Raw genomic sequence first — 72,089 nt, 5'->3', positions numbered from 1 at the left:
TTCTGGGGGGAGAGGGGAGGCTAGGCTTTTTTTTTTTTTCTTTCTTTGGTGGTGGTGGAGGGTGCCTTCTTGTATCTCTTGGTGTCTTTCAGTGATCAAAGTGCCCTTAGCACTGATTCTCTTAGAGGAAACACAAAGGGTCTTTGTACTACTGACTTACGTGCTGAACACTGAGCACTACTTACAGCACTGACAAGCAAAAAGACACACCCTTTTATATTTTACATTGGAGGCTTAGCGCAGGCATGCAGAAGTCTGCTCATCAGTTCTGTCTTGAATAGTATGTGAAAGGAGGTTGCATTTGTTTGGTTGCCTTTTAAACGGGCTAATAAGCTATTATTAGCTTTTCTTGTGAGAGGTCATAATGGGGAAAAAAGAAGGGGGTTTATTAAATGCTTTGGCACAGATTTCAATGCAGTGAGAATTACAGGTGGTTAGATCATAATATTGCTGGAAGGGAACTCAAGAGGTTATCCAGTCAGTGTCCATCCACTTACTACACAGCAGGGCCAATCATGTTTAGGTAGAGTCTGAGAGACATCTGTGCAGCATTCCAGTGCTAGTAAAGCCACAACTTTCCCAAAATGTGTGACCCAGGCTTTACCTTCCTGCCCTATTATTAAGATTTTTTTTTTAAATTATCTTTTTCTTTATAATTTAAGCCAATTACTGGATTTCATATTCATATGTATATGATATTAGGTTAATGCCTTCTCCTTTCCTGAAGTGTTTATTTGGGTGAACACTTACTGTGTTTCTTATTCCCATGTAGATGTTTCTCTCCTTCAGATCAAACTCGTCCGTCTCTTTGTTCAATATTCTGTAATAAATCATGCTTTAAAATCCTCTTATATTTGTGCCTCTCCTCTGGACTCCTTTCCTGTCACCTTTCTTGAGAATACTGCCTCAACCTGGACACAAAGTATTTCGACTTTGTCCTTATCAGTTCTGTCTAAATTGAAAGATTGTTGCATTTGTCCTTTGTTTATATGTAGCAATCTAAGGTTTAGTTGGCTAATTGCAAATGCATGACTCCATTGACTTATGTTCTGCTGTTTATTAAGATAACTATTATATTCATCTCTCAGACTGATTTCCCACCTAATTATTTCAGACCATGTATTTATGTAGATGACTGTCCTTTAGTAAGTCTTACTTCTCTCTGTTAAATATCACCCAATTATTTTTCAGGATGCATCTCCAGTTTGTCAAGTTTGATTCTGTCTTTCAACATACTTGTAATCTTAATTTCATGAGTCCACCACCCAGTCTCTTAATGAAAATATGGAATAGGTATGAGGACACAGATGCAAGAGGAATAGAGCTCTGCAGCAGTCCATCTGCTGCCTAGTTTAGAGGGAACCATTAAGTACCATTCCTGGGACATTGTTTTCCTCAGTTCTACACCTACAATATTAATCCAGATCATGATTTTACAGTTTGCTTATGAGAACATCATATGTAAAATGCCACAAAATATATAACATCTGGTGACTTTTATCTCTCCATAGTGCCAGTTTTTCTGTTGCAAAACAAAAGCATATTATTTTGACCCGATTTATTCTTGCTAAATTCCTGTTCAGTGTTCATTTATCTTTCCCCCTGTATTCACTAAACATCCTTTGTTTGGCTTTTCCATGCTTGTTTTCTGCAATTTGAAGTTAAGATAACAACACAGTAATTCCACACTTTGACCTTCCTTTCTCTTTAAAGTATAGGATTTTAAATTTTTTTGCCATGCTTCTCAGTTTCTCAAAGTTCTATAGTTTCATCGGTCAGTTCTTTAAGTTGTCAGGGGAGTTAGGTTAAGATGCTTTGGAATAATAAGAACTATCTATGCACTCTCTTATTTATTCCTTCCTCATCCAAGGACAATATTTTGCTCTTTTTTCCCTGGTATTATTTAAGTATTTTCATCAAACCTGATATTTTCAGTATAAAACACCACAAAAAAGTTATCCTTTCTGCTCAAAACAACATTTTCCATATGCTACCTCATACTACTGATGTTACTACAAAAGAATTTAGCTCTTCACATCTCTAGTTAGTTACGTCTCTTGTGTTCTTTTTTCTGATTTTGTCCATACCTACTTTTAATGATCTGACCTAGCTTCCAGTTTCTGCTAACTTCTTACTTGGGTTTGAGGTCCAAGATAGCTAATTGTTTAGCTCATTTCCTAATATGCTTATCTGCCCTCCACAGTGGGATGACTGTCAGTTGTTTCCCAAATCATGTTTTGCTGAAGAATTGCCTGCTTTTTATCCTATACCTCCCCAAGCTGGACTCCCAGTTTTTTAGTTTGTCAAAATCTGCCTGCCCAAGTTCAATGATTATTGTTTTGCTGCTATTCTTCTCTCCTGTCTAAAGGAGTTATTTATTTATGCCAGTCTCCTAAATCATCTTTCTTCCAGATATTTAACTCATTTCATTTTACCAGTTAGGAATTAAATCTCAAATGATCTTCCTGTAGATACATTCCCTAATTTTATTCTGTAATAAATCAGATCAGGGTTTACAAAAACTTGAAAAAAGTAATTTTGCTGTCCAGGTTTCCTTCCCTAACAGCTGAGTAGTTGATGTCTTCTGTTTCCCCCATCCTGTCTTATGCATAATTCTGACTGCTGATCACAATAAAAGCCTTTATCCATTTCTACAGACTGAAGGCTTATAGCATATAAGTTCTTTTCCTTCACAGTCACTACTCAGAGCTTCTTCATCAGGTCTGTTGCTTTACATAGTTTTAGTGTATTGACACGTTACAAATTTTCACCATGTTCTGCTAAAACTGGGAACTGACCATATTCAAAATTAAAGCTCATTTAGACAGAAAGAATGTTTTGAGGAAAAGAAAACTAATCTTGGTCAACATAGTTTAATGCCTTTGCATTTGGGTTTTTTTGAGTTGCATGTCTCATCTTGAATCACACTCTTTTATATACTTGCTTATGAACAATGTACCTTTTTAAGTAAATATGCTTTTTATTCCTTCTAAAATATATATAAGGAAAAATATATATTAATTTGACCTTGAAGTCTTACTGAGCTAATTGCATCGTTTAAGTGTTCCACTTAGCTCTTGTTCACTTGAGAATTTTGAATTTTATTTCTTATTGCTCTACTCGCAACTCAGTTTGATTTTTTTTATTTGAAAAATTAATTAATCATTAAAAAATCCCAGTGTTCATTATTATATAATTTAAAATAGCCATGTCAAAAATTATGACTGTCATAACTCACATGAAACAACTCAGATGTTCACTTCTGAGAAAACAGAAAGGTTATTTAGTTCTAGTGTTTTCTTTTCTGCTAATAAAATGAGGTAACTGGAACTTTCTGTATGTACAAAGATAAGGTTGCAAGGAGAAGCAAAATCGCCAAGGGAATTTCATTCGAAGACCCTACTCCAGAACAGAAGCAATGTAAGTCTATTAGCTTGGTTCAAGAATCATGAATATGGAATAATGTCCTTGATGGAAGAACAGTTATACAGAGAAAGAGCTACGCAGAAAATCTGAGAAAGTACCATGGAATGTTTCCATTAGAAACAAAACAAAATTCTTCCAAAATATTTCCACTTCTTTTTCAAAATCTAGTCCAATCTGGCAATTAGAAATAGTAGTCTAGAAGAAGAAGAGCTGGGATCACTTGGGAATCAAAAGGATGTCTGCCCTTTAAATAGATAATTATTGAATTAATTTTACAGTTAATATGGCATTCTTCTGTTGACTATCATTTTCTGTCAGATATCTATCAGGAAGATGGCTAATATCTTCATCTGCACATTTAGTGATTATACCAGTTCCAGCCTCGGCAGTGGAGGTGCTCTGTTTTCTCTATACCATTTTGAAATGCTGTATTTGCATATTTCTCCATCTACCATCTACCTCTTCTTCCTATAGTGTTACACTACTCCTGTGATGGTGATAGGCAGCTTGCTATTTAGTCTAATGATTTCTCAGTTTGAAAATTAGTGTCTCTCTCTTTTTTTTTTTTTTTTTAAATGCAGTACTCGGCTGGGGTGAGCAGAGTGGGGCTGCTGAAATGGACTGGCGTTGGCCAGGTCCCCTCCAATGCTGGGCATGCCTTTGGGATGGTACGGCCCTGGACCAGCTGGGGAGCAATCTCTACTGAAAAAATGTGTCACCAAAAAAGCCTGGAATGGCATTATTTATTTAACAAGTTATGCTTTTCCTAAACCCTTTCAACTGGAGAAACCTAAGCCAAAACACTTCAAAATAACATAAGAGTTAACTGCACCATTTTTCAAAACAGCTGTCTTAATGACATCTACTTAGGAATTAGAATGATAATTATTCTAGCAGAGTAAGTGTATATAGTTCATGGAATATTGTTGTTCTACTGTTTTATTTTGTAAAGTACTAGACTGAGATCCATGGAGACTAGATTTTATTTACAGAGTAGGTGTGGCAGCCTATATTTTCTCACTATTGTTTTAAAGAATATGTTCAGATTTTAATACAGGTCCCAATAGTCCTAACAACAAATAGCTTAAGTTTCTGTGCATTATATATACATTATCCATAAATGTCTCCCATTCTTACATAAAACCTGTTAATCTATTGATTCCATACTCCACTGGAACTGTCTGCCTGACTGTGTGCCCAAATCCACCACACTTTCAGCCCCTGTGCGTTGTGATGATTTCTTTAATTGGTGCCTGAAGTTGGTAGGTTTTTGCATGGCTATAGCTGGCAGTACGCATAGCAGTGCATACTTATATTTGCTGTTTTGGACATGCAGATGTTATAATTTTCTAATCATCTAGAGAAACAAGGGAAGAGTTGGGGCACAGAGATGGTACTGACAGTAGTTTTCATCTGATTAAAGGCTGGGATCAGGGGAATACCAGTTGTTTTGTGGTTAGGGAAGGTCACAGGTAGTTGCTGAAAATCCCCATTCAGCTTAGTGGAGGCTTGACCTCGTTGCACGTCCTCCTGTTAGAGCAGCTGATGTGATATGTATGAGATCATGATGGAGGGAAAGGGGCCAAAAAGTATTTTATCCTTACCAATACTCTTCTGTCAGGGTCAGATTTCCTTGATGCAGCAACTGGTAAAGATGTTTACCGTTCTTTTTGATACTAGAGAATGACACAATAAGCAAACTTGTCTTCATGTTTTTGTGTGGGAGTAAAAAGGTTTCTTCTGCTTATTTTATCTCTGCTGTGTGTAAACAAGCAACTATCACAGACACTCAAGTGTATACAGGACATGAGAGATGAACTTAACAACATGTTTTTGGGAAATATGAGAACCCTGTAAGACCAATTTGACATACAAATGTGCCTGCACATGCACACAATTTAAATATCCCTTCTTTTGCAGAAGTGAGAGTTGCTTATTATTTCCAGATCTGGAGGCAGGATAGGAAAACAGTCAGTTTGAAATGATTATTTTTTCAGCACAACTTCAGTGAAGTGATGGGCTATGAGTTTACCCTGGATCTCCAACTGCTAGCTGTAGAACTGACTCTTACAGCACTGTTGAGAACCAGATCCTTGAATTGAATTTGATGCAAGAGAGTTCTGGGTGGCTTTTCTTGTGGTCAGATTCTGACACCTTTCAACAATGAAGTTAAAATGTAGTTCTCCCAAGCAGCTGAAGTCAACCCGCTGACACTGGGCCATGATATAATGCTTTCTAAGTTCTTATGCTGTTTTATTACTGGTCCTACAATGACAAAAGACATTTTCTAATGTATTGTTAGTTTTGCCTGGTAGCAATGAGTTATGAAGAGTTAATTATCATAGCTATCAAGTCTTGTTTTCCTTGTACCATTTGATGATTAAATTAGAAAGCCCTTCTATTTTTTAATTAGGGAATTAAAAGTCTACAGATGGAAGGTATTGTCTTACTTTTTTTTTTTCACCCTTCAGGTGAGATAATTAGATTTTATACTCAATTTTAATCACAGATAAAGCTATTGTATTTCTTGAGTTGGCTCTATGAATCAACTTGAAACAGTATAGCATAGTTTAATTCTTATGAAGGTACCTGCAATAATATAGATATCTTTTTAGTAAATATTATTTATTTTTATTCAAAAAGTGTGTAATTGAGCTAGGTGCCCAATAAAAAAGCATTTTAAAAGGCTGAAGATGATGTAAAACTGGGAGAAGGCAAGCATAGAGAGTTTAAAAGAATGTTTTAAATAGGATTAATGTTGATCTACAAGCACCATCAATATATACCACAATTTTTATGCCATCACATACAATATGACACAAACTTGTTGAACATAATTCCTATCTAAGATGCTACCACACTCCACAAGTAACACACAACTTTTCCTCCATTTCTTTACAAAATTGCTACATTGAACAATGTGGTAGTGACCACTTTGTTACTATTTTTTATGATACAGGTTTACTTTAATAATTATTTTTTTGGTACAATTCATATGTCCTCAGAGCCAGAACTGGAGGTGGCATAATTTCTGTAACTGATTTTCCTGAGTTAAATTTGAGATTTTAGTTAAGACTATGAATAATAATACCTTTAGGATTTTGTTTTTACTTTCTTCTCATCATAACGTGTTACAGCTATGTGACTCTTTTCTAAAAGCATATTCTTTACTACAACTGCTGTTTCTCATGTTTTTCTGTGATCACCTGAGCTATAAAACAATGTGACTGTTTTATGTTGCAATCAGTAGGAGATAATCTTGTCCAAGTCAAAATTAACTTTGTGTTTCTCATTTACTAATGTCTTGATTTCAGTAAATAGAAGAGCAATCTGGTGCAATATTCCTCTACTCTGCCTTTTTTTCTGTGTCTCCATCTCCAGAGTTCACTGAGGCAGCCCAATATTATAATCATTATAATTGCAGAGTTTTAGCTAGTTTTCCTGCTTGCTACTGGATTAGCTTGTGAGACTTTTCCATGCTTAAGTTCCAAACTTTTTCAAGGGCACAATAAGCTTGAAATTACCAAAAGAATGTCAAGTCTTAACTGAACTGAAAGCCTGGCGCCCTTGCAATGCCTGCCAAGAGTGGCTGAAGTTGAGTACAAAAGGAGACCTTTTGGATTGCAAGGATTTTTATTCCTGACCTATCTTGTTTTGTGCACGTCCTTTTTCATCCCCAGTTGTATTCAGCCATACTCCATTTTATAGGGCTACATAAGCATGGCGACCTGGCTGCTGACTCCCTGCTGTGAGTTACTCAATAAGCTCTTTTCTTCCTGAGCTTGCTGCTGTCTCTTGATACCTTGTTGCTGTTTAGGGAAAAATTAATTCTAAAGAAGGTAATGAAGTAAGAAAAGAACAATGAATATCAAGAATGAATCGGAGCAGACAAGCTATGTTCAACCAGACTAAACAGCCAAGAATGGAGAGGAACAGGACAGATGAAAGCTTGCCAGAAAGAAGAGGGGAAAGGGCTGGAGGCTTGGGAATTCTTGGCTTGTTTTCAAACCTGCTCCCTCCTCCCCTTGCACGCCCCGCCCCCCCCCCCCCCCATCCCCCCCGTTCTTCTGTTGTTTTTTATTTTTATATTAATCACAATTTTTTTGCTTGTTCTACATGAAAAATAGAAATACCAGCATTCCAGGAGTGGGGCTAGGGGGTGGGGTGAGGTGTGGGGATAGATTTTGTTCTCTTTCCAGTTACAGCAAAAGTACAACACATACTGAAACCCTTCATTTGAAATACTTGCAGAATAATTTTACAATTTAAAGTGATTTAGCCAGGACCTTTTAGAAGGTTCTGAACTTATTCATTTCAGCCCCCTGGACACTTTAAGACTCACTCAGAAGTGTAACTCCCTTGACTTATCTCCAGTCCTGTACATATATATATACATGGAAGAAAGAAAATTTATATGTTCTTCTTACACTGTAATATATAAGCCTTAGATGTGTATGTGTATGTTATATATATATTTATAATTTTAAAAAAAGTTTCTGAAGGATAATCTTTTTTGAAAGATACCTGTAGGGGAAGAGAATTATTTTATTCACAGCATTAATTGGGTGTTCAGTTCTGTTGTATTTTTCTTTATTTCTGTCAATAATATGCTGGTTTCACAGCTGTGATTCAGAGAAAGCCTAATGAGCCCTTTGAGGACATTCTCCCTTCACAAAAGTTTTAATGAAGCCTTTCAGTAATTAATTATGATTTCATTTGGGTTTTTTCCACTTTAACATGGTCCAAGAAAAAGCCATTTACTTGCTCCTGGGCTGCTGTGATCTCTTAACCTGAATGCCATGATATGGCAAGTCATGACAAGAAAAGGCTTCTTGGACATCTCTGTAGTGACTGGCTTCTTTTCATGGGAAGCTCTGACTTCTAGTCGCTTCCAGATTCCTTGGACCTGCTCCCAGATCACCGGCTACTCACAGCCATCCTGTGTTTATTGAAATATCATGGAAAAAAGACACTCTTCTAGGAACGTTCTGAGGAGTAGAAACTGCCCTTGAACTGGAACTGTAGTATAATGCCACAGAATATCTTTGTGCAAGTGATGGCTAAAGCAATGGAAACTGCTCCACCTGTGCTGTGCTTACCATTTCCAGGAATGGATGAGAGATGTATGTGGAGAGCTGGAAGCCCTGAGCTAAATATGCTGCCTTTGAAGCACTGTGGTGCTCTGTGACAGTTAAATGATTTGGAGTTCCCTCCCCAAAACACAAAGCCATCTGTAGAACAGCTCAGAAAATACAGGATGTATATCAGAGATATCCTCAACTTCCAGTTATAGTTTTTCTGTTTATATTAATACAAACATCTGAATTATGTGCATATTTCCATTAAAAATACTCTGACGTGCTTTGTGTGCATACACAAACACGTACACCTGCACATGAGCCTAGCATACTGGTGGATCCTGCAGCACAGCTATTCCTTCAGCATGTATTGTCAGGAATCTTGACGAATTTTAGCATCATGTGTCATATTCCTGTAGCTATGAGGCTGGCTTTACCAAGAAAGCTCAGCAGTCTTTTCACAGAGTTCTCTGGTCACACTGGGAGCAGATGGACAAGCCCTGTGGAGAAGAGTCATTATCCTCTGCAGTTCTGCCAGAAACACTGAAGTGACACTTGTCCTTTTTTCAAATATGAGCTGAGTACACTGTCATCAGAGGATTCAGTGATGGACCAGAAATTAATAGTCAAACTTTTAAAAATAACACACATATTGAAATAATTTAGGTCCAGCCCCAAGAGCTCAGAAAGGTATAGTATAAAAATTATAATGTGATTAAACTAAAAAACAGCAAAGCAATTTAGTTGACTTTAGTTGACTTAGTTCTTTATAGGTCTGCAAAATGTGATGCTACACAAGTAAAATACTGTAGATAGCAGATTAGTTCATAATTATTTGCATATGAGCATAGATAGCTCAATATCTTTGCTTTCAACCCTACTGACTTCCATCATGCACAACTGCTGTAAAATTAAGTCCATTCATCTACTACAACCACCCAGGGAAGGGACCAGCAAAAGAAATCAATCAATAGAAGGGGCCTTTAGCTAAAGGTCAGGGAAAACTGTAATAGAAAACTTGGGGATTCTTTCAGGCAGTTACTGAGAGAAGTTGCCTTCTGAGCTGTTTACTACAGGTTTTATTGTGCCTTCCTTCACAACCTGTGTAGGCTTCAGAGATCACGTAGAGTAAATTCCAAATGAATGGTCTTTCCACTTTGTATGTTTGTAATAATTTTGCTCAGAAAAATGATGGGCTCTCAAAGGGCGATGAGACCGTCACCGCAGAGAGATGTACTTAAAACAACTTCAGTGGTACAGGTTTCTTTGAAAGCCTCTAATGCTTGAAAAGCAGCTGGTTAAAAACATTGGCTTTCTATATCTCATTCATCAACTGCAGGTTTGGGGTTTTTTTTACGCTGTAACATTCCTGTGGACTGGTTGGGCACTTGAACATATCATATTCAGCTATGCCTTCCTGCATTTACTAAGCAAAGTGACTGAAATTTCCCAAACCCTTTTCATTCCTCTGTCTCTTCACAAATTAATTCCTTTCCTGATATTTAAGCCATACTTGCATTTTGTGGAACATTTTTTTTTTTTAGGCAGTAGGCTCTACGTGTGAATTGGAATTGGAATATATTTCCCTGTCTCAATAAATAAGAGTAGAACAGATGGACTAATAACTAGGCTACAAGTAGATGCCTTTGAATCAGATGGTAATAATCTTACTGTAATGATTCTTTTGAGTCTCAGCTCTTTCTGGCATTTGATCACAATAGATTTTAGCTAAAAATGTCAGCAGTTTAAAGCAAAGCCTTTTCATTAGAGTTCTTGTGACAAAAACAAAAAATAGACTCCAGAAGGGCAGTTGCTGCTACTCACTTGGGATACAAAATTACTATCATTATCACTGCTTCCATTGCCTGTAGGAAATTTTATAATAGGAATATATATTACAGTAGTGTTAAAATCTAGAAAATATACTGGGCTGTTCCTGATCTCACCTGAATACTTCTCTGCACAATTGGAGCCATGCAAATCTGACTTGCCATTGTATGTTTTTCAGACTTTGCTTGAAGACAACCTCTTATGTACCCTACTTTTTTTTGTCCTTTTGCTGTCCTGATTCTATTGCAAGATTGTACCTTTTTGTAAGTACCAGTGAGAGAGAAACGAAGCAATCTTTTCTGAAACTGTTTACTGAAGCACTATTAATTAGGACAGCCAAATGTGCAATCACAATGTACATCATTTTAACTGAAACAAAAACATAAACTAAATGTTTATAGACACTTGTCTGAGTTTCTTTGGCTTTTAAAGGCACGACTATTCAATTACATACAGTGGGTCATATAATATACTCTGCATCAATGCTTTTTCTTTTCTTTCTGATTACTATGTTCTTGTTACAGTATACATAGGGTATGAGAAAGATGAAGAAAGACTGTTCAATAAAATACCATTGTGGGACTGAATTTATGATATATACAAGCTGTTCCTTCCATTCTTGCTCAGACAAAACAGAAGCTAACACAAGTGGAGCTTTTTCTGAATATATGGCACAGAATCAGTCTCCTATGTGTGCATGTTTGGACTTCAAGCCTTTCCATAATTTATATGCTTATTGCAGCTTGTATTTTACCTGCAGTGTATCCATACTGGATGATAAAGTAAGTGAATTGTGGTTCTTTGCTTCCAGACTAATAAATGGAGAAAAAAATAATATAAGGCAAGTTCAAAGACATCTTTATGCTAAAGTCCATAACTGGAGGGTAATACAAATTTTGAAAGGCCCTTAAGGTTGATGATGAATTAAGCAATTCAGCCTTTCATGATTTGTACATCTGTCCCTGGTTGAAAACTATCATAAGAACTCATAAACAACTACTGGACAAGCCTGTGCTTTCTGAATGCTGTTCAGACCTATCTCTGATTGGAATGGCCCACACTATTTTGTCATACAAATGACAAATGACTTAACGTTATATTTATGACCTTGTTCCTGGCACCAAAAATTGTAGTTCTGCTAGACAAAAATATAAAGTTGGTACTCAGGCTTTTTTCTAAGCGCTCTTTCTACCACTGACACTCTGTTTCATACCTTGCCATGGCCTCTGTGTGAAGTTTTGGGGCAGTCTTCACCTTGAGAAGAGTGTTTAGGGTACTCTTTTAGTTTTGTTTTCCAAGGTGCATATGGGATTTTTTAGAGCTGGTTTGTAGTAATTTGGTATTTTTTTCATGGAGTATGCAAGGGCCAAAACAGGTGAGAGCACAAAACAGGGGCAGAACAGGAATTTAAATAGATGATTCTCTCACAGTGTACTTAAGTACTAGTGAAAAAATACTTTTTGGCAGAGCCTAATTTGCAAATCAGCTGATTACTGATTAGGATACTTTTACCCTTTTCAGGTGAGGTGTAGTAGCATTAAGAAGAACGAAACTTAGGTTTGCTCTGCCTATGTGTTGAATGTGCTACTGGAGGATACTGAAAAAGTTACTAGTTACTGCTGTGCTATTATAATAATAAATAAGTTTCTGATGTTCTGTTTACCACTTTATGACATTACATTAACAGATGATAGTGTTACATTCCAATAAATAAATATTTAAATATGTCTCTCTAAATACTTATACAAGACTGCTCACAATAGTATCAGAACACCTTACTAAGGCTCTTTCAAGTGAAGCTAATTAAGCAGGTAATTATTTCCACCTTTGTCAAAATAAACTGCAATTTGGAATCTGGGTGAATTTATTAAAAACTCATCGCATTTTACTTTTGAAGTTCTGTTTATTTGGCATTATTCTCTTACTCATTGATGTTTGCAGGTAGTGTTGGGCTTGCCTTACCCAGTTCAAGACAAAGCTCCCATAGAGTGAGATTGATGGGCTGTTGAAACCTGTACATTAATTTCCCTGTGGGGTAGTTTAGACCAAAGTATGGAACTAAAAGCTGTGTACTGCACCTGATAGAAGTCTACTCTTCTCACAGATGAAACAGTGATAATGACTGCTTATCAAGGTCAGGTTTTTGTTAGACTTTCATTTTATTGTAAGCCTTTCAGACATGTCAGCCCTAATTCTCAAGTTCTGTTTTATGTGAAAAACATGTAAGCAGGGGTATTCAATCAGTGATGCTGAAGTGGTGATAGAGAGGGGCACCAGGCCTACTGTGAAAAGTCAGAGGATATAATTCTACTGGAAGCAGATAGTAATTACTAATCACAGAACAATCAGGGCTGGAAGGGACCTCTGGAGATTATCTAGTCCAACCCCCTGCTAAAGAAGGTTCTCCTATAGCAGGTTGCACAGAATTGCGTCCAGATGGGTTTTGAATGTCTCCAGAGAAGGAGACTCCACACCCTCTCTGGGCAGCCTGTTCCAGTGCTCTGTCACCCTCAAAGAAGTTTTTCCTCATATTCAGGTGGAGCTTCCTGTGTTGCAGTTTGTGCCCGTTGCCCCTTGTCCTGTCACTGGGCACCACTGGAAAGAGCCTGCCCCCATCCTCTTTGTATGCATTGCTAAGATCCCCTCTCAGTCTTCTCTTCTCCAGGATAAACAGGCCCAGCTCTCTCAGCCTTTCCACACAAGGGGGATGCTCCTGTACCCTAATCCTCTTCATAGCCCTCCACCTGATCCCATCCAGTAGCTCTTTGTCTCTCTTGAACAGAGGAGCCCAGTACTGGACACAGCACTGTACTAACAATTGCCTTCATCTCAAGGTTAAAGCTGTAAGGGGCATATATCTTATTGCAGGATGGGGAGGGGAGAGGAGGTGGAAATAGACCTGAAATTTATGGTTGAACATTTATCTCCTAAATCGCTGGCTGATATCAATGATAGTTAAATAATGAGTAACTATTTTAGTTTCTATTTTGTTTTGAAAGGAGAGAAGGTTTGCTTTTCCTAGCAGTTCAAAGAAGCAATGGCATAAATGGCATCTATTCTTTTGTCCCCTATAACCTCAATTCATGATGTGTAAAAGCATTCTGATGATTGAAGAAACACATGGAATCCTTTACAAACTGAGAGAACTCTTAAGATGTGAAATGGGATACTAACTCCTTTCCTTATTCTATAAAGTAGCAATTTCAAACAGGACTTGATTTGTAAAGATCAAGAATGTGTATGGGCTTCTGGAAATGGTACATTTTTATTTGTACATAGTAAGCCAATTCTCTTCATGACAGAGGTATCGTGTTTTGTCTACTAGCTCTGCAAAGAAAGGAGCTGCTTTGTTCAGGGCATGGGCTCATTCCTTTTCTCTGGCATTTATGCTCTAAGAAATGTATTAAAATTCACCTTAAGCTTCTTCCTACTGTCACAAAAGCTTGGGTAGCCAGTTCCATTCTCTTCATCTCCTTACATTTGGTATAAGAGAAAAGGAGAGATGGGAAGACAGAGTAAAGACTTAGTCACTGAGCTAGAGTGTCTCTAAGCTAGGCCAGGGGACAAAAGCAAGTGATAATGACTGTAGAGATTCCTTTTGCTTTTTCTTCTCATCTTTTCTGCTTTCCTAACGTGAGCCAAATATAACTGAATGTAATGTTGATTGAGTTCCATATATTCAGATTTTCATAAATCTTTGCGTTATTGCATCGAAATCTGAATATGATTTCTACACTTCAAATGGGTATTATTAAAAGGCAAGTGCATTTCAACACTTGTCCTCTGATCAGTTGAGTAAGGTATGCCACTTAATGCAGTATGTGTATAGTAACAGTGACAGGAACAAAATAAGACAAGGTGCAGAAGCTGTTAGGTATTTAAAGCTTGTCACAAATTTTAAAGTACCCAACAGTTTTCAGTGATCAAAGAAATGCACATTATTTATAAGCAGAAATGAAAGAACCATCAATATAGCATGAAGTCAACTCTGGATAACTAGTTGCTATGCTATGATAAAAAAACCCAAACCCAGCAGTCTGGGGGATTTTTAAATTAACAGCCTGTCTGATGCTAAATGTTCCAAGAACACCCAGTTGCTGAGCAGATCTATAATAATATACCATTGATCATAACAATAGTGATGGCAATATAGTGGTGTAGTGAGTGGTTAAATAAGCACCACCAGCTGTCAATTGCTTTCTTCAGATTTTCTAGCTTTTATAATTCTGTTTGAGACTTTTAGAAACACAGTAATTAATTTGTTTTTCTTCTACTTTTTTCTCTTTTCTTATTTTTCAGTGTTTTCTCTCATCTTCTAACTCCCAGTGAAACTGAATTTAACACCATTCTGCTTCTTAAACATCCTTATTTGTTCAGAAAACTCACTGATGTTAGAAAGGATTTTGGGAAAAAAGGCTTTTAAAAGGAAGTGTTACATTGCTTTCTTCGTTATTCAGTAACAGTTGCTATTTATTAATTAATCTTAATCAATTTAGCAAAACCTGCAAAGTTAACAATTTACATTATACTACTAAAATCACTAAATTTCAAAGAATGCGTTGTAGATTGACTGCAGTTATAAAACATTAGGTTACTGTAGAGTAAATACATGTTCAGGATTCTACGTTAAAGATACTGGGATTCTGAGGCCATGACCTTACCAGGATTGCAGGACTGCAATGAATGTAATTGGAGAAACAACTTTCCTTACTACTCCACAAATAACAGATTTCTCACATTGAAGTTCAGTAATTCTGGTTGTTGCTACTGTTTGAATAATTTAGTGCAGGGTGAAAAAACTCTCATTGAAGCAATTTATACTGGATGAATGACTTCACAAGAAAGGTCATATGAGTCTTATTTCTATGGAACAAGCTCATTGCTCCTGGAAGTATCCCATCACAATTAGAATTTTCCTCCTTAACGTGTTTGAAAATCCTTTTAAAAAGCTTTGACTACATTCAGTTTTACTGATTTTTCTTCATTCTTATGCCACTTATGATCTTATTCTGACTAAACCTTACTCTATGGTTACATTGATCACCTTGGGGTAGGTCCTAAGATAACTTCCCTCTCCTTGGAAACCTCTTTTATCCACATTTGTGGGATGCTTCCTCATTCCTGCTGACATTCATAATCAAAATAATGCCTGATAGATCCAGATGTGGGCCTGCTTTGAGCACCTCATACTTCCCACATAAGAAAAAAACTATTCAGACTTAGTTTCAAACATCTACTTCTAAAGTCATTTTGGCTCCCTTCAGAAATTTAAGGCTTTCAGAATATGGGAGGTATTGAGCCAAAAATTCTGGGTTTACTATGTCAGATTTAACTACCCAAGAAATTGCTTGTGTTATTACTGCTTGAAAAGTTTTAAGCACTCTCAACACATCTGTCAAACAGATTGTAATATTTGTTTTGAAGAAAACATAGTCTGGTGGATAGCAGTTTGCAATGTAGGAACCTCAGAATCAGGTCTCTGATCTTTCTTGTTCAAGACATGCTCTGCTTTGCACAAGAGATGTGCATGTGTATCTCTGCCACCTTTGATCCTGACTCCATGAAACTTTCTGTCAGGGTGCCATGGAGATGGGCTGGCTGCTGTTGGATCCCATATTCAGCTTGGAAAGAACCTCACCAGGTGGGGTGTGCACCTCTGTTCCCCGGGGTGGCAGCTGGGGTCAGCCAAGAGTCTCTCTCCATCACCAGGCACACATACTGAAGATTTATTAGGACCTTGCTTGTAGTAGAAATTACTCCATTTAACAGCAGGTCTATTTGACTATAAGATTTCACTAAGAATATGAAAGGCTTCCTGTCCACAGGTGTGAAGTGTTTCAGATATTCTTTTCCGTGTTGAGATCATGGATTCGGTGGCCTTACCTGCATGATCCCCTGCATTTATGGAACATTAGTTTGGTTTCTTGAAAATTAACATTTTTTTTTCCATCTCCATTTTTTCCATTCCACATTCTAAGGAATAATTTGAACCTTAGACTTTAAAGTGAATAAGGTTCACTTTAAAGTGGTAAAGCAGATGAGCTACACAGTAGTTTTTTATTAAAAAAAAGAATTATTAGCCTTTGTACAGTATGGCTGTCATTATTAGTGGACGAAATCTCTTCAAAAGAAATTGCAGCTGGGAAACAAACTTCTCTGAACATAACTATGTCAGATTCATTTAATCCAACCCTGGGACTTGGTCACATGAAAGTTCAAACTCTGAAAATATTTCTGTGAATAAAAGTGATTAATTTGCTGCTGAAATCTTCTCCCCAGTTAGACAAAAGCTTTTACTCACATATTAACAGTCATAGCAGTCATGTAGCTTACTGATAAACACACTTATTGGTCATAACAAGTCTGTCAGGAATCACTGGTTCTGTGAAATTAGTATTTGCCTCATCAAAGAGAACCATAGCTTTGTATTTGGTAAGCAAAGAATGTATCATGGTACTGAGTCTGTATGTTTTAGTGGGGACGGAATAGTGTAGATGCAGTTATCCTCTTTTCACTGGAAAAAAAAAAAAGGTTGAATTGATGGAGAAACTATGGCTCATAGCTCTTAATTGTAATGGGAGAAACTTCTACATCTATTTTCTGAAGTTTCTCTGAATCTGTAGGTGTCTGACATTAGGAAATGCTAAGTTGCCAGACTTTATGCTTGAGTCTAACAGTTGTTTTGAGGACAAGGCATGTTGTCCAACACTGAGTTGCCCACTGGCCTGCAGCAAGATGTGGCAAATAATGTGAACTGAGTAGTTCAAAGATGGTTCCTGTTCTAGGATGGCAACAAAATGTGGATCTCCAGGCCATGAGTCTTCATCACTTTCTTAGTGTCACAGTACAAGCTAAAGCTTATCAATATCTTTCAAACCTTTCAGAATGCTTCGTAAGTTTGGTCTAAATCCAGAAGATAGAAAACTTAGTTTTCATATGCATTGAGATTAGTTTTCTTATGTACCTATAATGATAGGCATTTGATTTGTATCAAGTAATAACCTTTAACTATTTTGTGTTTCTTCTCTTAATCTCAGTATCCTGTGTTTTAACAGCAAGTTTGAAGAGTAAGTCTGTTATAAATTATCAATATGTATGTCTGAAAAAATGTGTAGACGTATTTGGATTAAAATTTCTGGTCAACTAAAATATGCTTTCCTTTTTGGAGATTATTTAAATGTTTTTTCTAATTCCTTTTTACCGTTACCAAAATCTTCAAAGTTTTTGTTATTTTCTTCTGCATTTCAGCACAATGTTTTCTTCAATAACATTTATATAACTTAAACATTTCTTTCTGGAAATTCATTTAAGTTCAGGAGTCAAAGTTAAATGAAATCATGGAAGCAGCATTACATTTGGATAGACTTGTGACCACTATAATGAGATTTCAATTCACTATCCTCTTCAAGACAAGAGCAGTATTTGAAAAAACATCTTTCCTCGCATGTGAATTGTGGTGGGTTTGCATAACAAGGTTTTGGTAGTGTGAGGACTACAGGGGTGGCTTCTGTAAAAGGATGTCAGAGGCTTCCCCTAAGTTAAATAGAGCCAATGCCATCTGGCTCTGAGATGGATCCACCACTGGCCAAGGCTGACCCCATCAGTGACAGTGGTAACACATCTGTGATAGCATGTTAAGAAGGAAAAAAAATTCAAAAAATCTGCACCAGCAGGAGAAAGGAGTAAGAGTATGTGAGAGCCACAAATCTGCAGACACCAAGGTCAGTGAGGAAGGAGGGGCAGGAGGTGCTCCAGGTGTCAGAGCAGAGGTTCCCTGGCAGCCTGTGGTGAAGACCATGGTGAGGCAGGCTGTGCCCCTGCTGTGGAGGTTAACGGTGGAACAGATATCCATCTGCATCCCATGGAGGTTAACAGTGGAGCAGATATCCACCTGCAGCCTGTGGAGGACCCCATGCTGGATCAGGTGGATGCCCGAAGGAGGCTGTGACCCGTGGGAAGCCTGCACTGGAGCAGATTTGCTGGCAGAACTTGTAACCCTGTGGGGTACCCTTGCTGGAGCAGTCCATTCCTGAAGGGCTGCACCCCGTGGGAAGGACCCACACTGGAGCAGTTCATGTAGAACAGCAGCCTGTGAGAAGGCCTCATGTTGGAGAAGTTCATGGAGAACTGTCTCCTGTGGGAGGGACCCCACGCTGGAGCAGGGGAAGAGTGCCAGGAGGAAGGAGTGGCAGAGATGTGATGAATTATTGACTGTAACCCCATTCCCATCCTCCTGCACCACTCAGGGGAGGAGGTAGGGAAATCAGGAACTAAATTAAGCCCAGAAAGAAGGGATGGAAGGTGTTTTTCTGATTTGAATGGTAAAAAATTAAGCTATTTTTCCCAATCTGAGTCTGCTTTGCTTGTGACATTAATTGCTGAAGTCATCTCCCTTGTCCTTATCTTAACCCATGAGACTTTCATTATACTTTTCTCTCCCCTGTCCAGTTGAGGAGAGGAGTGATAGAGCAGTTTTGGTGGGCACCTCACATTCAGGAAGGGTTAAACAAGTACATGAATACAATTTCTCATTGAATAGTAATTATGAGATCAGAGACCATGTTCTTTTTGCTTATTGCGCAATTTAATAAAACACCCTCAACTGGGATGTTCTGAATATCAGGCAGTTTTTCTTGGTCCTGAAGACTTACAGCTAGGGTACCTTTAAGCACTAGTTAGACCAAGAGAAAAAGAATGTCCAGAGGAAATTACTCCTTATTTTCACTGTAATGTCAAAGTATCTATTCATATACATAAACATACATATATATGCCTGCACATATACTTAACTGCAGACACACATGTAACAAAGAAAATTCTACTTATAACTTTAGACATATAAAAAAATTATATCTGATATGTTAACGGATATTTTGCATTTTGTTTGCTGCTAAATGGACCCATGGTGTCCATCCTTGAATAATTTGTTGAGGCTATGATCAAAAAACGAATTATCAGCTAGTAAATTTTCATGGCAAACCAATCAAAAAATACATATATAGGATAAATTTGTACATGGCTGTTTCCTTAATCCTTATTGAAGAGGGTGGGAGAAGAAGTGATATGAAATAAAACATTCCTATATACCCACTTAACGCTTTCTACCTTTGCACTTTGTACCTCTTAAATATAAAAACACAGAACAGATGTTTTATGAATTATGCACATTGCATAACAGAAGCCAATTGTCACATGAATTTTGATACTGAATAATTAATTTATGATCTGCTACATCTGCAGAGGGACTGATCCATTTCTTATTGTAAGAGACACTTAGGTAATGACATGACCCAGCAATGTGCACTTGCAGCCCAGAAAGCCAGCCGTATCCTGGGGTGCATCAAAAGAAGCATGGCCAACAGGTGATTCTCCCCCTCTACTCCACTCTTCTGAGACCCCACCTGGAGTGCTGCCTTCAGCTCTGAGGCCCCCAACATAAGAAGGAGGTGGACCTGTTGGAATGCGTCTGGAGAAGGGCCACGAAGATGATCAGGGGGCTGGAGCACCTCTCCTGTGAAGACAGGCTGAGAGAATTGGGGTTGTTCAGCCTGTAGAAGAGAAGGCTCCTGGGAGACCTTATTGCAGCTTTCCAGTGCCTAAAGGGGGCCTACAAGAAAGCTGGAGAGGGACTTTTTATGAAGGTATGTAGTGACAGGACAAGAGGTAAGGGCTTTAAATTGAAAGAGGGTAGAGTGAGGTTAGATATAAGGAAGAAATTAGTCATTGTGAAAGGGTGAGGCACTGGAACAGGTTGTCCAGAGAAGCTGTGGATGCCCCATCTCTGGAATTGTTCAAGGCCAGGTTGGATGGGGCTTTGAGCAACCTGTTCTAGTGGAAGGCATCACTGCCCGTTGCAGAGGGGTTGGAACTAGATGATCTTTAATGTCCCTTCCAACCCAAGCCATTTTGTGGTTCTATAATCAAAATTAACTGAATTAATTTTGATTTTCCCTTGAGATATTTTAGGCATGAAGCATACTAAAGTTTCTGCTGTCAGAAGTTACCAGGGACCAGTAGATCTCCTTAATAAAAATATTAGGGATTTCTCATGCTAGCTCATGCACAGGGAATTTTCACAGGTTTTTCTTCAAAATGGCATGTTTTGGGGAAATATTATGGGGGAAAACATGCCAAACTCTTGAGTTTAATGAATAAATGCTCTATACCAGCATTCCTGGGTGTCATATGCTCAACAGGTATCAAAACAAGGTTAAAACCCCCCACATCACAAACTCCAGGAAGCCATTTCTATCAGTAACTCTACAAGAAAACTTGGCAGAAAACTTGGAAAGATGCTTGAAATTATATTTGAAATTATATTTGTCAAATATAGGATAATTTGAAATTGTCAATACAGTCCCTTGGAAATGTAAACAAAAACCTCTAATGTAATGGAGAAAGTATTTTAAAGAAAGCATAACCTTTAGGAATACTCATCTTATTAGAAATTAGATGTTAGTAAGTCGATAAATATTTTACATTGCATTTCATGTACACCTGAAAAATTAGCAGATGGAATATTGTAAATCTTCAAATGATTAAAAATTATTGTTGGCTGATTATTTATGACATTGGCAATCTTAACTGACCTTGTAAAGCAAAATGGAACAGGTGAATTCAGTAGGACTTCAGACATGTTCAAATTCTTTTTTACTTAGCAATGAGAACAGTTGATGGTGTGCTTAGGCATGCAGAGCCTCCGTTATAAGACATGGAATTTAAAAAATGCAAATGACTGACAAGAATTGTTCTATTCTGTATTTGTCTCTAAATGTATTGCAAAGTAGGTTCACAAAGAAGCTGAATGCCAGCAATGAAATAAAGATAAATTTTACCACAGAATGTGTAAATCGCAGTGCAAACTACAGCAATACAGGATCAGATTAATTCATTAATTTCTAGAGTACACTTAATCAAATATTTTATTTTTTAATATAAAAACTAACATAGAAAACATAGTAAGACAAGGACTGACATGAATATGAACTTTCCAGATAGTGACCAGCATCTATAAATAAAGGCAATTTCTTTTCATTGTATAGAGTATTCCATAAGGTCCAAATTTTTGGTCTGAAATGGGACAAAGAATTCGTTTACAGATTTTAGAAGCAAACCATTCAGTTGGCAGCACTTTTGTAAAATTGAAATCTTTCATTAAAATTTTCATATATATAATACAAATAAAAACAAGGTTCTGAAAAATTAATTTTATTCTGAAAAGGGTGAGTACAATAGTTTCATACATTAAACTGTGTTTCTATTGGTTTTTTTCTTCAAACCAACCTTTACCTTCTATGTGATTTTCAATACCAAATTTTCAATGCTTTCTAATAGTAGCTCCTAATGCCTTTATAAATTGAAAAATAAAATCTGAATGCAACCAGTCATTTGCCGAGGTAGAAACGATGTTAAATAAAGACACTGTTTCATTACAGCTTTTAAGACCTAATTGCAAATAACAGCAGAAAACTTCTACATAAACCAAAGAATTCTGGTATTTTGTGTCTTGCATAAACTGAGTGCTGTTCACAGTCCTGTTTTAGAGAGAAAGACTTGAAGCAGGTAGCAGATCCTCTTTAACAGTCAAACGAGCTAGTACAGAAGAAACTGATGAACAACTGGTAGGAAAATGAGATTGTTCAGGCTCAGGGACCATAGCGAGCCATATATATCTAATATACTTTTCTCCATTCTCCAAATTTGATCTAAAGCTGAGAAAGAAGAGGATGTAGAGAGGATGAAGGAAACAAATCCACTTAAGTCTATAGAATATTTGTGGGAGAACCCTAAATCCTGTGGAATTACTGAGGTGGGATTTGTATTATCCCTGACAACTGTAGCTGGATGGAAGCCAAGTCAAAGTAAAATTAAGATGAATGATCCAAAGATAAAAACAGATGTTATATACATGGTTGAAAGTAGTTGCCAAAACAATAAATATAAACACAGAACAAATATGAAATCTGAAAAATCAAACAGCAAGATGGTATAAAGTAGTTGGGATGGATATTGAAGACCTTAGTATTAAAACTGCTAAAAAAAGATCTTAAAAAGTTCTTTAGGAGACAAAACAAAGCAAAATGAAAATTGCTGGACCAAGTAATTACTGAGCTGGGCCAGAGCCAAAAATCTCTCAAATGGTGACTCAGCATTCAAGTATCTAGTATCCTGTACAAGGATCCAGAACCTCGCCCCCCCCCCCCCCCCCCCCCCGCAGCTACACACAAAGTTTTGTGTGTCAAAATATGTAGCCACTTTATTTTAGTAAAATGATCCTAAGTGACTGCTGCTAATGATTGTGCCAAAAATTTTTCTACATCACGCTGAAGGCCATCTTTATTTCTTGACAAGTTTCTATGCCCAATTCCCCACTTTTTATTAGTTTGATCATTAGAGAACTATCCTAAGTGAAAAATTGTATGTCATCTACAGCTTTAAAGGGCTTTCGATCCTGCTTCTGAGCTTCCTAAAGAATGAGTTGTTAGACAGAAGAGGGGAAAATATCCCATCTCTCCTGTTAGATGTATGCAACTGTGGAACTAAGAATCCAAAATTCATTTCAAAAAAGAGTTTTTCTTAATGTATAAACGGACTTTCTTGTATTCCAGTTGTGCCTATTGCTTCTTGTCCTTTCACTGGGTACCACAGAGGAAAGACTGACTCTTGCCTTCTTTACTGTCTCCTATCAGATATTCATACACATGATTAGGATCCCACCTGAGTCCTCTCTTCTCCAGACTAAAAAGCCCCAGCTCTCTCATTCTCTTATGGCAGATGCTTCTATCCCTTAACCATCTTCATGGCCCTTTGCTGGACTTGTTTCAGTAAGTCCATGTCCTTCTTTTACTGGGTATCCCAGAATGTGACCTAGCACTCCAGATGTGTCTCACTGATGTTGAGCAGAGGGGAAGAATCACCTCCCTTGACCTGCTGCTGCTGGTCTTCCTAATGCAACCCAGGATGCCGTTGGCGTGTTTTGCTACAAGGGCACATCACTGGCTCACGTTCAATTTGTTGTCCTCTGGGGCTTCCAAGGCCTTTTTTTGCAAAACAGAATTTCCCTTTAAATAGGATATTCAAGTCCTTTAGTATTTCCAGACTTGTCACTCCTACCACTTTTATATACTTGTCTGTACATTACTGATCCCTTTTCCTCTTCAGTTCCACATATCTTACCAAAGCAATACTTATTTTAATAAACAATGTCTCTACTGAGTTATAAAAGTAAATTGCTTCTTCAAGATTTTTAGGAAATGGACCATTTTCCTGGAGAATGTCTTCTGGTTTAATCTGAACTCTTAATGAATTCATGGGTTAAAATGTTATTCTCTTCCATAGTAAGCCCCTTCCAGTTTTTCCCTTCTTTCAGGAATAGAAGTTAAATGATACCAAATTAGGAGAGCACTTCAATCCTTACGAGAAGTGATGTCTGGAGTTATAGATAGGTGTATGTTACAGTACTATACAGTGAAATAAATGAATAACACACAATAAAATGTAATAATTTCTGAAACATGAAAGTCTGCATGATCTCCAATGGAAATATTTTAATCTTTTAATTTATAATAATCAGTTAGTACTACTAATCCTGATTTGATTCTAAAGAACTTAAAAGGAATGTGAGTTGTAATTATATTTCCAACTGGGGAAATAACACCACATTATTTTGCTGTTTTGTTATCAATAATTAGCTGCTCTAAAGAGGTACTAAATGAGTACTTTAGTTGTACTGAAGCCAAAGCTTAATTCTAGCTATCTATAAATAATTTTTGTTGACATTATTTCCCTAAGAATTAATATACATTTGTTTTCAAAGATGACAAACCCCGGGGATATTTTGGTATTTGTATTCAAAAATAGAAAATTAGAATGACATTGTTTCCACTTAGTGCAGATGTTCTCCCTGAGCAGTACCTGTAGGACTGGGTCTTGCGATTCTGCTAGTCTGGAGTGAAAGGTAAATGCTGCATTTGTAGGGACTGTAATGCCGAAAAGAAAGTGATATGGAACAGGGATGGTGAAGAGAAGGGCTTTGTTTGCTCTGTATGTATTCTAAATAAAAGAAAGGACTGTCAGACTGTGAGAGGTTTTCCTACCGGTTTTGCAGCTTTCTGGAAAGAATCCTCATACTCCGGTTCAGTATGTAGCACATACAGAGAGTTCTTGCTTTGGTCCTGTCCAGCCTACTGTCACTAAGGAGCTTCCTTGAAAAGATCAGAAACAACTTAATGATGAGGTAGGAGCACTGGCTCCCAGCCATAGGATCCTAAAGGGTAGTCCTGGTTAATGCTGGAAGAAGAAGAATGCTAGCAGAGAAAGCATATAAAGAGAGATAACTGAATCTCCCAAATCCAGTTCCAAGCAGGGTAGGGGAGTAGGAGAAAAGAGGGAGAAAATGCAGTGTTTGGACAACTGGAAAAGAGAAATAATGTTATGTAATATTTTAAAAGTTAGTTGTTTGGATTTTCTTTTTATAATTTTAAAGCAAATTTAATCCAGGGTTTAGTTTATATGAAATTCAGAAGTTAAATTTCTACCTGTTATTCACATAGAATATGCATAGAAGTCACAAACTGTGATTTGAATACAAATATATTTGAGAAACTCATGAAGTGTTTTCAGACAAACAGATCAGTCCTCAGAGTGAAAAACAATAAACATTTTTGGTTCTTAAACAGACAGGATTTTTGTTTTTTATTAGAGTATATGATATTTCCTTATTTCTTCTGGAGATGGATTTTATCTCAGAAGGAATGTGACCATTCATTAACTTCTGTACTTGTAAGATAGATCATAGAAAAGTTTTATATTCTTATATAGAATAAGATACTAGTTGAACTTGAAAAGTAACTTCTAATGCAAATTGCATAACAACATTGTGAACATTTTGAACAACAGCTTTCAAATACATTATAGGGTAAAAAATTGACCTATTTTTTGTGTTACTGGGTCAATTCGCATTGCTTCTGTTTGGATTTTAGTTATTCAGAACAGGAAGTTGTACCTGTGTTTAACGACAGATTAAATAATAAGTTTGTGAAATCTAGCAAGAAGCAGCATGCACTTAATATACCATAAAGTGTCAAAGTTATTGCCATTAATTTGCCACAATGGGAAAGGAATTCCTTTCAAAATCAGAATAGGGAAAAGGTCAGAGGAGAGCATAGTGAGAACTTAAAGAACCATCTGATTTCACTCCCTGCCCCTCCCCCCCCCCCTCCTCCCACCAAGTATAACACAGTAATGATGCTACTTGCTTGGATGATACCTTTAAAATGGAAATGAGTTGCTTTTTCCAAAGGTACTTTGTAAATTTCAAAACATACATCACTGTCACTTTGCATGTCTTTAAACAGCTGAAATGCAAATATCTCATCATCTCCTTTCCTCAGTTTTCACATTACTGTTTCTAGGTATCTGGCAATTTACCATGGTAATGAAAATGCCGGAGCTTGGCAATATGCCATGAAATGGCAATAGAATGTGTTATAATTGCTTTTAATGGGAATAATAATGATAAAGAATGAAAAATATATTTTGAACCTAGTAAAAGTTGGAGCAACATTAATTTATTTCTCTCTCTTTTCTGCCTTTTTTTCCTTCTAGTTCATTTCAGGGATAGGAAACTAATTTGTCTTCTAGACAGAACTGATTTACTAGCAACATGCTCCATGCACTGAGGTGAGGCATTATAATGCCAAAACCAGACTTCAGTTGTACCCTTGTGACACTATTAATTTTATTATGCTTTCATCCAACACCTTTACTTAGATAATTCCCTCTTTAACCTTCAGTGCACCATCCAAAATTTTGCTCATATGCTATGGTATAGGTAAATCAGATTTTCCCATTTTCATTTAGTGGGACATTTAAAGAGTTTTAAGGACAGTGAAACTGTTAGGAGACCATAAGACCTAGACACAAGTAGATATAAACCTAGATAAATATGAGGCTTACGTAAAAACAGGTAATTTTGTCAGCTGGTATACCAAAGAATGATTATGATGCAACCTACCCATTTGTTTGTCTTAAATTTTAGACAGTCTGACATCTTGTCCCATACTCTGGCTACAATGTTTTAAATGGCAGCATATGCAAGCAAGCGAATTATTTTCCAGAAAAAAACACTGCCCAGTGATATGACTATTCACAAAAATCTAAGGTAAAAATCCCATTGGTCTTAAGGCTTGTCCAGCCTGGACAAGAGAAGATATCGGGGGGAACATAGCAGAGCCTGCCCATGCCTATGAGGAGATTATCAGGAAGACAGAGTAAGGCTCTTCGCAATATTGTATAGTGGGAGGACAAGAGACAATGAATACTGAAACAGGATTCACATTGGTTATAAGGAACACCTTTTCGTGTTATGAGACAGACAGCTGAAAAGGTTGCCCAGAGAGTTATGCAATCCCCATCCTCAGAGGTTTTGAAGACCTGGCAGGTTAAAGCCCTAAGCAACCCATTCTGATCTCATAGCTGACCCCATCTGAAGCAGGAGGCTGGATTAGAGACCTGAGGTCCCTTTTGAAGTGGTTTATCCCGTGATTCTAAGATCCTATAATAGCTAATTCCTAAAGCAGGGAACTGTTCACAGAAAGTATCTTCTATAATTTTTTAAAAAAATAAATTAAATTCTTCTTAGATTTTAAAAATTCTGGGAAGTTTTTCCAAGGTTGCACTACACTAACATTTTTTAATATTATGCTTGCACTAGACTAACATTTTTTAATATTATGCTATATTCTAATTTTTCTGCATGTAGATATCTTCACCCTTCTTGCAACAGGAAGTATCATAGTAGAGCAGATAGTTTAGAAATGCTGAAATTCCAAAAATCCTGTCTTTCCATGCCAATTAAACCTTCAGTAATATATTCCAAATAATGGCTAAGGGAATATTTGTGGGAAAGACAGCTTATTTTATTTTTCTCCAATTATAATAGTTCATCTTTTAAAAAATTACCTTTTCCTCCAAACCTTGCCTTGCCTGTATCCTCAGACCATCATGAGTGTGGATACACCACCACTAGCATTACTTGTTTCTCCTGAGTTCAAAGACTGTTATGATCTTTTGAAATGCAAAGGTTCAGTTTCAGGGTTTCTGCTTGATTACTTTAATAAAATATAAGGACGTATTTCATTAATCAGTCACGTACTAGACAAAATGCATAGATTTACATCTGGCATTTGCTATTGCACACCTCAAAAGCAAGTCATTTTTTTTTGTTTTTGGTGTTCTTGAAAGTACCTTTCTAAATGAGGGGAATTCCAGTTCTCCAGGAGGGAGGAATTTTGTAATTGAAGGAACAAAACAGAGTTGGCAGGAATGAATAATTAAAAAAATCCCTCCCTCCTAATTAGATAGTGTATACTGTCTTCTTAACTTTGTTAAAATTTAGAATTCACTTTGTGAATTGTAGGCTAAACAAGGTTGGGTTTCATAAACAGAGTAGATGTTACAGCCTGTTACATCCAGAACATTGGCTGCAAGCCCTGTGGTAAACTGTCTCAGTCAGAAGTCTGACTGCATGAAGCTGGGGGGAAAAAAAGAAAAGGACAGGTAATGTCATTTTTTTCCGAGATAACATAAGAACATCTGTGCTGGATCAGACCCATAATTCTTCTTTAGACAGTGGTCAGTTATAGGAACAGACTACAAGAGACAGGGTAGCTCTAAAATATGCTGTGTCCTTTTTTACTTTCTTGTTTCCTGGCAGTAAGTGGGGCAGAGCCTTCTGGACTCAAATGGCTGCTTCCAGATCACTGCATTTAGTACCAACAATCAGCCTGTTTGAATCCATTTATACTTTTGCATGCAAAAAGATGCTGTGGCAATAAATTATTCTGTGAAGATGTGAAAAAAATATACCATTACAATTCAGAGATTACTTTAAATTTGGGCCTGCAAATTTAAATAGAACTTGGAGAATCACAAATGAAGCAATTTGCCATTAGAGAATGAATCTGTTCTTCTCCAGATAAGTAATCTGTGCAGTGATGAAACATGTTTTAATTAACTCTGTTTCATCAACACTGATAAACTGGAGAGATCCAAATCCTAAAGTGGGTTGTTTCATAGTGTCAGAAGAAGAAAAGTCTCTGCATCTAGTGCTTTGCTTAGAGGACACGCCACCTTTTTCAGATTTCACTGATATTTATGCTCATTATGAAAGAATTTAGCTTATTTTGTTGTTGCATAACAGCAAGAGGACAACATCAGTTATGTGCTGTGGTAGTGCATGGAGCACTGCACTTGGAGCATCCACTTACCAACTGCACAGCACATCCTGCCTTGTGCATGGGAGTAGAAGTTGATGGAGACCCAGTAGGTCCATGTAGTTCAGTAAACCTCATGCAGCTGTACTAGCTGACATTTGAAAAGAGTCTTAACACTGGAGGATTGTCCAGATTTGCCTGCATCCAATTCAGGTTCGGAGATCTCTTGGCATTTTTTTCCTTAACATCAGCAGTAGATTATTGAATAAAAAGGAAAAATAACTCAGCCTTCTTGTAAGTTACTTTGATATCTAGTGACAGAAGGCAATATGTAAGAGCTTGACATTCTATCTATTATTCCATTAAGTTATTATCATAACAACCTCCGTATTGGATACACAACATAGGTTTTTGCTATTCCGCAGCAAACATTTCTTCTATATGTATAATTACAGAATGACTATCTCAGTTTAACTCAAATATAATTATGTAAATAGGCATATATGCCCTCAAACTGCTTTTTGCATACTATTCTGACCTAGGAATCATGCCTTTACTTGCTTATATTCATGGCTTAGAGGTGTTGGCCCAAAGCTTCTTTACATGCAAGTTTATAAATAAAGATCACATAAAAGTCTTATTATTATTTTTTAAACTTATTTTTACTTACTTTCAAAAATGAATTACTGGCAAATCCGAAGTGATTAAGACGGCAAGATTACGAATGCTGCAGTGCTGAAATTTCTTTAATTGTGTACTGGAATTCAAACATGTCTTCTGGAATTTTATGAAAACTGATATATAACAAAGGAGAGAAACAAACATTTGTTCTAGTTTGGTGGGTAAGAAGCTTGCATGTTGAGACAAAAGTTTCTGCTTGGTGAGAACATTGTTTCATCCAAAAAAATCACACCAAACCAGACTGTTCCTGTTGGTCATCTTCTCCACAGACCACTAACTATGTTGTCTCTCTTTCTGTGTGTTTCTGTATTTGATTTTTTTCCTGTTGTAAGCAAGTCTAGTCATCCCTCTTGATTTTTTTCTTTCTGCTCTCCTTTTTTCTAGCCCTCTCAGATGAAGATTCCTCAGCAAATACTTTTTAAAAGTCGTTTCTGAGGAATGGCTGGACTTAGTGAAATAGAAAATATTTAATCCAATTCTAATTGTTTGGTATTAAACACAGCTAGACAACATGCCTAGGTGATTAAGCCATGTCTAGCATAGTTCTGGTGTTTACTGATTTAATTAATAATATTAATTAATAAAGCACATTCCTTGGTATGTAATCAAGTATTCATATAAGCCTTAACTACTTAAGATAGCAGAAAGCAACAATGTTTTATACTGCCAAAAGTCACTCTTCTTGTATGATCACAGAATTGCGGTCAAGGTTGGAAGGTACCTCTCAAGACGATCTAGCTGAACTCTCTACTCAAAAGATGGTCAGGTACGACAGGTTGCCCATGGCTGTGTCCCATTGCATTTTTAATACCTCTAAGGATAAAAACTCCACAATTTCTTTGGGCAATCTGTTGTGAGAGACCATATCTCAAACTGACTGTCTCAAAGCTTGTTTGCAGAGCTTCTGGAAGTCTTAACAGTTGTGAACAGATAAGGAGCCAACAGCTGCCCAACATCAGCTGTCGGCTGGGGTCAAGGAAAGGCCACACTGCTGTGTGGGATGTGCCTAGACATGGATGATCACCCCTACCTGAGCAGTAATCACATATGCCCCACGGAGAAATGCAGTACATGCTGCTGTCTGGGAAATGACCACCCTGACCACCCTATAAATGACTGTGCAACCAAACAATAAGTGCCAATTCAGAGACCTCCATCACTGATACAGAGACTATGAACCAGCGGGACATCTCTGGATCCATGGTGGTGACTAGCTCTTGCACCTGTATCCCAACGGCTTGCTAGATTTCCTTTTTTCCTATCTTTCCCTCTCTTTCCTATCACTATTTTCTTACCACAACACATGAATGTTTTGCTTATATAAGCACACAATAAATTTCCTTGATTAGTGGCATTTTACCTCATTTGTGTCTTATTCTCACTCTGCGTATAACAAAAAATTTCCTTGGCTCAGGTCTTCCCAGACTGGAACACCTGTTCAAGTGTTCAACTGTCCCCAGAGGAAAAAAAAGAAAAGTCTTAATTCTTTCTTATGTTCGGACCTAATTTCCTATATTCCATATTGCGCCAACAGTTTCTTGTTCTTTCACTTCACACCACTGAGAAAAGCCTAGCTCTGTCCTCTTGATTGTTGTCCATCAGATAAACAAGGATAAGCCCTGCCCTGAGCCTTCTCCAGGATGAACAGTCCCAGCTCTCTCATCCTCTCCTCATATGACAGATCCCTTAACCATCTTCATGGCCCTTTGCTGGACTCATTCCACTATGTCCATGTCCTTTTGGTACTGAGAATGCCAGAGCAGGAGCCAGAACTCCAGATGTGTCTCCCTAGATTTGAGTAGAGGGAAAGAATCGCCTCCCTTGACCCTGAGGCAATGATGTTCTTCCTAATGCAGCCCAGGATATGTTGGCCTTCTCTGCCACCAGGGCATGTGGCTGGCTCATGTTCAGCTTGTCCATTAGGACCCCCTGGCTCTTTGCAGAGCTGCTTTCCAGTCTGTTGGCCCTCATTCTGTGTTGGTGCCTGTGGTTATTCCTCCCCAGGTGCAGGAATTTGCATTTCCTTTTGCAGAATTTCAGGGATATCATTGGATATTGAACTTCTTGAGAGTGTCAGCCCATTTCTGCAGCCTGTTAAGGAAATATATTAAAATCCCCTTTTAAAAATATTTTTCAGTGGCTGAATGAAAAGCAAAACAGTGGTCAGAAACCTTTACCAAGAAAAAAATAGAGCCAGAAGCAAAGTTACAGGAGTACTAGTGCCCTTACAATCAGTGAAATTCCAAGTCCTCTAAAAATTCTTGAAGTTATTAATTTGAGAAGGAGTGTATGTTTTAAATAAGTACAGTTGTTCACAAGGAAGAATCAAATTAGAAAACAAAAATTTTATCAGTGGAAACCCAGGAAGACTGACAAATATGACTTATAATATCATGAAAAGATGCTACCATATTACAGTTCCCCAAAATTTTCTGAACCAGATTCTTCTGCTTACACTCAACTTGTCTAGCATTTGTTCTACAAACTGGTAAACAAATGACTTCACAACAAGCCAATCAAACAAAGTATTTATTATAAATCAGTTAATCTCTTTAGGTATAGCACAAGAAATTAAATGCTCATTTAACTACAGCCTGTGGTTCAGGTGGAGCACAGACTAGTAGAAAGCAAATTATCTCTTGTTTCATCTAGCACATGGAACAATGTCCTATGAATTGTAGCATCTGAGTGTTTGCCCAGATGGAAGGGCTGGACTTGCACAACATCATCTCCCAATTCTGTTCCCATCCCAGTAAATGGCAAATATGTCAGAATTTCCTTCTTCTTCTTTAGACACATGTTATGGCTTGATTCATCTAAACATCTTTAAGGTTTTATCCAGCTGTGTGTGGCCTTGAAGCTTCTGGTGTGGCACTCCAACAGACAAATAGAGCAGATTCATTGTCTGAATCATGTAGGTTTTGATATGGGTTTGTAAAATGGCAGGTGCTTTTCTTTTGGTTATGATTCAAAAAGTTATCAGGTGTTTCATTAAGATTAATAATTTGTTTTCCTTAGTCACAAAACCCCACAAATATTTGGCAGTACTGAGCCCTTCCTTCAGAATTCCATGCAGAAGTGATTTGTAATGAAGGTTATGAAAAATGACATTCCTGTAGATAGATGAAGATTCGTTTGTTTCCATACTCCCAGCTTTTTTCTTCAGTCTGTACAATTTCCAGCTGCCTCAGGGGCTGAATGATAAAGTAGGCGATCCTTCTCAGTTATTTTCAATGTGTTTATACGACACATTGTTTATGATGCTTTCACAGTATTTAGAAGGTCATAAACTATCAAAAGCCACAATGAAAGTTCACTGTAAAAATAATTCATGACAGAACAAAGCTTTTAGAGAATACGCAGTTATAAATTAGATAAAAATGGTAAGACATATTGACCCATGCTTCTTGTAATCATGTTTGGCATTGACTTTATTCAAAATCTTTATTCCCTCAGTAAAGGCTTATAGTAAGAATAGCTTTCCTTGAGTTTTATGAATGTTAAAGCAGTCAGGAAGAAATTGTTTTTAATATGGCTCAGTTTTAGCAGAGGTTATAGCCATTTCAAATCAAATATGTAAAAAAAAAAAAAAAAAAAAGGGAATGTTCTGGTGGAATTAATGGCACTGATGTAAACAAGAAGTATATTAGGCACTGTTTTATAATTAACAGATGTGACGTAATTCAGGGTTGTAAAGGTTCTTCAGCGAAGGCAGACTCCATGGCCCATATTTTGGGCCAGAATGTAAGGAGATTGTCTTGGCTTTCACAGATAAAAAGATTTGAAAAGGAAAGTATTTAGTGATCAGCATAGTCCCTTGAAAAGAACTTCTTCATGTCAGTTGGAGCCATTCAAAATCCAAAAACTAATCCAAATGCATCATGAATGGATCTCATTATTACCTACTGGAAGATTAGGTTTTATATTTGTAATGAATTACAATCCAGTGAGAATTTACATGTTTTGCTGACAAGTTAGAAAGTGAACAAGGAAATCTTTGGGGCCTTTTATAAGAATTAGAGACTGAAGTGTTTTTTTAATATTTTTTTATATATAAAACCTTATAAGAAGGCTCATATGTAATTTTAGTGCAGATTGGTTAATAAAGAAACATTTTAACTTAATTTCCATATATAATCATACAAGCTGATTATTGATAAAAACAAGGTGTTTGATGAAAATATGGTCAAATGTATTAGAGAAAGCTGAGGCTCATGATCTACATTCTTAATGTATTCATTCTAAATATATTCATTCTAAATAATGATTTTTTTTATTTAGAATGAAAAATGAGATACTCTTTAATTCATGATGGCACCAAACTTTCTTGTGTTTTGTTTTTGTTGTTTTTTTTTTTTAATAAGAAAGACTATATACAGATTGTAGCTTAGTCTTTTGCTTCTTTCAAAAAATTAAAGCAGTGAAACCCAAACATAAAAGAAATAACAACACTCACACCTAGTTTGCTAATTTAGTTTAAAAGTCATTTAACCTAGAAAGTATAATTACTGCAGTTCCTTTAAAGAATTTGTAGGAAATGGTAACTTTCTAGAAATTACAGTGTCCTTTTACTCAACGCTAAGCAGAAGTTCCACCACAAAACACAAAAGCAGGTTGAGCAATGACTGCTGTTAGTTATTTTTGTGCAAAGATTTGGCTGTGTGGAAACAGGGAAGAGCTGAGAAACTGAGAGAAGGTGGGAAACAGTCACAAGCTGCAGTGTGAAAAAGCACCAAGAGCATGATCCTGACAAGGACTCTAATAACACACATTCGAAAGTGAGGGCAGATGGAACTGTAAGGGAAAGGACTATAATTCATGTTTTGATAATCCTATATCCGAAGAAACAAGATTTGTACATTTTCTGTAAATGTAATGGATGATCTACACCCACCATTAGTTTCCCTTTCCATCTGGAATAACATTCACGTCTCTAACACTACCTAGCTAGACGATTCCAGAGAGATAACGCTAGCGATAAATGAGATGGGGAAGGAGAACATAACAATAAAATTCTGAGATGTGGTTCACCTCTTCAGGCTGGGATGCTTTTGAAAATGAAGTGTTTTAGAGTGAACCACCGGTTTTAAGTCAGTTTTTCAAACCACAGCTAGTTGGAAGAGCAAATCAACACAGCATATTTCAGCTGTCCCCCCAGCTGTAGATCAGATCCATTGACCGTAGGCATATAAACTTATTTTTTTTCTTTGAACATGTTGCTTTTTCATAGTATGTAGGGTTTGCTTAAATTTCTTTACTTTTCAAAATTAATAATTAACTTATATTGTGGTTTAGATACATGACAATCAGAAATAACACCAATTCTCTTTATTGGCTCCCTTCCTCCAATGCCTACTTAATTTTTTGCTAGATGAGCAAACTGTCTGAATGACAGCACTATGGTTTAACCTAAAAAGAGAGCCTGCAGATCAGTTAACCAGACTCGGGAGATTTTCTTCAGGCTAATTACCTGTGGAGCAGAATGGATTTTCTCTTTGATTTTAGTGCCTAAAGGGATTTCTGCCCATTCCCTCTGCATGCAAGGAAAAAAACATCTACTGCATATGCAAGCCATAAAAGTGATTAACTGAATCTGTAGTATATAGCTTCTACATAACTCAAACAATCTATTGAGAAACCAAAGTAAAAGTGTATCAATAAGATAAAACACTAGGTGGGCAGTATTAGTATTATATACAAAAGTTTGACTTTCTTCCTCAAGGCTTGTATGAAATAATGGGAAGACTAGATGGAAGGAATCCATGTACAGAGATCAGGAGACAGATACATTGCTTCTGACTTATTACTCTATTCTTTTTTATTCCTTTGGATATTTTACTAATGATTTTATCTTTTTGACAATCAAGCAACTATTCTTTTGTTCCTTCAGGTGTAATTTTAACAAGGTTATTTATAATCAGTAGATTATAATCACTGTTACTGGCTACAGAGAAAGAATAGTAATAACCAAGCTGTACAACTGAAAGTATCACTCATCCAGGTCATATGGTAGTGGCTTGTGATCTGATATTCAAGGTCCCATATTCAGCCTCAGCTGACAAATCCTAAATTTTCTAAACTGAAAATTTTAACAATTTCATTATATTGTTGCTGTTAACTTGACTTTGTTTCCCTTCTTATACTTTTTTTTGCAGTGTTTTTACTTCAGTTTTATTGAATTATTATTTTTTTTTTAACAAAGGTCATCTTTTATAGCTGAAGTCACAATTGGAATATTGGTCTAATTGTGATTGCTGGACTCTTAATATATGAATCTTTCCAATTTCTTGAAAGCTCAAAGTAGCAGCATGTAAAAAGGCATCTACAGAGTCATTCATTATTCTAAAGCTATGGTCTTTTGAGGCAAAGAAAATAATGGTGCTTTCATTTAGAGTGATTTGATTTGGAATGAAGCTCTAGAACATGTTTACGGTTCTCTAGTATTACCTTGAAAATTAATAGGCAAGAGAAAACTCCTAGTTAAAAGTATGATCACTACCATCCCACCTCCTAATGAATTCACTGAAAGAGAATGTTTAAGATCCTTGTGTGGGTTCCACTTGCAGTGTTCATTTCCACATAAAATAATTGACTTATTACAAAGTACTGTTCACCACAAGACAACGTGGAATAATCCTGTGGCTTTGATTGCATAAAATAACACTTTTCTTGACTGCTGCAGGTCAGCTTCTTTCCCTTAAAAAGGGAAAACCTCAGGCTGAAAAAAAGGAGTAATTGACATACCGGCAAGTGCCAGAATAAGTTTAGGCCAATGCTGGATACAGTGGCCTTGAGAAATGTATTCACATTTGCAGGACTCATGACTCATTACTTTCAACCTGTACAATATAACAGCAATATAAAATAATATCTTCAGGTTTTTCCGATTATTGGTATGTGAATTGAAAAATTTTTTAAAATGAAGCTCATAAGCACTTGCACTCTTCATAATAAAAATTAAGTTATTTTGTGACCAGCTAAAATGGTTGCATGCTTTTATTAGCTAATACCATCTAGGCTTGACAAAGGAATAGTTTTTGTTGTTGTTTTTTTTGGTTTTTTTTTTCCAGAATGCTTCTTGTTGGATTTTTGCAACATGTTCAATATTTTTCTGTATTCTCTGTTGTAATATAGACAATAAGATGCAAGGGCTGAAAGAAAGAAGAATAAATTCATTAATCTGAAGTATCTGTGATTTGTTTTCTCTGTTTTATCATACTTACTATAGCTATTTATTTGGTCAATATTAAAAAAAGACAGAAACAAATGTAATTGTGTAAAAATACTAAAACTGTTACTATAGTTCAAGAAAAAGAAGTGTTACATATGCTTTAATAATGACCAAAATAGCAAGAAAATATTTAACTTTATTTCTGTGCTACAGCTGAAATAATATGTTCAGTGTGCAAAGAACATTACATTCTGAACAGCATATTCATAGGTACAAACCATCAATTATTCAATGAAACTATTACATATATTATTAATTTAAAATTTAGAGAATGGAAGATGACTGATTTCCACACTTTTCCAGACAATTATTATGCAAAAGAGCTCACAGAGTAAGTATTATTGAATTTTGCACTTCTTTTTGGTATACATGCAGTAAGCAAAATATTCTGGGTAGTTGCCACATATAAGTGAATGTAAAAGTTATTTGAAAAAATAAACGTAACTTTAATGCATCTCTCATTTGTTCTTTTTATATAAATATCTGAAGTTGTCATAGAAATATCTGTGACTACAAATCACACAGGATAAAAGGGTAAATTTTATCCTTCACAGTTACAGAAATACAGGTGTGAGTGTGACCTGAACCTCCTCTACATAAAAGCTGATTCTTCTACTAATAGACCTTAAAACTTTATTTGTAAAAGCCAAGATAAAAGAGAAGAAACCTTATACAGTTTCTTTCTTTAGTTCTAAAAAAATAATGCACGTTAAACAAAACCACCTTCCATGAATACTTACTTATAAACTAGTAATTACTGTGGAGACAAAATTTTCTAGGTTTTACTTTCATCAATAAACATTGTAGCTGTAATGTGAGCCGGTCAGGAATTAAAACATATACTCATTTGCATGCCTGGACATTTATTTCTACCAACGAGTATACATATCCTCAAATTACTGCTGTTGGAACAGTGAGCAGTTTAGAAGGGGTGGCGTAGGTCTAGGGACAGTGGGGAGAAGATGTTTTGCTACATTCTCCTCTTGACACTACTTTACTTTTTTCTACCCTATTCAGGGATATACAGACACATAAATTAGTAGAGTTTATCTTCCAAAATGGTTAGCTTGCTGAGGAGGGAAGTGACAAAAATTTATGAGATATACATTTAAACAGATATATATATGGCTGTATATATATACACACACACATGAGATTTAAGACCAGAAAGAAGTCATGGTCCTTTTGCTTCACCTGTTATATGTCAGGAAAGAACAGAATTTCACACAGAATTTTTGCTTCTGCAGAATGCTGAATAACTTGTTGCTGACTACAAGTGTATCATTTATGTTCGTAAGGCATGGATAAGTTGTAAGACTGGGAGACAGAACATAAGCTATTTGCCTTTAAATGAAGGCAATTATCATTTTCATATTTTGGAACTTCAATACACAAATCCATTCTTTTCACAGTCTGTTTTGCTTTCTATCATCATATACACACTTAGTAAAAGTATGCATTAAAGCTTTTGAAAATGAATCATACATCGAAGGGAAAAAAGAAGATTTTCTTGAAGTAGAACAGAATGATAATAGAAGAAAACTTATATTTGATAAAATTCATGTCTTCCTTTCAAGGAAAAGCAACAGAGCATAACCTGAAGCATTTATGACTCAAATATTTATTTTGGCAGAAGCATCAGTTCATCTTGCCTTATATCAGTATCACATAACTGTACGCATTTGAAGTACAAGGAATTAATTTGTTCCCCACCCGAAAGCATTTTTAAAACATCTGATGTAATAGAAAGTACAGCATCAGTCAAACAAAAGTACAGCATCAGTCAAACAAAAGAATTAATATAAAGATCTAATACACTTCCACAATGACTTTTTACTGAGTTATGACACTACAGCTTCCACAGGCATTCCATGTTTTTGCAGAATGTGGTGCACACCACAAAATGCTTTGAAATGATGAAGATATTCTCAGACAGCTCATTATCAAGTGGTTACACTAAAACAGAATAGAAAAGAAAGAAAAGATCATAAAAGTCTACATTGTAATTTATTTTTGTAGGGCACCTCTCACATTCTAAGTACCTTGAAGTGCTTCACAAAGTAATGAGTTAACTACTTAGTAGTAAAGCAACCATTATGAAAGGAGAAGCTATTATGTACCAGCGTTTCAAACAGGTCCCAGCAAGCCTCTTACATTTCAAGCCTGGTTGTTAGACTATAGTGTTTGTATCCAGGAGTAATTGTGCTTGGAAAGTTGCAGGTGCAAAGGACTAAAAGAAAAAACAACCCCACAAACTTACATTAGTTTTAAGAGCTGTTTTTTAAATGTTGACCTTACAAATTTGTCAAAGCACAAGCTTATCCTTGGAACTCAGCACTTCAATTAGCTTGGTCTTTTGCAGTTTTGTTTGTCTGTTTGTTTGCTTGTTTTGTTTATTTGTTTTTAGAAATGGAGGAGGAAAACTAAAATTAAGATACAGGGATGTCATGGGGGCTTTTGTGAGTTGGAAGGAATGTATCAACCAGAGGAAGGGTCAAGTCTTAAAATACAGTTTGAAATGATCAAAGGCTGGGGAAGAACTGAAAGAGGGGAAGAAGCTGCAATACTTCATCTCCTGTTCGCATTTCACAATTATGCTCTAAAGAGGATAGAAAAGACAAGATGGAAGAAACTGTATCTGTCACAGAAAGGATACTAAGGTTCTTGTCCAGGTTTTGGTTGATAAGCTTATCTACATAAAGATTCTATGGGAAATGGAGGCATAAATTTCTCTAGCGTATGAGGCTGGGCAACTAGGTATGGTTCAGGTTTGAAAAAAACTTGTGAAAAGAATAAATTATGTTATTTCTCCAGTACAAGCAATCTTGAATTTGGATTTTCTCAATACAGTTCATATATATATATATGTATATATAAAATGACAAACAAACAAACAAACAAACAAACAAACAAACAAACAAAAGTGAAAGAGGTGATAAAAAAAGAAGAGGTTGTTATAGTCATTCAAATCTCAAGCTTATTGCGGACTTAGAAAAAAAATAATTTTTAAATTCTCTTATGGAAAAGCTTTCTGAACAGGGAGTTAAACAAAGCTTGATTTTGAGAGGCACATAAATGCTGTGACACTGAAAGAATAGGAAGACCCATCAAAAGAATGTGTTTAAAATTAGAGAAGCATGAAAGTACAATATGCAGAGTTTAACAGACCTTAAAATACTCAATCAAAATACCTTGCCTAGTGACATTTCACTGTACCTATGCATGGTAGGTTTTGGATGTTCACCAGAGCGCCTCATCAAAGAGATAAGACAATGTAAAAATGAACAGCCATGTAGGATCTGCTTTAGCATTTAAAGTATTACCTTTTGACATGACTACTTAAGAATTGTTCAGGGAGGTCTGCACATAATATGCTTTAGGTATTGTATCCTCACAGTGTAATGATGAGTTATTATAATATGTGGCCCAACATCTAAAATGAAAGATGAAATATTACTACAAAATCATGACAGTTGTTTAATCTGCTATTAGTCTGAACTACCCTGATAACTTAGCATATTTTTGCCAGACTTTATAGCAATTTTTAATTGATCAGCAAGTAACCCCTATATGTACTATATATTTAAAAGCTAATTTGACACCTTGCTCCATTTTTGTTCCAAAGTACAGGTCCATTCTTTATCTTAGGTGCCTGTCTACAAAAAATAATCATATGCATAGCCTAAATCAGGAGATCCCCCATGCTAGACTTCAGTTAGTAGCACCAGCTTCTCACCTGAATACAGCCTTAGGTATATTGCAGGGTTTTTGTACTACTTTAAGGTAGATTCTAAAGCAAAATTTTGGAAACCCTGGTATGGCTCAGGTTTTAGTTTTATTGCTCTTTAAAATACATATAAAACTTATTGCAAGAATTATTTTTAAAAATTAATGATTTCTGTAGGATTTATGTACTTGAAACTGTAGTTTTTGTGATGATTTGACATATAACTCAAGTTATCACAGGAAAATGTTTAATTAAATTGCCCATCCTTATACTATTTCCTTAAGTTTTATAATGTTAAGAAGCTTAGTTAAGCATTTCATATTATTGTGAGATGCTGTTACTGCCACTTACACTTCTACCCCTATTAAATATCAGTAGTGACATATCACTTTTAGTGAAAGGAAGCTATCCTGAATTACATTGTTCATTAATTCTTTAGGAGATCTGCCTGTGAAAAGGGAAATTGCAGAGACCACAATAAATTTAAGGTGTTTGAGGAGGAAAAGGTAGAATAATATGGGGAAATACAGTGGAGAAAAGGGAATACTGTAAGGAAGAGAAAAACATATACGTTTACAAGGAGACCTAATTTATTTTGTCGTTGCCTCTTTTACAAACATTTCATTATTTTATGTTTCTTCTCCAGTGGTAAATGTCAGCTCAGAAGTGCAGTAACATTTGGTAACTCTAGAGATTGAAGTACACAGAGGAAAAAGATGCAAATTCATATGAATGCCCAGACTATGAAGAGAGAACTGCAAACTTTCTAATTCTTCAGGAACATGGTGAGAGGACAAAAAGTGGTTTATGCACATATTCTCACTGAAAACATTCACTAGAATATCAATTTGTGCTTAACTTCCCAATGCTTTCGGACAATACAACATAATATTTTACAATAAGTGTTTTAGACTTTGTCCAGGAAGCATGGAATTAAGACTGCAATGACACTTGTTGAGGTACACTATAGAGGAACAATCCTTAGACAATCCAAAATTATAGTTCAGCACTAGCCTCTGAGATCATCCCTTACACTAGAATTATGACTCGTACCACAAAGGTGAGTAAAGGGAAATGCCATAGTATTCTGCAGAGGGATCAAATTAAAAACTCTGGTTCCCAGAAAAAAATGCAAATGAAAACTGGAAAAAATTCCTTGCCACCTCCCCCTTTCTCTCTGGGACCAAAGGTAGGCCAAATGTAGTCTTTTTGAGTCGTTTTTGCTGGGCATGCCTAACTTGTACTTTCAGTCTGATGCAGCCAGGAATAAAAAAGCTGGGAAGAATGAACTGTAGAGGGGAGGCAACATGGATTGTGGACCCCAGATTCAGCTTCCAGCTGGCTGTGGCTGCAGTGAGCGCTCCAGCACTGGCAGATCTGGTGACAGCTCCAGATATACAGTTTTTCTTCCACATCAGTTGGAAAGAACAAGTTGGGACCAAATCAAAGAATCATAGACTGATCAGGGTTGGAAGGGACCTCTGGACATCATCTAGCCCAACCCCCTGCTAAAGCAGGTCCACCTACAGCAGGTTGCACAGGATAGTGTCCAGATGGGTTTTTAATGTCACCCTCAAAGAAGTTTTTCCTCATATTCAGGTGGAACTCCCTGTTTTGCAGTTTGTACCCATTGCCCCTTGTCCTGTCACTGGGCACCACTGGAAAGAACCTGGCCCCATCCTCTTGGCACTGGCCCTTAAGACATTTGTAGACATTGATAAGATCCCCTCTCAGTCTTCTCTTCTCCAGGATAAACAGGCCCAGCTCTCTCAGCCTTTCCTCATGATGGAGATGCTTCAGTCCCCTGATCATCTTTGTGGTCCCCCGCTGGACCCTCTCCAGTAGTTCCCTGTCTCTCTTGAACTGGGGAGCCCAGAGCTGGACACAGCGCTCCAGATGCACCTCACCAGGGTGGGGTAAAGGGTGAGGATCACCTCCCTCAGCCTGCTGGCCACATTCCTCCTAATGCACCCCAGGGTCCTATTGGCCTTCTGGGCCACAGGGGCACGCTGCTGCCTCATGGGCAACTTGCTGCCCACCATAACTTGCACATCCTTCTCCACAGAGCTGCCTTCCAGTAGGTCAGCCCCCAGCCTGTGCTGGTGCAGGGGGTTGTTCCTCCCTAGGGGCAGGACTCTGCCTTTGCTTTTATTGAGCTTCCGTTAGGTTCCTCTCTGCCCAGCTCTCTGGCCTGTCCAGGTCTCACTGAATGGCAGCGCAGCCTCCTGGGGTATCAGCCACTCCTCTCAGTTCTGTATCACCTGCAGACTTGCTGAGGGCACGCTCAGCCCCTTCATCCAGGGCACTGATGAACAAGTTGAACTGGAGCCACCACTGACCCCTGGGGAACACCACAAGCTACAGGTCTCTAGCCAGACTCTGTGCCACTGATCACAGCCCTCTGAGCTCTGCCATTCAGCCCGTTCTCAATCCACCTCACTGTCCACCCATCTAACCCACACTTCCTAAGCTTTTACCTGTGAGGATGTTGTAAGAGACAGTGTCAACAGCTTTGCTGAGCTCAAGGTAGACAACATCCACTGTCCCCCCTTGCCTACCCAGGCAGTCGTTCCATGATAGAAGGCTATCAAGTTGGTCAGGCATGATTTCACCTTGGTGAATCCACTGCCGACTAATCCTGATGACCTTTTCCTGCACATGCTTCAAGATGACCTCCAGGATGAGCTGTTCCATTACCTTTCTGGAATGGAGGTGAGGCTGACTGGCCTGTAGTTTCCTGGGTCTTCCTCCTTGCACTTTTTGAAGACTGGAGTGACATAACTCACTAATACAGATGAGGGATCTATATGCAATGATTCAATTGTTATCACTGTAATAGTGTGGGGCTGTTCCTTAAAGTAAAATTCCTTATTCTATGTCCAAAGTACACACTATTTAAATATCCTGGGCCATCAAGCTTCATCACTTCTTTCAATTTTTCCCCTTCAAGCAGCATTAATTTTAAGATATTTTATAATGGAGTTCTTATAAAGTCTCTGGGAAGATGGCAAAGGTATTTCTGAGGTTCTGGGGTGGTTTTTCCACTGAAAGATGGGAAGCATCAATGAAGAAAAAGTGGACCCCTCTGCATCAGACAGAACAACTGTCAACGAACTTCCAGATTTAAGACTTGATTTTGTTGCTATTGAAGTACATAATAAAATGCAAATGCTTTCTGATTACACTTAGAACCTGAAAGTGAATGTTATAGCAAGAGCTTACTTTTGCAGAAAAAGTCCTAGTACTGTCTTAATGGATATGGCTTCCTGTTTACCTAAATAGCCTTTGTCTGAACCAGCCTCTGGATTTTAACAGGAATTATATGCTGGTTGTAGAATTCTATGGGACAAATAAAACCGTAATAGAAAAGAAATAATTCTTTTGGTAAATGCCATAATTTTTTGACTGATTTTTATAGGATCATATTCTATTTCTATAGATTGGTAGTTTCTTTTACCTTTGTAAGTTATTTCCATGAGGGCTGTCTAAAATGACTTGTGAGAACATATAAACATAAACTTTTCCAACACATTTTCCTAGTACTACCAGTATTTCTACAGTACAGTATTTCCATATATTCTATTTCTAATATTTTATTTTATCTTATTATTTTATATTATTATTCTTATTTTTCTAGTTAAACTGCAAAATAATGCATAACCTTTCCCATTCTATTTAATTGCCACTATTTTACAGAAAGACACACGATTATCTAATTGTTTTGGTGTTTTACAAAATAACACAGGGATTTTTATTACTAAGTGTGGTATTTCATATTCTTTCTATTTTAACAGTTTTGAATCTCTAATTGCTGGATGATTTTATATTTTTAGCTACAGTGTGGATAACAACCTAGCCACATGTTTAACTAGTACAAAAAGGTTGAATACACATAACAAATAGGCAGTGTAATTGTCCCAACAATGAAAGTACAGTAGCTTTCACACCAGCAATATTCCTGAAAGCTGATGCTAAGCTATTTCAAAAACTTGGCAAAGCAACTGCTTCATTATACTGACTAGCAGGACTCTGATTATGAAGTAAATCGCATCAGAGAGAAGAGATTTGGAGAATTCTGTGTGGGTTTAGAGCTGTGTGTACAAGAGCTTTTAATAATGCCAGATACCACTTCAATTAAGCAGTGATGATCACAATTCAGTGCATTTCCTGAAGAATACTAATTGAAGAAAGTATTCATGTCCTGAGGTGAATATGAGGTCCATTAATACCAACTGGCCATTGATTTCTTAAGAAATGCAGAAAGATAAGATGCTTGTGACTTTTACAACATAAAGACAGTGATTAAAAAGAATCTGAGATATTCTCCTTTTCTATCATGATTTCTGTTACATTTATATGAGAGATGCATTTTCACTGGACTGGGCATATCCATATCCTGTGTTAGTCAGACAGAAAGGTGATTGACTTTTCTTTCAGCAAATTTTTCCAGGAATAACAATTATGCTTTATTTCACATTCCATTTGTCTCTTTGAAGTAAACTTTGTCTTATATATTTAGGACAATTTAAAGAGATCATTTAACATTGATCATTTAACTTGAAGGTACACAAGTCCATGGGAACTGATGAGATGCATTCGTGGGTCCTGAGGGAACTGATGGATGAAGTGACTAAGCCACTATGCATCATATTTGAGAAGTCATGGCAGTCCAGTGAAATTCCCACTAACAGGAAAAAAGGAATCATAACCCCCATTTTTAAAAAGGGAAATAAAGAAGACCTGGGGAACTACAGCCTGGTCAGTTTCACCCCAGTGCCTGGAAATATCATGGAGCAGATCCTCCTGGAAACTATGCTAAGGCACATGGAGGTAAGTGATTGGTTACAGCCAATACGGTTTCATTATGGGCAAATTGTACCTGACAAATTCAGTGGCCTTCTACAGCAGGGTTAGAGTGTTGGTGGATAAGGGAAGAGCAACTGATGTCATCTACCTGGACTTGTGCAAAACATTTGACACTGTCCCACAGAATGTCCTTGTCTCTAACCTGGAGAGACATGGATTTGACAGATGGACCACTCAACGGATGACAACATGGGTGGATGGTCACACTCAAAGAGCTGTAGTCAATGGCCTGATTTCCAAGAGGAGACCAGTGATGAGTACCATTCCCCAGGGGCCAGTATTAGTATCAGTGAGGTAAAATCTTGGTCAGCTATATGGACCATAGGACTGAGTGTACCCTCAGCAAGTTTGCCAATGAAACCAAACTCTGTGGTGTGGTCAACATGCTGGATGGAAGGCATGCCATCCAGAGGAACTTTGACAGGCATGAGAGGAGGACCTGTGCAGACCTCATGAACTTCAACAAAGCCAAATACAAGACCTTGCACCTGAGTGGGTGCAATCCCAAACACAAATACAGGCTGAGTGGAGAATGGATTGAAAGAAGCCCTGAGGAGAACGACTTGTGGGTGTTGGTTGATGAGAAACTCAACCTGGCAATATACACTTGGGGGCAAGGTAATCAACCATATCCTGGGCTGCATCAAAAGAAGCATGGCCAGAAGCTCAAGGGAAGTGATTCTCCCCCTCTACTCCACTCTTCTGAGACCCCACCTGGAGTGCTGCCTTCAGCTCTGGGGCCCCCAACATAATAAGGACATGGACCTGTTGGAACAGGTCTAGAGGAGGGCCATTAAGATGATGAGAGGGCTGGAGCACCTCTCCTGTGAAGACAGGCTGAGAGAATTGGGGTTGTTCAGCCTGTAGAAAAGAAGGCTCTGGGGAGACCTTACTACAGCCTTCCAGTGCCTAAAGGGGGCCTACAGGAAAGCATTTTACAAGGGCATGTAGTGATAGGACAAGGGGCAATGGCTTTAAAATGATAAAGGCTAGAATTAGATTAGATATAAAGAAGAAACTCTTCAATATGATGGTGGTGAGACACTGGAACAAGCTGTCCACAGAGAAGTTGTGGATGCCCCATCCTTGAATGTGTTCAAGGCCAGGCTGGATGGGGCTTTGAACAACCTGGTCTAGTGGAAGGTGTCCCTGCCTATGGCAGGGGGGTTGGAACTGGATGATCTTTAAGGCCCCTTCCAACACAAACCATTCTATGATTTTATGGTTCTATGATTATAAATAATGTCCTATTGCTATTACAGTTTATGATAGTTGTCGTAACCATGTAGATTGCTTGGGCTAGGGTGATTATTTAGTATGTTTATGTACAGATAAAAAGGAATACTGTGTCCTTCTTATATCAGTTAAGAATTACCAAAGGTTGAATTTGTTTTTAATGCAAATCGTAGAATCATAGTATCATAGTATCATAGAATCATAGAATCATAGAATGGTTTGGGTTCGAAGGGGACCTTAAAGATCATCTAGTTCCAACCTCCCTGCCATGGGAAGAGACCCAAATGACATGGAAAAGTCTTTCAATTTTAATAACTGGAAGAACAAATTATGAAATGATTTCTACACAACTTGAAAATGAACTAGTTGACAGCATTTCTATTTTCTACAGAATTTGATAGCATTAGGTTGATTTTTTTTTTTTTCTTCTAGGATAAATAACATTTTAAGGAAAGGATGTTATTATGCACTGTTTTATACATGTAGTCCAAGACTATTGCTGTACTGTATGCCTGTCTTTCATGATGAGGAAAATAAATCCTATAGTGACTGGCTCATTCTTAATATCAAGCAATTATAGCATTTAAGAGAATAAGACAGAATGAAGAAGAAATTAAATGGAAGAAGAAATTCCATATTATAAAGTATTGCCTTATGGTTGCAAGGCAGAAATGAAAAAATAAGAAGAAAAAAAAAAGACATGATGAAAATGAACCAGTATTCTTAGTGACTTCAGTAATCCTCAACAGAACTATATCTACTTATACATGTATTAATAAATTATTCAAAAGAATCTAATGAAATTCCAGAGAAAATATTATGCTGTACTAAAAATGAAATAACCAAGAACTCATGAAGAATTCATTAAAATTAAACACAAAATGAAGTATAATTTTGTTCTGTGTCAGAAGTAGAGGAGGATATATCCTATTCCATATATGGTATCTTATAGTGAGACTTTACCATGTAGTTGAAAGCAATTTATAAGACTGAAAGCCATACCAGACAGAAAGCAGGTGATCACCATAATATCATCAGTGAAAACAGAAGTAAAATATACAGAGTTTAAGTTCTCTCTCATGCTCTTTTTCTTCTTCAGGTATGGATGAGTGTCTACAAATAAACTAGTTAGTTTTTATCCCCTTCCTAGTTCTCAACATAAACAATGCAGGATGCAAGGAAATGTAAGACACCCCCAAGTTAATATTTTTTGTTGAAAAGTGGAACAAACCACAGTGAATTACTGCTTTCCCATGAAAAGAGAAGAGTTGAAAAATACAGAGTATAGTACATCTCTGCATTGATATAAGTGGGCATTTAAGTGGAGTATTCTTCTTCAGGAACTAGGCAATAACAGACCAGTTCTATAATTTAGACTGTTCCTGAGGGAGTGGGGGTATGTGCTACCCCTTATTTAAGTCTAGAATGAAAGTGACAGTCTACTCCTGCGTAATTTGAATTCTTCTGATACAGTGATCCATGTTCCTTCATCTTGTCACTGTAGAAGATTTGGAAAAAATAAAAAATATCTTGTGTTTGTAGCTTTACATATATTCCCATATTTTTCTCCACAAGCCAAAAAGCAGTCAAGGCAAAATGAAAGTGCTGTCAGTTTAGGAAGAGATCTTTCTTTAAAATTTTAGTATTGCTGTTTTCATATTCTGTATCTTTTTCTTATCTGGCAGGACCCAGATTGTGTTAATATGAAACCAACATAAAGTTTAGTTTAAAGAAATAAAAAAAACTTTTGTCTTTTTTAAGTGAAACTTTTTAAGTGAAACATAAATGAGATGCTTTTTAAACAGGTTAATTAATTAAATAGATTTTAATTATTTGAATTTAATATATTGAAAGTTGAGGGTCACATACTCTATCTCAGATAAACTACAGACTTAAGGTGCCAGTGAAACTGGTCAGAAACTGTTCAATGAAGTGATTCTCTCTAACAAGAAATACGGTCTGCTCTATTTCTTTTGTGAGACCATATCTATTTTGCTAGAACTCTGATTGAAAACTATTTGCTATTTAATAGCAGCTTGTCCACTAATCCTGTCTTTTAGCCTTTTTGCCTGCTTGGCAGGTAGGATGTTGAGAACCTCCAAGCCAATTACATCGCACCATAACACATTTGAGGTGGATATACTGCAGAAGTGGTGGAGAGAGTGATTTTGCAGCCATGTAACCATACCTTGCGATGTAGTGATCTTGTGCTCTCCTCTCCTTCTCCCCTTGAAACAATGTGCACACAACCTGGACAAACCTCCCAAGACAGACCATAAGATTTCAAGTTGCCTGTATTCGGACTGCCTATATTCAACCAAGTTTCTAGGGTCCATCTTTCTTACCAGCTTGCTAGGTGATTTGTCCCTGCCTTACAAAGCAACCAGGTCACCCAGCATGTCACCAGATCCCACCATTTTGGGTTGTGGGCAGGAAGCATATGCCTAGGAAAGCTCTAAACATGACACTACTTCTAAAAACTTATCTTTAAACTCGGACTTTTCAGTGCAAAATACAGAAATGTAATTGTTTTATTTATTTTGGATCATTTAAAAGCAAGCAATAAATTTCTAACAATAGATGTCCTATCAGGCCAGCTTCTGACACGTGGTTTGTGTATTATCATGGCAGATGTCTATTTACTGATGATACTTTCTTGTACAATGAACATTACAGAAATAGCCCATAATTTTATTTATACATATGAATATTTTTATATATGTAAGCGTAACCAGAGTAATCAGAAATGGCCATAAAAGTTGACAGAAGTACATTAAATTTAACATTATATGCCTAGGGTCTTCATCGGTCTATGACAAAATCCTCTCTCCTAATGATTAGCAGATTTTATTCTTAAAGAATTTTGTGGAAAGGAGAAACACTAATCTTCTTGCATAAAATAGGAAACCGTGGCAAACAGCTAAGTAAAAGAATACATATTCACCTTCTGTGGAACGGAGGCAGCAATATGGTGCCTAACTCCACAAGTACAGGAGTAGAAATAAAGGCAGCCTAGCAAATTGCAATATATCATCTGAGCCATAACTTCCTCAAAGAAAACTGTCAGCCATCTGTAAGGGCAAAATAATACAATTCAGCTTAACCTATAAAGAAAGGATACACTAATTTTGTGTTACTGAGCACATGCTATGGGCTAAAACCACATATGTGAACAGCAGTTACAGAAAGAATTATATCAGCTGAAGACTTTCTAGCTTGGTAGTGTATCCAGTCTCAAGACAGCAATGTACAGATGTCCTGTGTCATCGTCCAGGCAACCAAAACTCAACAGACAGCTATATACTTAGCAAAGGATTTAGTTCTATTAGTTTCTTTTTTGCATGTTCAGAATTCTTTTTGTCTCAGCTGAAGAATATTGTTCTCTAAAACAGTTTAGGATTCACAGGTTAGGCAACTTGTCCCTGCCTCCTCTTAGGGTCTAGCTTTAGTGGAGGCAAATTATGCCCAATAAAGAGTGCAATCCCCTGAGTTATCCCCAAGGGAGAGCAACACAATCACTTGCATTCAAAAACACACTGCCAGATCCTCATGTTTGATGGTGATGAACTAGGAATTCCTCAGGACATAGGCTGTACGTCAGCCTGATGGGTTCAAAGTGGTATTTTCCAGGGTACCTCCCACCCACACTAATCTATAATTTTATGGGTACATTGCAAGCCTCACTACAGCTGCAAGGTATACCTGGAAATAATAATGAGATTCCCAGCTTTCCCAACAAATGATTTAAGGATGTCAGTCTAGTATAAGGCTTCTGTCTCTGAACACCAGCTTCAAAATTATACCTAACTCAGGGACACAGCTAGGTAATTATAAGTAGAAGAAAAATACTAAATTTCAAAAATAACTTTTTTTTCTCCCTTTTTCTCTCTCCTCCCTCCCCCTCCCCCCCCCTTCTTTTCCTTTATGTATCATATAATGAAAAATGTTACAAATCCATTTCTCAGATAAGTAATTTTGTATAACTTATGCTTCTGAAGGTGACTGAAAGAGCAGGTTGTTTAAATCCTTTTTCAGTCTTACCCACAATCTTAAATAATGAAATACAAAGCCAAAAGTATCTCCCTGCCTGATACAAATTAGCTGCACTTTATTTCTACTCTGGCACTAAGAGTTTAAAAAACTGTTTCCGTTTTTAGGTAATAAATTGTATTTCTTTCTCTTCAAGGAATGCTTCTATGATATTGATTAGAGGGGGAATTAAGGAATGAACTGCATGCTTTTCAGTTTAATACTGGCAGGACAGATTTAAACCTCTGACCAGAGTTGACATATTGCTTGCAAAACAACAGAGAACAGAAATAATGTGTTTTACTTTACCAAGGAGGAAGATAAGAGAGTCAGATAAACAGATTGTATAAAAACCTGCTCCTAGACTATGTATTTCCTCTAACTGTCTTGTGAATCACTGAGCTGAATGCAAAAATGCCTCATTCCTCAATGATAACTGACTTCTCTAAAGGCTAAAGGAAAATGGTTACAATTTGAAATGTCTTTTCGATCAATTTAGTAGTCTGCAGAGTTTGCTTTTGCTTTCTTTCTGTGTAGCTTTGAAATGCTTAATCCCATTAAATGTTTGCTCCTTCTCTCCACAGAAACACATTTTTTTTTTCCTCCTGAGGTACTTTTCATTTATATCAATAAAGGGCACAAGATGCACACCTTATTGGCAACAACTATTTATGGTGATGGATAAATAAACCGATTTAATATGAATGTTTATTTTTTTTTAGGAAAAATGTTAGACACTGTGTCCAAAAGGCTTTTTTTTTTTTTTTTTTTTCTAAGCTGCTGTGAGACCTGATGTGTAAACACTACAATCAATACCAAGTACCATAACAGTAGTGGAAATGTCAAATATAAATTCCTACCTGATATAGTTTTGATTTGTTTAATTAAATCCTCTCTTTTTTATACCTTGGAGATGGGCAATAATGTACTTCTTTTGGGGTCACTTCTTGATGACATATTTGATTCGGACAGATACCAACTGCAGATCAAGCAGATACCCACACCCCCCACACACACACCCCAGCCCCATAAACTAGCCTTATTAGAAGTGGTACTTAAAGAGCTTGTGTTCCAAAGCTGGATTTCAGCTCAGGTGTCTGGAAGTCTTTAAATTAAAATCAAAAGTATGAAAAGAAATTATGTTTGTGTTATACCTCCATGAAATATGTAGAGAAATCCATCTAATGCAAATCAGACACTGTCGTTCTCTTGCTCTCTTTACAAAAGTGTAATTTTCCTCATAATTATTTCTCAAAAGGATTTCCTAATTTTTCTTATTTCATGCTTAAGTAAGTGTTTGCAAGCATCTGAATGCTTTTAGGAGGCAACATCAGAAAAGTGGATATTATATGAACCAGTGGCACCAAATTTATTTAGTAGAAATATTTAGAAAACTTTTTAAAGTCCATATCCATTCATTTCCTAAGGAAAGAGCAGGGTAGAGAGGCTGAAAATGAAAGCAAATCCATTAATTTTTTCCTGAGTTTCACCTCAGCAATGAAGAAATAACCCTCTGCATCTGCACCTGTGACTTCAGAGGTTCTGGCCTATGTAGCCTTTGCTTCTTCCATGTCAGGAGATCAAGGTGATTCACTAAGATCACGATGTTCATTAGGCATACCATAAGGTGTAGTAAGCTTACCCAAGACCCTAAATAGACCTTTCTAGAGCACTATCACAAAACCCACCACAAAATTCTAGAACTTAACTGAATGAAACTCATGACAAAGTAAAAATTAGCATATTAACTCTAAGTATTTTTTTCCCTTTTTAATGAGCTTATGATTCCTGCTTTCCTTAAATAAAACTAATTATCTTTTCTAGTCATCCAATTTCTTTGGTTCTGTTGAAAAAGAGAAAAGGAAAATGCTCACAGTAAGATTTAAATCTCAAAAATACATCTCTTTAATCATTCCTCATCTTGTAATATGTGCCATTAGCTTGTTTGCTTGTAAAGTTACTCCATTCTTTGCCAGAAGTTTTTTAATAGAGAATTTATTCTATTCTTGGGAATTTTTGTTGTCATCAAGATAAAGACCTGAAACAGTAAGATACATTATTTTTCCCACGCATGTATGCAATATGCTATATTTAAACACCGATTTAAATTATATTGAACAAATCCCAGCCACTAACAGCCGCTAACTATTAGTTGACTAATAGTATTTTAAATAGCAATCAGGGAAAGGGACCTGGGGAACATTTCTTTAAATTTAGACTCCCATCACTATTTTATATAAAGCATTATTAGTTATGTATTGAAGAGCTTGGTGGCATTCACTAGCTATTTGGCACATAAATTTGATTAAGTTAAATGTTAAGCAGTCTACTTCTTGTTAATATAAATGGAGCAAATTACAGCTGTAAATACAAGGGCAGCTACACTAGAGACAGCTCCCAAATATCTCAAAGTAGTTGCTGCAGTGCATTTGAATAGTTGATTTTTCTTTTCTTTCTCTGATAAATTAATAAGAAAAATGTACAGTAACCAAGAACCTTAATGTTCTGCATTAGAAGTGTGCTTCCTAGGAGCACCCCCAATATATGTCCTCTTATCATAGAATGGGAAAACATTTAATACTATTCAAAAGCATTGAGTTTACACATGCAAGTCATCCAGCAGGCTTGCCCTTTCCTTTGAAACACCAAAAATTAAAGTCAGGTTTTGTCATCTTCTAGCTCTTCAGCTTGCCTTTATGTTATTTCCCTTTCTCTTTACTTCCACTATCTGCTTCGTTATATTTTGTCTTCTCTCCAAAGGAGAGTTCAGTATGTTTATTCTGCTTACTGCTCACAGAAAGAATACATGGGAGCAAGTGGCCAATAGATATTTCATTAGTTTGGATTATATTAATTCCAGTCAGGAGTTTCTCATAGAGTGTGCTTACTGAGCAAACAAAAGCATCATCTTGGAAGCAAACAGAGATCTGCAGAATGCAGTGTGAGTTTCTTTTTTTTCCTACCAGCGAAAAATTAGTGTTAAAAACTAATTGTCCTAACAGTAATTTTTATATGCTCAAAAAGCCCCAATTAATATCTGTCTCTAAGAAGTGCTCCCCCTTTTTACATCAAAAAATTTAAAGCTTAGGACTTTTGTGTTCTGGATGTTTCCTTTTCTGAGGCTGAGTGAATGTTATGATATAAGTCATAATAAAATAAAATAGATCAAATAAAATAACAAATAAAACAGATCCACCTGGAAGCTACATCTGGTGTATATTACAATCAAAATATGTAACAGTTTGAACTGCAAGTGAATTACACCAACCAAGGTCTGGTCTAAGGAGAAGGACTTGCTGACTACTTACTACATGAAATGCTATAATAAACAGAAATTAGAGTATATCTACATACTTGAACACCCTAGGACAGCTGTCAGGATAAAAAGATTTTCAGCATCCAAAGCTTTTCACAGCTGTTTTCAGAACAAATATATGAGAGCTACCTGGCAGGGTAGTCTGTTCCCTGCATGTTTGGAAAGACCTGAAGTTTAACTAAGCTAGTAACCATATCTCTAGGCTGAATGTAAGTAAGATTTTAAATGCTGTAAAAGACATAACAGTATGTGAATTCCTTAAGAAATTTGATGCAGCAGAAACACTTTGAAAACCTTTCTATACAGATAAAAGCAAACATATTCCTTAACATGTGAAAGATGGAGACCTGAATATCACGAACCACGTTAATGGACAAATTCAGCATTTAACACCTTCCAAAAGAAGGCATGTGCCCTGCTTTGTGTGTTACTAAGATTAAGTCCCACCAAAGATGGGATTTACAGCAGCTAATCCTGACAATCAGGCAGTGTTGATCTGAACTGAACCGAAAAGAGGATCTGCCCAAGCTGGGAGAAGGGCAGGAGTGAAGAGTCTGCAACTCCCATTTGCCCTGTTGGTCCTGGGCTGGATACAGAGGCCTGGCTGGAACCACACAGTAAGAGAGGTCAATACTTGACAGGGTATTCCTGAGTGAACTAGCAGTGATTAGACTTAGTCACAGGTTTTCCAAGTGAACCAAGACTTTATTATGTACATTTAAACTTAAATAGTTATAGATGTCTACAAAATCTGAGGTAGTCATTTCAAACTTCCTTATAATCAGTTGAAAGGAGAAGATGCTTCAGTATACAATTTGCCTGACGTATTTTAGACTAGGTGAATGGTATGCAAGTTACAGATTTAATTCTTTGTTCCTGTGTAGGCAACAAATGGATGGCATGTGAACCCAGTCAGGCATGTTCTCACAAAGCTGTGAGGATTTTCTAGAGTTAAGTTGTTTATTTCACATGTTACAAGGAAAGATGGGGAATGCTGATTCTGTCATCAGCCTCATGGAAATGTTGGTCTCTTTTGATCGGTTGTCCTAGTTTAACCTCAGCCGGCAACCAAGATCCACGCAGGCGTTCACTCCCTCCCCTCCCCTGCAGTTGCATAGGGAGGAGAATGACGAAAAAGGTAAAACTTGTGGATTGAGATAATAAAAATTAAATAATTGAAATAAAATACAATGTAATAATAGTAGTAATAGTAGTAGTAATAATAGTAGTAGTAATGAAAAAGAAAGAGAGGGAGAGAAGAATAAAATCCAAAAGGAAGGAAAACCCAAGTGATGCACAATACAATTGCTCAGCACCCACTGACCAATGCCCAGCCAGTCCCCCAGCATCGATCACCAGCCCCGGCCAACCCTCCCGGGTTTATATACTGAGCATGATGTTCTATGATATGGAATATCCTTTTAGATAGCGCAGGTCACCTGTCCTGGCAGTGTCCCCTCCTAATTTCTTATGCCCCTCCAGCCCTCTTGCTGGCAGGTCTGAGAAACTGAAAAGTCCTTGACTTAGTATAAACATTCCTTAGCAACAACTGAAAATATCAGTGTGCTATCATTATTCTCATACTAAATCTAAAACAGCATTGTAATAGCTACTGAGAAGAGCACTAACCCTGTCCCAGCTGAAACCAGGACATAGAAACACTGTGAAATGGTGAAGAATAGAAAATGTACACTCTGGTCATCATTTGCCTTCTTGCTACCTTACAAATTTGTTATTTGTGTTTTATGATATAATTCAGAAAACAAGAAAACACAGATTGCTCAAGTTAAGGTGCCGTATTTAAATGGCAGGGAGCTGTTGCCAATGTAGTCCTGGTATCAAGTCCTCAGTTTGGAAGTCTGGACAGAGAGTTTTGAATTCATAAGGCATAGGATATCTCACTGCTGTGTTGTCCAGCTAGGGATTTTAGTTATTGCAGAGGAGGCGGTAAACCCAGTGAGTAAAGCCAATATCAGTTCAATATATTATAGACCAACAATTGCCTACTGTATGATAAAGAAAAATAAATAAGCACTAAGCCATGAATAAATACAGCAAATTAAAAGGCAAAATACAGCAAAATAAAAGATTATACATACTATGAAAAAATGAAGCTGAGCAACCATTACCAGTTTCTCGAAGAAAAGTGATACAAAGAAGTGGTTGACTTGCTTCTCTGTGCTTTGTGGGAGTCAAATAAATTTATCTCCCCCCCACCTTGTTAAGAGCATAAATGGTATTAGTGTTCTTTCACAGAAAATTCATAATTTTCAGTCTTCAGAAATTGTTGAAAATGTTACTGGAATTAATTATGGAAATTATCTTTCAAATTTGGAACAAGAATCTTAATTGTAGAAGAAATAAAACTGCCTCAAGAATACTTACTTGTGTAAATATATGAAGTTTCAATGAGTATGTACTTTTATTTTAAAATACTTACCTATAAATTACTACTATGAAAGAATAGCTCACCTAAAATAGGTGCATCGTGCGTTAATATGAGTCCATGAACTTCAAAGGGCAAAAATCTCTTAACTGCTTGGTAAAATGCAAAGGAAGATGTTGTAATTTCCAAAAGCTGTGAAAAAGTTTGAAATGAGGTCTTTCAGTGTTCATAGGGAACAAACCCGATGATTTTTCTGAGTTTTTCACTGTTAAATTAAGATTTTTTTAAAAAAAAATAATATAATATCCGTAGCAAAACAGTTCTAAAAAATTCTCAGCTGGAATTTCTATGGATTATCAGAAGATACATCTTTAGTGATGAACTCCCTGTACAGCTCAAACTGATTACCTTTTAAGCTTTTAGCTGGACATCATATGACAAAATTGTAAAAGAAAACCAGTTTTAAGTTCATTCCTGCCTCCATGTTGGACAGGACTCTACAACACTGACATAGTGCTTTCTCTTTGCAGGGAAAGAAATAAATTCAGAAATCTCAATTAACAATTCAGCCATTTGCCATCTCATATCATGTTTTCTAATACTATTCATAGCTTGCGGTAGAAGCTTGCATTTCTTCACTTTTCTCTCCCTTATGGCTTCAAACTGGGTATTGTCTCTTTACAGCAGATAATTCCTGGCCACCTCCACTTCATGGTATGACCAAAGTTATCTGTAAGGGCCCTTTCTGAGAAAAGGCCTTGTCCGTTGTCTGGGTGCCAGGTTGTAGAGTAATTATGCCTTAAAATGTAGTGAGGAAACAACCAGCACTAAATCTGGCTCTCTGAGCTCACCTGCAAATCAGTTCTGTGCACACCTGTCTGCAGCGAGGGCTGGGCCCAAAGCCTCCCACAGCTTAAATCCTGATCTGGGAAGAAGATAGCTCCTCAGATGAGCATGGAGGGAGTAAACAGCTTGGTGGAGTGTGAGCTGGCTGCAAAGGTGCTTTGCTGCATGTAGGTATGTTGTGGGGTAGAGCTTGGGTGGAGAAGTGTTTGTATATAACCAGCACTTATGTATGTAATAAGGGATCTCACTTGGGGTCCATGCCTTCATATGCCACAGTTATCTGAAAAGAAATAATTTTGTGCTTGATGTATAATATCCCAGGTAGTCCACCGTATGCTTTATTATTGTACAAATAGCTTTATATGGTTCAGTTGCACTGGTAAAAAAAAAAAAAACCAAAACAAAAACATATGCAAAAGAAATAGCTGATGTAGGTGTGGATAAGCTACTTTCAGAAAATTATTTAAAAACAGAACTTGCCGTATCATTTCTTTCTAATTATCACTGAGTAAAAATACATTTTCTATCTAAATAATGTATTGATTTTTTATTCTATAAACATTCAAAATTATACATGTGTTTAACATTTTTTGGCTATGCCCATGGTTAATGCCTGAATAATAATAGTACTGGCCTCATTCAGTACAAGTGATTTAATTTTTTGTTACTGAAATCTTACACAAGGAACAGGGATGATACAGAGCAAACAGCTGCAGTTTTCTGATCAGTGTTCCATAGTTTTCTTCAAATGCAAAGCCAGAAATGTCCCCAGGATCTTACAGTCCAAAAGATTATTTTCAAAGTGGCTAAAATTGGACACAATAGAAAATTAAATCCATGTACATAATGATCTGCTTAGAGTCACTTATATCTATTTGTATATATGTTACATAAAGACAATTAGAGGCTTAATTTAATTAAAATCCAACCTTAATGAAAGAACAGAGGAATGCCTACTCAGATGCTTTCAACAACATGAATTGTAGCAGGGTGTCCTCACACCATAATTTATTTTAAATTCTGATACTTGTAGCAGTAAGTTTTAGCCTTACTCATTTTCCTTCTAAAAAATATTTGATGGAACAAGTAGCTCACTAATTAGGGCTATTTTAAATTTACCAAGTGAAATACTTAACATTTGTTTTCTATAGCATGTATTCCGGTTGGCTGGGCAAATAAGTGTTCCTTGTAAAAAGGAACCACACTGAAACAATTCGGATACTTCAAAGCTTTAGGATCCCTGCCAGAACTTGCTTTAACATACGTGTTTTGTGAAATTTAAACAAGGGACAAAATATGGATGTCTAGCCTATCATTATGTAATTTGCCTTTTTAAAAATTATTCTCATGGCTAGGCATTTTCAGAGCCATAAAAATGTTTATAAATCAGATTATAAAGTGATACTATAGGTCTAAGTTTGTTTAAAGCACACAGACTTTCTCTGACTTCACTGAGGATGAGAGGAATCTTTCAGAAACATTTAAGTTTAAACATTCATAGAACGAGGAACGCAACATCAGCAGCAAGGAAGTGGGGACATGCAATTAGATATGTTCCCTTCAGACAAACATACCCCTGTAAACTGCATTCAGTCCTCCTCTGCACTTCTGTTCGCCGAGGCCCATGAAGTTTCTTTTGTGAAGAAACAAGAACTGAAAAGCTCAGTTAATGTGCCTATCATCAGTTTTATTTCTCTCCCCTTTCTTTCCTAATGAGACCAAACAAACAGGAAATGATAATCTGTTGTGGAACGAACTAAGATGTTGAATCTCCCTGCCTTGGTCTATAGACTGTGACACCAACACTGGGACGTGACAAGGATTTGAGTGATTGCAACTTGTCTGTGTCCTGGGACATCTAATCCTGCCAAGCTGCTGCCCATCTGAGATTTCCTCAAGTGAGACTGACAACTGAAAGACTAGGTTTATTTGAGATTCAGAAATATTGCCTATGTTTCCACCAGTAACAACCAAATGATAGCATCATTACTGTCAGAAATTAGGTGTACTACATATCATGCAAGCCTCTGTCTAGGCAAACTGCCTTTTAGAAGGGAGACTGAATGTGCCCATCTGTGTGCTGTTTTTCTAAGGGCATTGAGCAGAGAAGTGTATCAACCTTCACATTCTCAGTGTGTTGGTCATTGAAATCACAGAGCTTTTCCCGTTGTAGACTCTCCCCCATTATGGAACATGACCTTCTTTCTCATATTTGGTTTTTGATCCTTACAGAAGTGAAGGTTTGGTTTTATTTGGTTTTTTTTTTCTTTTGTTAAAGCAATGAGAGTCCTTGGCCTGTCATCCTGCGTGTACCCAAGAAAAATTGCTTTTCTGATATCTAAGGTTTGACTGACTTGTAGTTCCCTGGACCCTCCCTCTTATGTTCTCCATGATGGTCATGACATTTGGGATTTTTTTTCCCCTAGCAAAAAATCTTCCCAATCATTATGGCCTGATAGAATATAATAAGAAGTAGCCTCTAATTGACATTGGCCACCTCCATTAGCTGTCACAGGCTCATCCCATCCAGTGTCATTGACTTCAGTATGTCCTATTGGCTTCAGTGGTCACTACCTTTGATCTTCCTCTGCTCCTCATTCCCCTGCACCCAGTCACTAGGGGTCTGAGAGGTGTGAGGGCAGAACTTGCTAGGCAAGACCAATGCAAGGAGAACATTTGTTATCTAAGTCTTTTCCAACTGCCTTTGTTTTTGAAGGGTCATGTAGTCCTAAATGACAGAGCTGTGTCTGCAACAGGAGCTGTGCACCTAGGTATTAAATTGCAGGATGTGCCTGTTGCTACCTAAGCCTTTCCCAGTCACGGCAGAGTTGGGAACAGCACAGTATGACCCCCTGTGCCCTCTGTCCTAACCCACAGAGCCCTGTAATCACCCTTGATTTGCTTAAAACCTCCCTGGCCAGTAACGTTGGTGTTGAAATTAATGACAAGCAAAAAGGAACAGGCTGTGGGCTGGAAAGTAGATGAGTTTTGTGCCATTACTGGGAAAAGGGCATTGACCTGCCAGTGCAGTCTTAGCACTGGTCTGCACTTGCCTTGGCCTGAGCTGGTTGTAGCTTGGTTTAACAGTTGTGTGGTGGTCTATGACTGCTGCCAGATCTGTTTTAGCTTGAGCAACAGGAAACTGTGTGGTAAAGGCCTGACAGCCCTAGTGAAGCGGTGTGCAGCCAACAGCCCCTTGGGGTAACAGGGGTCTGGGGATGCTGAGGGGTATCTTTCAAACTTCAGCTGGGAAGATTAAAAGAATGCAATTAATTTCAAGAGAATGTAGGAAAACTATCCTCAAGCTTGGATGCAATTGTGATTAATATGACATTGTATTCCCCTTCTGGGAAGGAGGAAGAAACTTTCTCTTTATAAACATCATACTCCTCTCTCCAAAGACCTCAGGATGCCAGTGACATCCCCCGTCTCCCTACCCCCCACACCCTACCCCCAGCTTTCTTGGAACATTAAGTTTTCATGCTTAGGACCTAGGGGTTCATCAGGAGGCACAATAAGTTTTTAGTAAAAGAGTGCTTCTGTGTAACAAATTTACCTGTTTTATTAACAAAGATTTTCTGACTCTAGCTTGGTTCTTCAACACTGTATTATATAGTGAATATACATAGATACCTATATGCACATGTGGGTGTGTGTATGCATGCACAGACATGCAAACCCTGTGTGCGCAAAAAATGCAGGAAGGAAAGAGAATGGCTGTGTTTCCAGTACTGAGCATTAGATTTGTGCAAAAACCTTGAAAATTAAGTACTATAGAAAAAAGTAGAAAGATAGTACCTGTATCACTGAGTATGGTTCATGCTGAAGGCTTACTTATCCTTGCTTCTTCAAATAAGGACTAAAGTAGGGTCACAAAATGATATCCTATTTTTCAATAAAGTCAAGTAATTTTTATTCTTTTTTCATAAGTCTGGCATACATAACACAACAGAAAAATCTGTTAAAGTGAAACCTCTTGAAGAGCAATTTAGAACCAAAGTTATTTACTTCTGATGACAAATTCAACATTATTATTATTATGTGAAAGACTACAGCACAGTATGTCTTTTAAAACAAACATTGCTGAGAGGTCTAAGCAAAGATGCACATTTGGTGGATTTTACAGAAATAAGTTCCCCAGACACTGAAGTTTTATTAATTACACATTCTTTTTACGGCATCTTGGCATTAACAGATGAGCTTCTCTTGGAGATCTTGTGTATGCTGCCTGTCTCACAGAACAATTTCATGTACAACTCATTAAGGTATGTTCAAATACATCATATGCTTCAGCATTTTGACATTGCAATAAAAAATATAGCCATTAGGGATATTTCAAGCACTGGCTTGAAATATTTCCCATGGATTCCAAAATATGTCTTTTTTTATTTATATTCTTGATTTTCCTTTTTCTGTAAATGCCTACATAAGCACTTGAAATAGTGCAAGTGTATTTGCATTAAGGCACCAGCTAGAAAAGAATTAGTTACAGCTCAGCAACTGAGGTGGCACAATAGTACTGCCTGGACTAAAGTTAGAGGTGTCTGTCCACTTGTTAAAATTTATATGTAACTATATAAGGAATAGATAAACTATCTTCTATGACATAATTTCTTGGGGGGTTATATATATTACACTTCTCACATTATGGAGAAGTTATGTGTTTATCTGTTTCTGTGCTGGAGATTGCTGCTCCCTTAGCAGGGGTGGCTGACTTGATACATAGTCATTACTGAACTTCTTTTGCCTGTACTCCAGTATATTAGCATGAGGTGAAATCAATATCCTTTTTGCCTCAACATGGGGTTATAAACTGCAGGAGTCAAGGAACTGACTTACGGTGGTCCCATTTTCCACAAACTGGCTAGTGAATAAAGGGTGTGTAAATTCTTCTGAAATGCCCATTTGTGGCCCATAGAGACCCTGACTCCAACTCAGGACATTTCCCAGGTATGTACAAAGTCGAATTAAATTTCTTAAAGTTAGATGGCCTTTTGAAAGTCTCAAGGGTAACAAAAGAGTAGCTGCTCAACCACACGATGAGTGAAAAAAAATTGTTTTACCTGAATCTGGGCTGTCATCCTAAATGAAACCCTAATGCAGTTAAACAGACGGCTAGCAGAATATTCAGTGCAGAGAATCGCTTGCATACTTCAGTGCTGGTATATCTAACAAACATATAAACAAATAAAACAGAAAAAGGAAAAGCTGGATCAAAACCACAACCTGAGCTGCCTCTGAGTCATGGGCTTTTGCTAACTTTGGGGTAAAATATAGCACTTGTCATCTTATCCCTGCTTATGACGGCCTCGGCAACATTTAAGATGAATAAACAGCTTTCACTTCAAAATGGATTTCAGTATGACAGGGATAAGAAATATATAATGCAACTAGAAGGTTGTCTGTGAGTCAGTCAGATCTATGCCTCTAACATAAGAAATTATATTTGTTAGCAAAAGGACTTTCAAAAGTTTTAAGTATTCCTTACATACTACAAACTATGGATCTGATCCTCTCAGAGTGTTGGTAGAGATTTGGCTTTGAACAATACAAGACATTAAGCTTGAAACATCAATATATGTCAGACTTACACTTTGTAAGGCAGAAGATACGTGATTCTTATTGTCATAATGATTCGAGGTGTAAGAGTACTTATCTCTAAGCTATATAATCCTGCTTCTGACAGATACCAAGAATCTGTGTCCTACAGAGAACCAAAAAGGCACTTTATTAACAAAATTTTTCAGATGAAAAAATCTGCTCTCAGCTGTTCAGCACTCCAAGAAACTGTACACTCAAATATTTTTGTCTGCTTGTGAAAGGGAATAGGGAACCAGCTATGTGAACAGTATGTGAATACCACTCTGTAGACTGTGCAGTCAAGACTGTTCCAAAATGTTTTTCTGATCTGATTTTTATTTATTTTTAAAATTTTATTTTATTTGAAAAACAATTTTCAAATAAAATATGAGGCAAACTAAGTGTGGAAAGGAAAATTATGGGTAATCAACATATGTAATTTCCCACAATTTAAATTACAAAGTATCTCTTCTTGTTATAGGAAATGACTGAAATGAATGGAACAGTTGTGAGAATGAAGGTAAGCAAGACTGCAATGCAGGATCAAGCACTAGTCAAGGAATGGCATCATTTATGATAAAAAAATCCAAACCCAAGCCATGGATATGGTTTTAGGGTGGTACTGGAGCAAACTCCCAGCTGACAAATGTAGGAATCAGCCTAATAATATCTACCTCCAATTTTATCTGATAAGACTTCTCCTTTGCTCCTGCCTGGGACCAGTTCTCCCCTCAGATAAGGCTGCAGAAGGTGTGTGTGAGTGAGGGGTGGGATGGGAAGAGGTTGAATAATGTGGTTTCAATGCATGTACTCCCTGCAAGTAATCAGGAAAGAGAGGAAAGAAAAACTATACTTTGGACATTTTATGTCTTTGTGTGAAGAGGTACCTGATATGGAATTCATTTTGCCTTTTCCCTAATCTTCTGTTTGGATTATATTTGATCTTCCCACATTATTAAATAGAAATGAGAAAACTTATCAAGTAAATTTGGTAAATCTCAGTGCAATCTAGGACAATTTGTGTCATTGCAGTCTCTAATGGCCTATTAACCTTTTCTACTTTTGGCTGAAATGACTGTATTTCAAAACTGTTTATCCCACCTGTTCCAACAACTTAGTCCTTCCAGAATGAGATATGATTTTGGGTTTTAGAATTGTTCTCAAAGTCCTTGTATGTCACAGGAACAAAAAACAGGCAACATTGTTCTACCTGGAAATCTCAAATGTGTTTCTCTTGCATACTATGTGTATTCCTCTCAGGCTCAAGATTTTTGCTAGTCAGTAGGTGCACAGGCTGAATCCCAGCATCCTCTGTACTGGGAGTCAGAGACAAAATCTATACATGTTCTCTGTGCTAAGCCTGGAGATAGAGCTTTGTATTTCAGGTAGTAACTCCATTTTCTCAATATTTTCCAATAAGTAAAAATCCTTAATCTTTTTGATACCTGGCTTGAATAGATTGCTAAATTGCTAGTTCACTAGTTTACCAAACTACCAGTCCAAGCTAGTTTGAGGGAAAAATCCAGCAATTTTGGTTATCCACTTGTCTTTGTTAGTCTGAAGTTCCTTACCACCTCTTAAAAGGTGAAAGGGACAGATTCCTATTAGAATTACCCCATAGTTTGGAAGTCAGACACTATAAAGATAGTTGTGTTGTAAACTAAAATCTTTAAAAACAGTCTCAGCATTACAAAAATTCAGTCAAAAGAGATGTTGCAGTTGTCTGGCACAAAAATAATGACATGACAAAACCCACAGAACCTGAAAAACAATAATTTTTTCATTAAAGGGCTGAAAATCTAAATGAACAGTTTCAAACTCTGGCTTTATCTACTATTAAAAGCTCTATAACAAGCAACTTCCAAACCCAGCATGAAACCTAATTATAGAATATCTTTGCTGTAGCTGTTTCTATTTACATCTCTTCAAGCACAGAAGCAAATAATCCAGGCTTTCCTACAATATCAGCATGTTCCTGACCTTTCTTGATGACACTTCTGAATTAATTTATTGCATTTTGAAGACTGATGCTGTTGGCACTGAGGTCTTTGGCAAGGTTTCGGTTTAGTCCATCGGAGAAAAACTACACACAATGTCAGATGTGACTGATTACATAGGAACCCTTTTCCCCTCTGCATTTCCTTCCTTTTATCTTTCTTTTCAGCCCCTCCACAAAAGCAAAGTCCCTCTTTCTGAGAAGTAGCAGAGGCAGCAGCAATGGGTAAGATGCAGGTGTATTTACCACCACAGTATCTCCATCTGACATTTTACTGAGTATGGCTAACCTCTGAGAAGGTACTCATCACACTCCATCACTCACCAGGGCATTGTGTCTCAAGATTATCTTCAGTCACTTGAAATACAAATTAATATTTATTTTTAGTAGTATTAACCCTTGTCATCAAGTACTGTTGGAACATTATTTTTTTTTTTTTTAAATAAAAGAGGTAGACTGAATCACCACTTTATACAGGAACCTATTTCTACCCAGAAATTGTACTGGAGTTGCAGGAGACACAGAACCTAATTGGTAATAGCTGTTACAATGTATTCAATCTGGAGGCTGCGATGAGCATCCTGTCTTTTCCTGGACATTCCACTCACATATGTATGATTCAGATATATTATTAATATGGTGAGTACAGAGTTATGAGTCATAAAATTGTGGTATTTGCAGTGTTTTTCCTTTTTCATAAAACTATACAGGGCTAGGAGCTCATACTGCATAAAACTTGCATACAAATCAACTGTATTTCAAATGCCAGAAAAAAATGGCAGTTTGTTCTTTTGTTTGTTACTGCTCTTATTGCAAGAAAGATGGATGCTTCAGAAGCAAGCAGACCTGTGGCAGCAAGACCCCTTCATTCAAAGTTTGAGTTTCTTCTGTTACTGATCTTGTCAGCAAGGAGGGAGTGGGAAAGAGGGTGAAAACTGTTCTGTAACAAAACTTTTCCCTGAAAAATGGCCTGGCAGTTCACAGGCTGCGCCTGTACATCTCTAATGTACATCCTCCTAAATTATCATTGTGGTCTGGATTTGCTCAGGTATGCAAGAATCTCTCTGGAATTTGAGTTGCAATACAGCCATGGGTGGTCTCTCTTTCTAGGGCAGTGACACACCACTGGTATGTAAAATAACACTTTCTGGCCCAATTAGTAGTCAATTAATTGGCGTAAATTTGAACAACTCATCTAAGTTTTATTCCTTTCTAGAAGTTTATTTAATTTCTTCAAGGCAAGCTGTTCAGCACCAGCGTCTTAGAGTTTTAAACACCTGAATTCAAGGTCAGGCACATTTTTATGCCTGTTGGTTATCTTGTAATTCTCTCAGCTAGAGACGATTGCGTCAAACCAGTCCACCCTAAGTTTCTTTCCTAGAATTTCCTACTCTTTAGCTTAGATAGACAGTAAAAGTCCCCCTGTATTTTATTTGGCACCTTCACAGGCTTGTTAATGTGACAGGTGACCTGAAAGTTAGACTTTTCAATGCTCAGTTTCTGTTTAAAATTTGCCTACTGTGGTTGTCCATACTGCAGACCATCCCTGACTTGATGAGTAAATGACCTACTTCATTTTGTATCAATTCTGCTTGTTTATACATGGATTCTGCTGCTGCTTTGCAATGTTAAGTAGTTTATTAATTAGCTTGAATTGTAAATACACTTTTCAATTTGCCCCTTAAGGAGAGCAGTATGTACTTTTACACTACTTCCTTGCAGTCACTGTTTTTTCCCCACTCCAATAATGGCCTCTGCATTCATCTTTTCAAAACTAGGACATTTGTTTCAGGTTTTACGACTTACCGTGAATCCCTTGAGCTAAATATATAATAATTTGTGAAAGGCTATGTGCCATTTCTTATCTTTACTTGCTAGACAACACTGATTTTATTTGTCTTATATTATTCTGCACAGAATAGTAGTCATGATGTGTTTCCGTGTCAACATCCCATGAAAAGACAGCAGAATAATTAGTTGTATCAAGGCTATGTTAGCGACATTGTCTTTCACCTTGTAAACAACAGGTTTCTGTAGCCTAGAATGAGATTATAAACTTCTGAGAACAATAGTAAAAATAGTCTTGCAGGGATTTAAAGTGTTGGTTTTTTCAGTCTTAATGCCTTAAGACTGTAATGAGAAGCTTTCTGGGACTCTAATAATCAGTGTTCCAGATTAATAATACGGTTAGTTGATGAGCAGATACAGTCACAGAGGAATCAGATGGCGTGTTCAGACCATAAAAAAAATGTACCTTTGAAGCATATGCTTACCTTCTTAATGGAAAATATGTTCAATATAAAAGAAATAAAACATGAGAATAATTTCTTTGTGCAATCCTCCTGTGACTTTGTAACTATCACAGTATTAAAGTCATCATGGCAAAAAATCTTACATTATTAAATTAATCTGATAACCTTTAGATTCCATTAAGTTGTGTATGTTTGTCCAAAAGATAATAGTTTATCACATTCTTGTTTTCTTTGGGAAGGTTAAATGAGGAGCATTATATTTGACTGTTATGAAATCATAATGTTTTGTATAGGAGACCTGAACAAACAGCAGTATATTTGTGCAGAATAGTGATACAGAAAGAGTGAAGGTGTATGTGCAGAATACGTTTGTGTTTAAAAATTGGTTAATTTCCAGGCAAACTTTGAGGTGGTTATAAAGCACGACTTCTCAGCAGCTATTAATTTATGAAAATTTGAAAATACTCAGAAAACTACAAATTTTTGCATTTTTTTTTCCAAGGGAAAAATTTCCTTTCTGCACCACATCTCACAGGTTAATTACCCACAGATCATGGTGGATTGACGGGGGGATACATATTCCCTTTTTACTATCTTTCAGCTCACCATTCGGTAAAATGAAAATGTCCTAACAGTTTTGTCGTTTTCATGTCAGAAGATTATATATAATAGCTTTTGAAAAAGTCATGTTTTCATACATCCGCACTTCAAATGCGCCAGAGAAGTATACTTAGCACAATTCGCTAGTCACTTTTACCTCAAGTCTTATTCACAAATAGATCTCTCTGAAGGACCAAGATAAAGGAAGGCAAAAGCCTTTTTGAGTACAAGCTGTCATTCAAAATCTGTAACAGCAACAACAAAATGATTCATAATCAGAGTAACGCTGTGAGTTGCTTTGGATGAGTCGCGTACATCGAGCTGTACAGTCAACAGTGCGCCCACAAGGTTTGACTCACCTCTATTAGGGAGCTATCATCCTCAACTGTAAGGAATTCACCATGACAAAAATCTCCCAGTTTTCCCACATTTCCAGCAAAGTTGTCTTAAATATGAATTTGTAACTAAGTTTATAAGTAGCAACTTGGAAAAAAAAAAATCTTCTTTCCTTTGCACTCCACTGTAAAGCTGATGGGCAATGGCAGAAGAACTGAAGAGTGTCTGTTAAAGCCAGGAGAGACTGAAAAGTCTCATAAAACAACACTCAAATTGACTCTATTCCTTTAACTGTCATGGGATTTATTATGTAACTCTCAGATCTTCCTCCCCATAAGGTTTTTGTTCCTTTTTTTATGAAACTTATGGAGACCTTCCTTCGGGTTTCCTTGTCACTTCTCTGTAATGTTAACCTATAGGTTGATAAAAATAATGTTTGTACTCCCTGCTTGCTATGCAGACTGCAAAAATCTGAATATTGTCTGTCCTGAGAAGAAGAAAAACTATGTGACTGGTTAATATTCAAACTATTGAAATCTGTTGTGTTTACTGGTTTTCATACTCCAATTACACCAGGCTGCACTTCCTTGGAATTAAAGCAAATGTCATAGCCATTTTGCTGAATCTCTGCAATAGCTACAAGAAACAAAGCATGCAAAAAAGTTAGGGAAATAATTTTAGTATTATGTATATGTTTTTCATGCTTAAGCTGGTTTCTGTTCTTTGTTACTGAACTCTTCCAAAAAGATTGGTGAAATTTCTTAGCAACACGCATTAACTGATTTTTCAGTACTATTGCAGTTCTAGCCAGCTCCTGCATGCTTCAACTGAATAATGTGATCATTATTACGAATTTCCTCTGAAGAAAATAAGACCACACTTATGTAAAGCCAAGTCCACAGATTTACTGCTCCTGCATCAGCAAGCTTGTTTCCATGATGTAAACAGGAGACTGTATAGGGAGAAAGAGAGTGAAAATTATTAATAGTTGAAATAGACTTATTTGCAGAAATCAATAAATTCTATGCTGCAATTTTTTAGTAAATACAATCTGTTGCACATTAGGGAGCTAGCAATTTGGGTCTCAACTTGATTGCAGACAGTAATATTTTGCCCCTACCTATACTGAAATTTGCCATGCTGATTCCTTACCAGGTCTCAAATTTATTGAGAACATCTGGCATTTTGATCTTGTTCTCTTGAGTTAATGCACCCTCCTTACTTGCTGTAACCTAAAAAATTTATAAAGAAGCTCAGCACTTTATCTTTGAAGTCACTACTTAGACATAAAATAAAGTCCTACTACTGAGAACACATTTAGCTGTAATTAGAAACTACTTTTTTTTTTTTTTTTTTTCTCATAGAGATGGAGTTTTCTCATAGAAATGGATTTCATTTGCTGAGATTTGGGAGCAATATTTTTTTTCTTCTTTTTTTTTTTTTTTAACACCATGTGAGGCATCATATAACATCTGAAAAATGTGAAGATAAAATCTTGATGTCTTTTTCCCTTTCCTTTATTCAATATTATTTCCCTGATTCTCTAAAACCTGGAAATGAGATGGATTCCATGTTTTTTGGTGAATTCATGTGACCTATTTATCACCTCATCTCCTATCTAATTAGAGCTTCATTTTTTCTTTTTTAAAGAACATTTTAGCTTCAAAGTCATGCTGACTAGTCTATAATTCCCCAGATTCATTTTTTTTAAAAATAGGTAGAGCATCTGATCTTTTTCAAGTCTATTAGGATTTCACCTGTCATTGAGTTATCAAAGATAATCACTAAAGCTTTTGAAATTGCTTTGACTAGTTTCTTAAATTCTGTAGGGAAATTCAACAAAGCATGTTTACTCAATTTTCAGACCATCTAAGGTACTTTTTTCCTTTCTCTAGACTACATTCCTGGTTCTGGCACTGTAATCCAGTTCCTTGAACTTAGTTTAATTGTTGGCTTATATTTGGATTTTTTTTTCCTAAAAAATCAAGTAAAAATATTTCAGCATTTTTTCATCATCCATAGCTTTTTTTGAAATACAAATTTATAGGATGTTTTCAAGAAATGTCTGTAGGTATCCACCTATTTTAAGCAATGAAATATTTTCAAACATTGAAAGTTTTATGAAATGTAAACATTTCAAATTCTGAAAATAATCATAGAGGTTTTTATTTAATTTTTCTTTAATCCTTTTAATTATCCTTATTGCCTTCAGGTCATTGTCCTCCCAAGCTGACTCAAAGAACATCACCCAGAATAAATATTAAGACTACTCCAATTTGGAGGTTGTTAATTAGTCTAAATCTCAAGTTGTGAAGTTGTGGAATGAAACAAGCTAGTGTCTGTTGCTTTCACCAGGAAACTCTCTATGGAAGCTTCAGCTGAAGTGTGTAAGCCTCAATACCACTCAACAATGACACAGTCAATACAGTAGGAATGGCTGATGCTACTCAAAACTCTTGTAGCCATTCCCAAATGGTATGATGAATTCAGTTCTGTTTGCTACTAAATTGAGAAATGCCTGTTGATATTACCCTCAGTGAACTGGTTTGAGAGTTCTGCCTCAACATCAGCTTTCAAAAATCTGTCTCCAATAGACTTTTTCCTTGAAAAGGTGCTTATTTGAAGCTGACAGGATGGAAAAGTTTTGCAATCCCTTGATTAGAACATTCTTCAGGTATGATACTACCGACTTTTTAGTCCACTGCAAATAACCCAGCTTTGGAATCTGTGGTGGGTTTTTTTGTGGTGTGTTTTGGTTGGTGGGTTTGGTTAGTTTTGGGGTTTTGGCGCTTTTGGTTTTTTTGTATTTTAAATTTATTTGGACCCACAGGATTTTAATGGAGTTCAACAGCTCCAGTGGAGCTCCATTAGGAGATACAAAGCTATATTCCTTGGCTGAATGCTAGGTAACAGTCACCAGCACTGCATGAGTTACAATTGTAACTTGGTTTCTGATGTGTTACCTTACCTGTCCTAGTAATTCAGCTATTGTAATTTAGTACATTTTATTCCATCATCTAATTTCAAGGTGTTCTATTGGTTCAAATGTAATAAATTGCTGTATTTGATGTATCAATGAAGAAACCATTTCAAAAAAATTCAATCATCCCTCCTGTATATAATTAGTGACTTTCTCATCAGCATTTTAACATACAGGTCAGTCTTCTGTTGACAGATGCTTTAAGATAGTTACCATTCCATTGGCACTTTTGTTTTAGTAGTATCTTGCTATAATGAGGAAATAATAGTGAATTAACAGTACCTTTGGGCATTTTTTTCTTCTTTGAGATACTTTTATATGACTATAAACTCTGAAGTTGGAATCAGAATGTCTTTCTAACTATGAAGCACGTACTAAGTTCATAAGAACTGTGAAGTTGTTAAATAAAACTTATAACTGGTGAGTTAGGGTGGTTTTTTGTTTTCTTTTTTTTTTACTTTTATTGCTATATGATCATTGCCATGATGACAATGAAAAAAGTTATGCTTTTGTTCCCATTTGTCTAGATAACAAATCCCACACATAACCAGATATATTTTATTAGTCTTGTTAAGTTTTCAATCATGGCCAAAGAGCACAGTAATAGTGATGAGCAGGCCAATCTACAATGGGCTGAAATAGAAGAACTCCCATGGCATTAGAGTAAACTGCAGCTGGTGGAGACCAGGACTTCACCACATTTAACGTGAAACCCTTGCCATATATGAAGTAGTAACAAAACAAAGTTAAGGAGTTATTAGTTATGTACCTATACAACATGTTAGGAATTTCATTAGTTACATAACCTTTAAAATCTGTCAAACTTACTGCATATTACATGCACATTTGTATTCAGCTGAACAGAATGTGAGTTTCTAATCCTTTAGCATGCAGATAAGCATAGCTTAGACTAATTTTTGTTTAAACTTTTTTGTCCTTTAAGGGAAGGTACTTTTACAGCTCTTTTGGGCACACTGTGGCACATTTGCACGCCACCTTAATAGTGTGGAGGTGACAGGACCAATAGCTATTCTAGGGAAAGCTGTACAAGGTTCGGGTAGGAGGGAAAGGAAAAGGCAAGTGACACTTCTGAATACTTTTTCATCCTCCTGGGACTAACTGGTGAAGGACTTCTTGTAAGATCTCTGTATTTAGAGATATTAATTTGTTATTTTCCCACTGTCTTTTCCTTCCCATCTTTTCTCCATCCCAAGTTGATTAATTTTTGACTTATATTAATTTTAGGTGTATCATCCACAAAAATATATCAAAAGACCATGCAGATTTTTTAACACCATCCAGTTCTTAAAGTCAATCAAGGCGAATGTCAAACACCCGGATGTATATAATCTGCTCTGCAGAAAATGAACTGCTCTGCACAGAGTATTACTGCTTTAGTCACTCATGCCACTTCACGTTTTTATTGACATTTCTGAACATTATGTGTTAGATGATGTAACTGTCTTTCCTTGAATGCA

At 36.8% G+C, this 72,089-nt stretch overlaps 1 long non-coding RNA gene across 1 annotated transcript; it reads left to right on the top strand.

Moving 5' to 3' along the window:
* Positions 1-36,464: 36,464 nt before the first annotated feature.
* LOC129735245 (uncharacterized) lies at positions 36,465-46,754 on the top strand. Its single transcript, XR_008730648.1, has 3 exons — positions 36,465-36,792; positions 40,835-40,973; positions 44,752-46,754. It is a non-coding gene; the product is annotated as an uncharacterized LOC129735245 (long non-coding RNA).
* The last annotated feature ends 25,335 nt before the right edge of the window (positions 46,755-72,089 follow it).

This window comes from Falco cherrug, chromosome 1, assembly GCF_023634085.1.
Source record: "Falco cherrug isolate bFalChe1 chromosome 1, bFalChe1.pri, whole genome shotgun sequence".
Classification (NCBI taxonomy): Eukaryota; Metazoa; Chordata; class Aves; order Falconiformes; family Falconidae; genus Falco; species Falco cherrug.
The sequence above is the reverse complement of the archived record's forward strand: the minus strand, read 5'-3'. Positions and strand labels throughout refer to the sequence as shown.